This window comes from Megascapheus bottae, chromosome 24 (assembly GCF_031878675.1).
Source record: "Megascapheus bottae isolate mThoBot1 chromosome 24, mThoBot2.hap1, whole genome shotgun sequence".
NCBI lineage: Eukaryota > Metazoa > Chordata > Mammalia > Rodentia > Geomyidae > Megascapheus > Megascapheus bottae.
Genome location: NC_143532.1, coordinates 27,761,285 through 27,833,373, shown reverse-complemented (window position 1 = coordinate 27,833,373; position 72,089 = coordinate 27,761,285). Strand labels below are relative to the sequence as shown.

Here is a 72,089-nt window from a genome sequence, read left to right as displayed (position 1 = left end):
GAACGTAAGGGCATACGAAGATGGCATTCTAAGATGGAGGAAAGTGAAAGTGATTTTAAGTCAGCAGACCAACTCCAAAAGAAATGCTAAAGAAGCCAGGCACAGTGGCTCAAGCCTATAATCCTACCTACTCAGGAGGCTGAGATCTGAGGATCAAGGTTCAAAGCCATCCAGGGCACAAAAGGACCCCAGACTCTAATCTCCAATTAGCCTCTAGAAAATGGGAAGTATGGGAAGTGGGGCTTGGCTGAAGGGTAGGGTGGTAGCCTTGAGCTGAAGAGCTCAGCACAGAGCCCAGAATGAGTTCAAGCTCCATGACCCACACAAAAAAAGAAAAAAAATACTAAAGGAGTTTTCAGCTGGCAAGAGTAGGATACCAGTGTAAACATGGAACATCAGGAATGAAGGAAGCATACCAGAAATGAAAAACACCTATGCATAGATGATGTACTATACTTCAAGATTTTTTGTTTTTAGAGAAAAACTTAGCTGGACACATTGACACATACCTATAATCTCTGAACTCAGGAATCAGAGGCAGGAGCTTACAAATTTGAAGTCTACCTTAGCTAAAGTAACAAAACAAAAGTAACTCTGTAATAATTACAAGGAACAATTACAACATCCATAGATTTCATAATTCTAATAAACAACTGTATCAAAGAGAAGAATTATATAAGTAAAGATTTCTACATTCCAATTAAACTTAAAATACTGGTTATAGGTTCATAAAACTGTTTTTGGTAATAAATGAACTATACAAAAAGGCAGTTAGATACAATAAACAAGTTAAAATATCAAAAAAAATGTTCAAAAGAAGCCTGAAGAATTCACGAGGACAGAAAATAGAAGAATGTAAGAAAAATACTGTAATACAGAGCCCCAAATCCTCGCTACTCAGGATGCTGAGATCTGAGGATCACAGTTGGGAGCTAGCCCAGGAAGATTTAGTCTATGAGAATCTTCTCTCAAATAAACCGCCAAAAAGGCAGAAGGGAATCTGTGGCTCAAGTGCTTTGAGCATTAGAACTTAAGGGATAGAACTGGGAGCATGTCCTAGTGGTAGAGTGGGTTCAATTCCCCAGCACCACATAAATCGAAAAAGCCAGAAGTGGCACTGTGGCTCAAGTAGACAAGCATTAGCCTTGAGAGAGCCCAAGGACAGTGCCCAGGCCCGGAGTTCAAGCCCCAGGACTGGCCAAAAAACAAAACAACTTCAGGGACAGAGCCCAAGTCCTGAGTTCTAGGCCTCAGGACCAGCATATGCCCACATGCATGTATGTACACACACACACACACACACACACACACACACACACACACACACACACACACACACAATAAAAATATAGAGAGATATATTCGAGGGTACCCAGGCAAAATTTGAGATCCTATCTGAAAAATGGCCAAAATAAAAAGGGCTTAGAGGTATGGATCAAGAAATTTGCCTAACAAATACAAGATATTGAGTGCCAACAAAGACAAAACAAAACAAACAAAAAACATCCATATAAATGCTAATCAAAAAAAATGGATTTTCTTGTCTATTCAGAAGGTGAAGATCATCAGACAGCCTGTAGTACAGGCTAGCCTAACAAAAGGTAGGAAACACCCATCTCAAAATTATCCAGCTATGGTAGTATATGCCTATTATTCCAAGCATAAATAAGATAAGTTATCTAAAACCAACCTGAGCAAAAATATGAGACATTATACAAAAGATAACTAAAGCAAAAAAGGGCCAGAGATGTGAGTCAAGTGGTAGAGTACTTGCCAAACAAGCATGAGGCTCTTAGTTCACTCTAGTACTATTAAAACATTAAAAAAAATTTAAAAAGAAAAAGTTTCTAAGATATTGCTAGAAAATTAGCGGGAATATAGTCAGATATAATGACAAAAGGATCAACTTACCCTGAATACATACCAAAGATACTTGTGTACTCAATGTTGTGAACATTTAATAGGGTGAAAATATTAGCACAATGGATAATCATAATATGAAAATGGAATATACTGTGGAAAGCTAAATGAATATGATATAAAATAGTAATATAATAATATGAGAAGAGTAGAGTACGTGAAATACAGTAATGAAATGAAACTAAAAAATATATCATCAATACAAACTTGTACCTAAAGGCTTATGGACATGGGAGATAAAAATGATTTAAGGACCCATATGAGTATAACCATAGGAACAGTCAGAAGCCTGGCTTACAAGGTGTAGTATCATAGGAGCCCACACATCTTGGCAGTATAGATAGAGAAATAGCTAGAGTAAACAACCAGCACATCTCTTGACGCCACTGACCAAAGGTGTAACCAATCGGGACCAAGCAAGAACCAAGGTGTAACCAATCCGAATCAAGCACAAAGGAGTTTGGGCCAGAAAGGAGCAAGCCAAGGACCAATTAAAACAAAGGACCCAGAATGGCCTTAACTGAGTCTGTGGTTCGAGGATCTTTGGCCTGCAGAAGCTGCTCCTTGTCCCAGAAGACCAACAAGGACCGAGACTTGTTGTGCGGACCCAGAGCTCACACCATGGCAGGACTGGGAGCAGCATCTAATATCTGACGGGCAGGCCCTGTTCGACTTTGGGACTAAGAGATGTCGGAGATGTGAGTCCAGCAGGTATGCTGGATAGGCAGATTAGGACAGGCAAGTAAGGACTAGAAGATAGTAACTAGAATATAGTGTCAACTCTGCTAAACTACGCTAAATCAATAAACTATGTTGCATCATACTATCTGCCTATTGGTGAATTACTTCACCTGCTCACAACACTCAGTAACAAAACTGTCATTTTATATGTTCATATATCCAAAGCTAACAGAACTAAAGGGAAAAAATAGAACCATAATTACAGCACCAAACCTGCTTAAAATAATGAAATCATAGGAAATGTTTTCTGACCATAATGAAGCAACAACAAAAATCACTATCAGAAGTTAACTAACCTTTAAATAACTGGGAATTTAAATGTCTAGGACATTAGAAAATACTCTGAATTGCACAAAAACAAAATGCTGTGGATAAAACAAACATATATGCGTAAAGGTAAGTTCACAGAATGCACATTTTCAAAATTATGAAACTATTTTTTAAAATTGTAAGTCTATCTGGGCAAGGTGGCTCATGCCTGTAATTTTAGCTACTCTGGAGGCTGAGAATCAAGGTTAAAAGTTAGCCAGGGCACAAAAAGATTTGAGACTCTTATCTCTAACCTCTAGAAAACCAGAAATGGGGCTGAAGCTCAAGGGTAGGGCAGTGGCCTTGAGCTGAAGAACTCAGGGATAACATCCCGGCCCAGGAGTAAGGGGGGTAGCCTTGAGCTGAAAATATATTAAATAAAATTGTAAATCTTCGGGCCAGAATTTGGTCTAGTGGTAGACTGTTTGCCTAGCATGCACAAAGACTAGGGTTAGATTCTTCAATAAGGCATATATAGAGAAAGCCAGAAGTGGTATGGCTTAAGTGGTAGAGCTCTAGCCTTGAGAAAGCTGAATGACAGTGCTCAGGCCCTGAGCTCAAACCCATAGACTAGGGAAAAAAAATTGTCCAGTCTTACCAGCCCCCCAAAGTATAATTTTATTTCTTCTCCACTAAATTGGTTTTAATTTTGCTCAACACCATCAATGATAGAAAACAGCAAATTTAAATGATTGTTTGGATAGCATAATATTAACAATTTAAGCTTCTTTCATAAATTTGAAGAGCAAATAAACCCAAGACAAATAAAAAAGGAGGACATAATACAATTTGAAAAAGAAAAACCAACAAAAAATAATAACTTATAGGCTGTTTTTTTAAATGAAATTAGTAAGCCTAAGTTATTAAGAGTTGTTAGTTTCCAATAAGACAAAGAAAAGGGGAGAAGACACAAAGAACCATTACAGAAATAATGAAGAGAGGGACTGGGAGTGTGGCCTAGTGGCAGAATGCTTGCCTAGCATGCACAAAGCCTTGGGTTTAATTCCTTAGTACCACATGCACAGAAAAAGCTGGAAGTGATGCTAAGGCTCAAGTGCTAGATGCTAGCCTTGAGAAAGCCCAAGGACAATGCCCAGATCCTGAGTTTAAGCCCCACGTCCTCAGCTGAGCCTCACCCCTGGAAACAGGGCAGAATCCAGTTGGGCTGCTTTAGCTGAGAGCTCCCGGAAACTCCCAAACCCCAAGCCCTCGACTGGGTCCCACCACTGGGATAGGATAGGAAAACTAGCCATCCGCTGGGCTTCTGAGACCAAAGTGTGCAAATCAATCCTACGGCCCATGTGGGGCCACTGGTTGGGCTGAGTGCTAGCTGTGGAGCAGCACAAAGCCTCTGGGAATGGGCTGAACACCTGCAAAAGCTGCAAACTCTGACCGAGGCAGCAGCGGAACTAATTTGGCTGAGAACCACATGTATACACAGATTCCCAGAACCACCAGTTCCAAACCAAGTAAAGACCGCCACCTACCAACCACAGAGTGAACCTACAACTGTCTTCGATGCCTCGGAAAGCACAATGACAAATTATGACATATATAAATAATCAAAGTCCCATACAGAGCCCAAAAGGAAACAGGAGTGAAGGGACAAGAGAGATGTCACCATCCCAAGAAATGACACTTGAAGAGACACGAAACATGACTCTATTCAAGGAGATGATTGTGGATATGACTAAAGAGATTAAAGCAGAATTCCAAAAACAATTCCAGGAACATAAGCAGGAAATTACCAAGGAGCTCCTCGAATTCAAAAGAGAAATGGAAGAAAAGATTAATACCCTCTTAGCAGACATGATCAGCTCAGTGTCCACAATTCAAGCAAAAATGGATGCATTAAGCAACAGATTGACTAAGATGGAGAACAGGACATCAGAAACAGAAGATAAAACGCAAGAGCTGGAACAGAGAATCATCAGTCTGGAGAAATCAGTCAGAATTCACCAGAGAACTCCAAGACCTGGCAGACGCAGCCAAGAAATCTAATCTTTATATAATAGGGACTGATGAAGGGGCGGAGTTTATCAATAAAGGAATGCAACCCTTATTCACTAAAATCATAGCAGAGAATTTCCCCAACCTTAAAAGGGAAAATACATTATTGAAGGCTTCTAGACACATCATAGTAAAAGCATTACACCCAAATATGAAGGAGATGATGTTAAATGCTGCAAAAACAAAGAAAAACCTATACGACAATGGGAAAAAAAATTAGAATAGCTGCAGACCTCTCCACGCAAACTCTAAATGCAAGAAAAATATCACTCATGCCCTGAAGACCAACAACTGCCAACCCAGACTGATATATCCAGCAAAATTAGCATTTTCATTTGAGGGAATAACAAGAATATTTTGTTCCAAAGAGGAGCTATATGAATACATGCACACTAAAGGAGCACTACAAAAAATATTAAATAATCAAGAACAAATTGCAGAAAAGCAAGAAACCCAATCAAGAAGCAATCACCTATAAATCACTAAACACAAAAGGGGAAAGAAGAGAGAGAAAGAAACTCAGAAGTAAAAATAAATAATGACAAAGAACTCTGATCACTTATCCATAAATTCCCTAACTGTGAAAAGGCTGAACAATCCAATCAAAAGACACAGAACAGCAGACTGGATTAAGAAACAAAACCCATCCATATGTTGCCTCCAAGAGACCCACCTCACTGCCAAAGACAGAAACAAACTCCAAGTGAAAGGATCGAAAAGAATTTTCTACTCCAACGCATCGGGCAAAAAAAGCAGGAATAGCAATCTTAATCTCCGACAAAATTAACTTCTCAGTAAAATCAGTACAAAAAGATATAGACGGCCACTACATATTAGTGATGGGTACAATCCATACCCACAATATTACAGTTATAAACATTTACTCCCCCAACCCGAGAGCACCCAAATTCATCAAGCAAACTCTCTTAGAATTACTTACTCAACAAGACAGACTCAAACTCAATCATAGTGGGAGACTTCAATATGCCACTCTCAACAAATGACAGGTCAACTCAACAAAAGATAAGCAAAGACAGGATTGACTTAAATGACACCATAGCCCAGCTGGGCTTAACAGATATACACAGAGTCTTCCATCCAACGGCGAAACTTTATATATTTTTCTCAGCAGCACATGGAACACACTCCAAAATAGATCATATAATAGTTCATACAGAAAAATTAAGCAGACACAAGAGGACTGATATAATCCCATGCATTCTATCTGATCACAGTGGAGTCAAACTAGTTCAGTAAAAGTCAAAAAAACATTCAATCACTTGGAAGCTGAACAACACACTTCTGAATAACTCCTGGGTTACAGATCAGATCAAAGAAGAAATTCAAAATTTTCTTGAATATAATGACAATCATGAGACATCACAAAGGAACTTATGGGACACAGCAAAGGCAGTTCGAAGGGGCAAATTTATTGCACTGGAGCACATATTAAAAAAAGAAAAGAAGAGCATGTAAATAACCTAAAGAAGAAATTGAAGCACCTAGAGGAGCAAGAAAAAGTTAATTCTAAAAGAACTAGAAGGACAGAAATAACAAAAATAAAGTCAGAGATATGAGATTGAAATAAGAGCCACTATACACAAAATTAATGAATCAAAAAGTTGGTTCTTTGAAAGAGTCAACAAAATTGACAGACCCCTGGCAAAATTAATCAAAAAAAGGGAGAGGGGAGACTCAAATAAAGATTAGAGACCCCACGGGAACAATCACAACCGATATCCAAGAAATTCAGTCCATAATGAATAAGTACTACCAGGGCCTATATTCAAAGAAACAAGAAAATCTAGTAGAAATGGATGACTTCTTAAACTAAATTTAGGCTACTCACATTGAAAAATGATGAGGTAAACAAATTGAACAAACCAATTTCATAGAATGAAATTATGGAAGCATCAGGGAAATACCCATCAAAAAGAGCCCAGGTCCAGATGGTTTCACTGCGGAATTCTACAAGACGTTTAAAGATGAAGTAACATCTATACTCTTGAAAGTCTTCCAAGAAATAGAAGCAGAAGGAGCAATACCAAACTCATTTTATGAAGCTAGTATTACACTCATCCCCAAACCAGGGTAAGACCCAACAAAAAAAACTACAGACTTATCTCTCTAATGAACACAGATGCAAAACTCAATAAAATACTAGCCAACAGAATCCAAAAACAAATTAAAAAAATTATACACTGAGATCAAGTAGGCTTCATACTACAGATGCAAGGCTGGTTTAACATTCACAAATCAATCAATGTAATACATCTTATCAATAGAATCATATGATAATTTCTCTGGATGCGGGGAAGGCATTTGACAAAATACAACATCCATTCATGTTGAAAGCACTAGAAAAAATAGGAATAAGAGGTACATTCCTTAAAATATTAAAGCCATATATGAAAAACCTACAGCCAGTATTATACTAAATGGTGAAAGACTGGAACTATTTACCTTAAAATCAGGAACTAGACAGGGATGCCCACTCTCTCTCTCCACTTCTCTTCAATATAGTGCTAGAATCCTTAGCCAGAGCAATAAGGCAAGAGAAGGACATCAAAGGGATCCACATAGGAAAAGAAGAAATTGAACTATCCCTATTCGCAGATGACATGATCTTCTACTTGAGTGACCCAATAAGCTCCATTCCCAAACTCCTAGAATTAATAAACCAGTTTAGCAAAGAGGCAGGATACAAAAGTCAGTAGCCTTCTTGTACTCCAATAATACACAGAAGGCCAAATCAAGAAAATGATCCCATTTGCAATAGCCCCCAAAAGAATAAAATAGTTAGGAATTGACTTAACCAAGGATGTAAAGGAAGTATTTAATGAAAACTATAAAAACCTAACGAAAGAAATTAAAGAGGACACCAGAAAGACATCCCATGCTCATGGGTAGGAAGAACCAACATAGTAAAAATGGCCATACTGCCAAAACTGATATACAAATTCAATGCAATCCCCATCAAAATCCCAAAGATATTCTTTACTGAAACAGAAGATACAATCCAAAGGTTCACATGGAACATGAAAAGACCTAGAACAGCCAAAACAATTCTAGGCAAAAAGAGCAATGCTGGTGGTAGTACAATACCAGACTTCAAACTCTACTGTAGAGCCATAATAACAAAAACAGCATGGTATTGGAACAAAAATAGATCAGAAGATCAATGGAACAGAATAGAAGATCCAGAAATAGAACCACATACCTATAGTCAAAGGAACCAAAGATATACAGTGGAACTAACATAGCCTATTCAATTACTGGTGCTGGCAAAACTGGGCAGCCACAAGCAGAAAACTAAAAATTGACCCTAGCCTTTCGCCATGCACAAGCATTAACTCAAAATGGATCAAAGACTTCAATGTCAGACCAGAAACCGTGAAACTGCTACATGCTAAGAGTAGGAGAGACACTGGAACTCAAAGGCACAGATAAAGGATTCCTAAACAGAATCCCAGGGTCACAACAGATTGGAGAGAGACTCGATAAATGGGACTACCTAAAAATAAAAAGTTTCTGCACAGATAAAAGCATAGCCACAAAATTAGAGAGACAGCAAACCAACTAGGAAAAGATATTTACCAATAATACATCTGACAAATGCTTAATAACCACTGTCTACAGGTAACACAAGGAACTAATCCTCCCCCAAACCCAACAAACCATTCACTAAATGGACAAGGGAACTAAAGAGAGATTTATCCAAAGAAGAGGTTAAAATGGCAGAAAAGCATATGAGAAAATGTTCATCATCTATGGTCATAAAGGAAATGCAAATAAAAACAACCCTAAGATACCACCTTACCCCAACAAGAATGGCCAAGATTTTGAACTCAGACAATGACAGTTGCTGGCGGGGTTGTGGAGAAAAAGGAACCCTATTGCACTGCTGGTGGGATTGTAAACTAGTTCAGCCACTCTGGAAAGCAGTGTGGAGGTTTCTTAAAGAACTGAAAACTGACCTTCCCTACAATCCCGCCATACCACTTCTGGGCATCTATCCTGAATACCATAACCCAAGATATGATAAGGACACCTGCTCAGCTATGTTTATCTCTGCACTATTCACAATAGCCAGGCGATGGAAACAATCCAGATGCCCTACTGCAGATGAATGGATACAGAAAATCAGAAAATGTGGTATAATATATATATATATGCATTATACAATGGAATTCTACATAGCCAACAGACAAGATAAAATAATGGCATTTGCAGGGAAGTGGATGAATCTAGAGGGAATCATGTTGAGTGAGACAAGTCAACAAAAGGTGCATGGTATCCTTAATAGTGGCTATTAGATCCAAACAGTACAAGAGCAAGGACTCAATAGTTGATACCCAATGCTATGGACATAGTATTGGAAATATAAACACAACTACATAGACATAAAAACTTATGACTCTATAGACATAATGTTTTATTACATAGATTAATATGTGTCTATGACATACAAACCCTAATTTTGATTATGTTCTAAAATCTAAGTACCAGTGATTGTATACAATTTCCCTTCTTGAATACTTGTTTGTTAAATACATCATTTGAAATATGATGTAAAAATCAATGTTAATAAATTCTTTAATGAAAAAATAAGACATGAAGCAAGAAACAAAACGCAACATGGAGGTTTTTTTTTTTAAAACTAACTCTTAAAATTTACGATATGCAGCTGTGGGCATGGTTCAAGTGGTACGAGTACCTGTCTAGTATGCACAAGACCCTGAATTCAATTAAAAAAAAAAAAAGACAAAAGTGAGTAGGGTGCAGGTGGCTCACACCTGTAATCCTAGCTACTCAGGAGGCTGAGATCTGAGGCTCACAGTTCAAATGCACAGCAAGAAAGTCTGAGACTCTTACCTCCAAAGTAGCCACCAGAAAATCAGAAGTGGCGCTGTGACTTAATATGGTGGAGCACTAACTTTGTTTGAGTGGAAGATCTCAGAGACAGTGCTCAGGCCCAGCGTTCAAGACCCATGACCAAGAAAAAAAAAAAAAGGGAATTAACTTGGACAATAATTTTAAGTTATTTTCAGTGCCGTGCTTGTGCCTGCAAGATCAGATACTCAGGAGGCTGTGATATGAGGATCCAAGGTTCAAAGCCAGCCTTGGCAGAAGTCTTTGAAACTTTTTTTTTTTTTTGCTAGTCTTAGGGCTTGAACTCAGGGCCTGCATACTGTCCTTGGATTTTTTCCTCAAGGCTAGCACTCTACCACTTAAGCGACAGCACCACTACTGGCTTTTCTATGTATGTAGTACACAGGAATCCAACCCAGGGCTTTGTGAATGCTGGGCAAGCACTCTACCACTAGGCCAAACTCTTCACCCCCTGTGAAACTTTTAATGCCAATAAACTAATCAGAAAAAGTCAGAAGTGGCACTGTGGCTCAAGTGGTAGAGTGCTAGCCTTGAGCACAAAGAACATCAAGGGACAGTGCCCAGGCCCAAAGATCAAACCCCAGAACTGACAAAAAAGAAAAAGGAAAGGGATCGGGAGTTTGGCCTAGTGGTTAAAGTGCTTGCCTAGCATGCATGAAGACCCAGGTTCGATTCCTCGGTACCACATACATAGAAAAAGTTAGAAATGGTGCTGTGGCTCAAGTGGCAGAGTGCTAGCCTTGAGGAAAAAGCCCAGGGACAGTACACAGTGCTCAGGCCCTGAGTTCAAGCCTCAGGACTGGCAAAAAAAAAAAAGAAAAGAAAAAGGAAAAAAAATTATGTCATTTGTAATTTGCTGAGGATCTGAACTTGAGACCTCACATATACTAGGTAATTCCAATAAACTGCATCTTCAGCCTTGCAATTCTATTTTTACCTCATTAAAATATAAAGTGCTGCTAGGCACCTGTGGCTCACTCCTGTAATCCTAGACTCAAAAGGCTGAGATCTGAGGATCAAGGTTTAAAGCCAGCCTGGGCATGAAAAGTCCTGAGATTCTTACCTCTAATTAATCACTAGAAAAGCAGAAGTGGTGCTGTGGCTCAAAGTGGTAGAGCACTAGCCTTGAGCTGAAGAACTTAGGAAATGCCCAGACCCAGAGGTCAAGACATACACACACTGTAAACTGTTCCATAATAAACTACTGATTGATAAGCAAAATATAATTTGCAGTGTTTTCCTTACTTTCAGGTAATTTTTTTGTCTTGTTCTTCTAAGATCGAATTTTGGTATCTGTACCTAGGCTGGCCTCAAACTCACTACATATCCTTGAACTCACTATAATACTCCTGATTCTCCCTCCCAAATGCTGAGATTATAGGTATGTACCACCATGCCCAGCTCCTTTCTTTTTAGATAATCTATATTTAAGTATTACCTAAAGCTTCCATGCCCCCCCAAAATGGGAAAAGAATGTTCATGTTTAAAACTAAACATGATGGACCAGGAGTTTGGCCTAGTGATAGAGTGCTTACCTAGCATGCACGAAGACCCAAGTTCGATTCCTCAGTACCACATACACAGAAAAGGCTGGAAGTGGTGCCCTGGTTCAAGTGGTAGAGCACTAGCCTTGATAAAGCTCAAGGTCAGTCTCAGGCCCTGAGTTCAAGCCCCAGGACTGGAAAAACAAAACAAAACAATAACAAAAAACTAAACATAAACAAAATCAAACAAAAACACCAAGCATAAAATATTAAATTATTTCCCAAAATATTCTGGAATACCATGAAATTAGGAAGGCCAAGTTCATGCATACAAAAATCTGTACAGTTGGTTTGGGAGCTTGGCCTAATGGTAGAGTGCTCGCCTAACACCTACATATATAAAGAAAAAGCCAGAAGTGGTGCTATGGAAGACCGCTAGCCTTGAGCAAAAAGTTCCAAGGCCTAGGCCCTGAGTTCAAGCCCCAGAACTGGCAAAAAAAAAAAAAAAAAATCTACTGTTCTGACTACCTCTCAAATTCTTCAAAATTAATTTTATTAATCTGACTTACATTTTAAGATAAATACATCTTCAATAAACCTAATTTGATCATAGAACCATTTCAGTACAATTTGAATGATTTTTACTTATACTACAGCAGAGTAAACTTTGGATCTAGTAACTAAAGACCTATAATTACACTTGTCAGACATTTACTGGTAAGTGAGGTTCTTCATCACCATCGATAAAGTATTACTTTCTAGGACCATTTTACAACAGACCTAGACAAATTTAACTTTATAATGAGATAGCTTATAAACATATCCATTACAAATATATTGTAGTGAAACTGGCTAAGAGCCTGTCCCAAACAGAAAAATCTAATTTTCTGCTTTAACACAGGTATTTCAAATATGCCAACAATCTGACATTATGAGCACATGAATAAATTAAGTTTCTAAATGGCAAGTTATGTTGGTATCTTCCTTTAACCATAGCCAATCAATATTTTAATCAATATTTTAATATTTAATCAATATTTTAATATTATATTCCTCTAAGGTCTTCAGCTGTAAGTGTAAGTGTAAGGACACTGTAAGAATAAGAATTCTTTAAAGAGATGTCAACTCCACAAACTGCTTTTCCTTATTAGTCACTTTCAAACTTTCTTGGTCAAAATAAAAGTTCTTGTATGTTTCAAAGATAAAAATCACATTACATTCTTAAGAAAACTTTATTATGCAAACAAAATTATCTTAATAGAACCTTCTGGTAGTTATTACGAGGAAAAAGTTCTTAGGAAAATTCTAAATTCTTAATTGTGTACTTCTTAAGCTCCCTCTGCTGGCTACCTATTTAAATAAAGGAGAAGGCCTGGATTCTTTGGGGAGGTGAAAGAATCTGCAAGCTGACGGACAAGGAAAAAACTGGCAATGCTACTGTTGAAACTTAAAGGGAACTATAACTGACAATAATTAATGATAGCAGAGAGGATTTTAAGTACTTACAACACAAAAATAATTATAGCTGTTTGAAGTGGATAGCTAACCCAGTCACTGTGCCCCTAAGTATGTAAAACTATTGTTGCCAATTAAAAATAATCAAATGCACATAAAAAGAGGGGGATTCTATTAAATAGGGACAAAGTCTTAGGAATAACTTCCCTAATAAGAATTATGTGGGGCTTTCATAAGCTGGAAGGCGGAGGGACTGTACAGAAATGGCGTAATGCCAAATTTGAATGTGTTAATCATTAAATTTGTATGTCAAAATACGAAAGTATTTAGTACAAAATAAATTAACTGTAAGTGCTTGTGAATTAACGTAAGAAAAATTAAGAATATTATTTCACAAACCAGTAGGACAAAAAGCTATATATCACACTACTTTATCTACTTAGTTTCAATATTAAGATTTATTTTTCTTCCAGAGTGAGGTTAAGTAACAGTTTAAATTATCAGGATGTATAAATGAACATCCACTCAGATAAAATATTACTGCTTAGAAGTGGCTAAGAAATATTTGCATGTAATAAATATATTTTATGTTTAGCTTAACAGGCACCATCTTAAAAGCAGAAAAGCTTTTTTTAACCAATAAATAAATTACATTCAAGAAAACAAGGTGTTCTGATGTATGATATACCTTTAAATGTTTTTCTTCATATAGCACCCAAAGAATCTCCTAAAATATAACTCCACCTTAAGTCATAAAAATTCCCCTCAAAAAATCAGCAAATTTTAGTTTATATTATGAATTCTCCCTTCAAAGATCAATTGCCAATTTATTAAAATTAATGAATTGTATGTAATGTTAGTACTGAAAATCTGAAATATACATATTTAAAAGTCACTTTCTGACAGTATTTAAAATATTGTATTTCTGGTGACAAATCTGAAAACTAATAAGCACTTTCTTCTCTAGTTCTCAAATTTCCACCTCTACCTCTTTTGTATCTTCTTAACATATATCTAGCATTGTTACTTTTTGTAAATACCCTTTCTTACCCCAACACAAAACACTGACAATACTCCTTGGTAAAAAAAAAAAAAAAAAAAAAATCCCATAATAGTAGTTCAAACCTACAGCTTTGTATCCAAAGTGTGGCGCAGGCTAAATGATAGAAGATAAAAAAAAAATCTTAAATAAATCAATGGCCCTTAATGATGCTGCCAGAATGCTCCGTAGAGTCCATAATGGTTTGGAAATTTGCTGATGTAATCCTGAAGAATGTTTTCAACAAATTTTGCAGATAAATATCAGAGAATAAGTCTTTGATTGATAATTTTTCTATTTATTTCTGCCAAGGCGACCGAAAACACGAAAGCCTTTTCATCAGAGAGGTTAGCATAGATGTCAATTTCCTTTTCCTGTTTTTCTGTTAAAAGAAAAAGGGAAAGCTTAACACAAAAGGCAACAGATGAAGTACTTTGTCAAAATAAATTTCAAAACTTTTAGCTATTTTTAAATGACAATATAATGCATAAAATAATATACACTCAATGTTACACTACTAAATTGAGAAGGATTTTTCTTTTTTCCCTGTGGGTCATGGGGCTTGTACTGTCCCTGAGCTCTTCAGCTCAAGGCTACAACCCTACCCCTGGGCCTGTGCATTGTCCCTGAGCTCCTCAGCTCAAGGCTTACCCTTGAGCCAACCCCCATTTCCTGATTTCTAGAAGTTAACTGGAGATAAGAGCCTCAGGTCCCTTTGTGCCTGGGCTGGCATTGAACATTAATCCTCAGATCTCAGCCTCCTGAGTAGCTAGGATTACAGGTGTGAGCCACAGCGCCCACGCCTGGCTGAGAAGGATTTTTGTTATCCAAAGGAACTACTAGAATGAAGACCAGATGAAGAATACATATATTTCTCTGTCCAGTCTATATCACTCTGAAATAATCTTGTATCTGTCTCTCTCTTTAGTAGTATGAATTACTAAAAAGTTTCTCTGTAAGATGGCCCATATTAAACATTAACGGTAACTTTATGAATACATTAACATCTTCACCTTAGCCCTCTTAGAGGAAACAGTAAGTGACTTTATAATTTCTATTTTTCTTCTCCTGGTGGGTCCAAATTCAAAGCTCATAATAGAACATTTGAAAAGAAAAAAGAAACATTATTAAAATATGTACCAATGAATGTAAAAATTTAACATCTTGCTATATATTCTTTTTATTATTATAATTTTTACAGTCCTGTGGCTTGTACTCGGAGCCTAGGCACTGTCCTTGAGCACTTTTTGCTCAAGGCTAGCACTCTGCCATATGAACCACAGCACCACTTCCAGCTTTTTCTGTGTTTATGGTACCGAAGAATCAAACCCTGGGCTTCATGCATGCTAGGCAAGCACTCTATTACTAGGACACACTCCAGGCCCTCTTTTTAGTAATTTTTAAACAATTGTTATTATTAAGGTGATATACAGAGGACTACTGTTTTTTAAGTCAGGTAATGAGTACATTTCTTTTTGGATGATGTCACCTCTTACTGGATTCTCACCCAGGGTTTTCCTTCTGTCCCCACCCACAAGCTGTATAGTTATTTTTCAACAGAGTCTACTAAATGCCACTACTGCATTTTTTATATGTATTATTCCCATCTCCCCCCCCCTTTTTTTTTGCCAGTTCTAGGGCTTGAACTCAGGACCTGGGCACTGTCCTTGGACTTTCTTAAGGCTAGCACTCTTGCACTTGAGCCCAGCACCACTTCCAGCTATTTCTGTGTATGTGGTACTGAGGAATCAAACTCAGGGCTTTGTGCATGTTAGGCAAGCACTCTACCACTACGCCATGTTCCTGGCCTCTATTTCTGACTTTTTCTTAAGGTTTTACTAATAGTCTATTTTTGTCGTTCTTTTTCTAAGTGTATATCTGTGTGTGTACTTGCAAGTATACACTGGCACTGAACTCAGGACCTTAGGCTCTTTCAGCTTTTTCACTCATGGCTAGTGTTCTACCACTTGAGTTATACTTCCGACCAGCCTTTTTTCCTGGTTAACTGAGAACATGAGGGTTTTTCAGCTCAGGTTGGTTGTGAACTCTAATCTTCAGATCTCGGCCTCCTGAGTATAACAGGCAAAAGGCACCACTACCCAATTGTTTGTAATTTCTACCTAAAGAGTTCAACATGCATATAATTTAGTCAAATTATTTTTACAAAAGCCAGAAATCCATCCCTCATCCTTATTTTCTACTCTTTAAATTCAACTACTTTTTCAAGCTACTTCTTTTTGGTTTGGGTTTTTTGTTTTGTTTTTATTTCTGAGTTCTTTTGCTCAATGCTAGCATTCTACAGCTTTTTTTTTTTTTTTTTTTTTTGGTAGTTAAATGGAGATAAGAATCTCAGAAACTTTCCTGCCCAAGTTAGCTTCAAACCTCAACAGCCTGATCTCAGAGTGTGTGTGTGTGTGTGCGTGTGTGTGTGTGTGTCTGTGTGTCTGGGCTTGAACTTAGGGACTGGGTGGTATCCCAGAGCTCTTTTGTTGGCTAGTATGCTACCACTCCTGTACTTTTGGTGGTTAATTAGATAAGAATCTCACATACTTTCCTGCCCCAGCTGGCTTCCAACTGCAGTCCTCAGATCTCAGCCTCTTGAATAGCTAGGATTATAGGCATGAGCCACTGCTACCTGACTTCCATTTTGGTTTTTGTTGGGGGAAAAAAAGCCCATATTTAAGTAACATTTTCAGACACTCTTCTTGGTTTTATACATTGACTTTCTAGCATGAACACTCATTCTAATGCTTTGCATCTCTTGTTCCCACTTCAAACAGTGAACATTCCCTTGCCTCATAACTGAATTTTATTTTGGGAAACATTTCACATTACAATTACGTGAATAATGCCATTTTGCTTGTATATGTTTCCCTGAAGAAATTTTTAGTTGTTTAGTTTTAATTTGTAATTCAATTCAAATTACCTCTTCACCATATTATCTTAAAAGATGTTTACACACACTAGGTATTTCATTTGTTTTGTCTTCTTAAAGGAATCTCTCCAATTCTTCAACCTGCTCTATCTGAAATGATCATTTTTTAGGCCTAATGCACAATCATCATCTTGTAATCTCTTTCAAAATTAAGCTGAGGATTATAACTTCTCTTCAGTTAGCTATTCATTCATTCCAATTAGCTCTTCAGTTAGCTTTTCATTGTGTTGTCATGTAATTTCAGTGGTTTCCTAAGAAAGGGGGGATGAGCAGCAAAATTTTGGAGTCCTTGAATAGCAGAAAGCATCATTACTATTTTTTTTTTGCCAGTCATGGGCTTGAGCTCAGGGCCTGAGCACTGTCCTTGGACTTTCTCAAGGTTAGAACTCTACCACTTGAGCCTCAGCACCATTTCTGGCTTTTTTCTATGTATGTGGTACTGAGGAATCAAACCCAGGTCCTCGTGCATGCTAGGCAAGCACTCTACCACTAGGCCAAACTCCCGACCCCTCATTACTATATTTTAAGTTATAGCTTGGTTGAGCAAAAACTTATGAGGGTATCCTTAGAATGATTAAGACAATTCTGACTACTGGTGTTATTGTGGAGAAAGAAAACTTTTCCTAAAGTTACTTTTTAAATTATTGCCAAAATTACATATAGTAAAACATAAATCTGACATATGTGTGCCCCTATTGCAACCAAGATTCAGAAGACTGGGGGTCAGGAGGGTGGCCCAATGGTAAGAGTGCTTGCCTAGCATGCCTGAAGCTGTGGGTTCGATTCCTCTATACCACCTACAAAGAAAAAGCTGGGCCAGCAGTTTGGCCTAGTGGTAGAATGCTTGCCTAGCATGCACAAAGGCTCAGGTTCAATTCCTTGGTACCACGTACATAGAAAAAGCAGGAAATGATGCTGTGGCTCACATGGTAGAGCTTTAGCCTTGAGAAAGTCCAAGGATAGTGCTCAGGCCCTGAGTTCAAGCCCCAGGACAGGTAAAAAAAAAAAAAAAAAGAACAAACGAACGAACAAAAGAAAGAAAGAAAAAAAAAGAAAAGAAAAGGCTGGAAGTGGTGCTATGGTTCAAGTGATACAGCTTTAGCCTTTAGAAAGCTGAAGGACAGTGTCCAGACCCTGAGTTCAAGCCTTAGGACTGGCAATAAATAAATAAATAAATAAATAAATAAATAAAATTCAGAGAACTCTGCACTTTAACATATTTATATTCTTATCTGGATCCTTTATTAAATCCACCAGCCCCTATAAATTCATTTTGTCTTTCCTTAAGCTTCATAAAAATTGTACAGTTGTTTAGCTTCTTTTCTAGTAAATTTTATTGTTCATGTACAGTTTACCATTGTATTAGTTCAAATACCATTTTAATTATTTTTTTGTCCTGAAAACCTAAAGGCATATTTTTCTTTAACCAACGAGCTATAAGACGAATTATATATCTCAGTGTTTATGTTTAGTCATCCATTTCATCAGGATTTTATGGGCCCTTCTTTTTTGGTAGTACTGGTCTATGAATTTAGGGCCTCAAGGAGTTAGTAGGCAAGCACTAACTAGACTGAGCCATGCCTGCAGCCTTTTTAGCTCTGCTAATTTTGGAGATAGGGGGTCATTTCTTGCTCAGGACTTACCTGGATCACTATCCTATTTCTTTCTTTCTTTCTTTTTTTTTTTTGCCAGTCCTGGGCTTCAGCTCAGGGCCTGAGCACTGTCCTTGGATTTTTCTCAAGGCTAGAACTCTACCACTTGAGCCTCAGCACTACTTCTGCCTTTTTATAAGTATGTGGTATGGAGGAATCGAACCCCGGTCTTCGTGCATGCTAGGCAAGCACTCTACCACTAGGCCGAACTCCCGGCCTTTCTTCTTCATTTCTATGTTTTGTTTTTTTTCCTGAAACTTTCTTACTGCTATATTTTCTGGAATTTTCAATTTTATCTTTAAAATTTCTGTTATTTTTGTTTCTGTAAGTTTGTTGTTGGTATTGTTGTTGTTGGAGGGCTTGAACTCAGGGCCTGGGCACTGTCTCTGAGCCTCTTTATGCTTAAGGCTAGCAATCTACCACTTAAGCCATAGTGCCACTTCTGTTTTTTGAGTGGCTAATTGGAGATAACAGTCTCACAGGGACATTTCTGCCAAGGCTGATTTCAAACCATGATCCTCAGATCTCAACCTCCTGAGTAGCTAGTACTATAGGCATGAGCCACCAGTGCACTGTATATATGGTTTGTGAATTTTTGAAGTTTGTGTGTGTGTGTGTGTGTGTGTATGTGCATGTATGCTGGTCCTGGGGCTTGAACTTGGGTGCCTCAAAGCTGTCGCTGAGCTTTTGTGCTCAAGGCTAAAGCTCTACCACCTGAGCAACAGCTTCAATTACAGCAGCTTTTTTGGGGGGGGCAGGGGGGAGTAGCTAATTGGAGATAAGAGTCTCTTGGACTTTCTAGCCTGGACTGTCTTTGAACTGAGATCCTGAGATCTCAGCCTCTACTGTAGGTAAGGTTATAGGTGTGAGCCACCAGTGCCCCAAACTCTATATATTATGAAGTCATTTTCCACATGCATAAGTCTGTAATTACTTTTCAAATATCATCTTGTTATTGTTTCATGACTAATCATATCATTTTTTTACTAAAGATCTAAATGCTTTTAATCTCTCTATTCTCTATAAAAAATTTCTAATTTATCTTTTATTGCCTTTTGATTTAGGCTCAGTTTTTCACACTGGATGCTCTCTTCCAGATAACTGAGACATTTCTGATAATGCGTGCTCATTTTTAAAAGTGTGAGCAAAAAAGATAATTAAATCAATGTACATATAGAAAAAGCCATTTGCTTGTGAAATCTCTAATGAGAGTATTTAAGCATTAATGCCTCTTCTCTTGGGCTCTTTGTATCATACATGCAAGATACAAAGCCAACCAAAAAATTCAGTATGCCAGTCGTTGGTGGCTCACGCCTATAATCGTAGCTACTGGGGAAGCTGAGATCTGAGGCTCAAAGCTAGCATGGGCACCAAAGTCCATGAGACTTATCTCCAAATAACCACCAGAAAATTGGAAGGGGGACTGTGGCTTAAGGGGTAGGCACTGGCCTTGAGCTGAAGAGCTCAAAGACAGTGCCCAGGTCCAGAGTTTAAGCCCCATGACTGACAAAAAAAAAATCAATATTTACCATATCCAATTTCCAGAGTCTTCCTGAGTTTTATATAGTATCACTGTCCTCAACAATGCCTGGTATTCCCTATACCAAAGAATTATTTTATCCTTTATGGGATAGGGGACTTTCCTTTTCTATTTTTCTTCTTAGTCTATATTTTTGTAATAAAGTCAAATATTGAAAGCTTTGGTTTTAGATATTGTCAGGTTTTCTTTAATTCTGATGTCAAAATAAAACTTCCTTCAAATTTTTTGAAAGATTTTATTAACACTGATTTTTACATCCTATTTCATACTTCAAATGTCATGCTTAACAAATAAGTATTCAAGAAGGGAATCTATATGCAATCGCTGGCACACAGATTTTAGAACATAATTAAAATTAAGCTCTATATGCCAATGGTTATATATAGACAATCCCTTCTTGAATACTTGCTTGTTAAACATGTCATTTGAAATGATGTAAAAATCAATGTTAATAAATTCTTTAATAAAAAATAAAAATATTAAGCTGAGGGTTTGTATGTCACAGACACATATCAATCTATATAACATCATGTCTACAGAGTATATATCCCATCACAGATTTTTATGTCTATGTAGTTATATTTATATCTCCAAGACCATGTCCATAACCTTGGGTACTTGAATATTGAGTCATCGCTCTTGTACTGTTTGGATTTAATATTCATATATCAAGGAGATCATGCACCGTTAGTTCCTTTGGTCTTTACTTATTTCTCAACATGATTCGCTCTAGTTTCATCCACTTCCCAATGAATGCTATTATTTTATTCTGTCTGCTGGCTATGTGGAATTTCATTGTATATATGTACCATGTTTCTTGTATCCATTCATCTGTAGTAGGGGTTGGCTATTCTGAATAGTGCAAAGATGAACATGACTGAGCAGCATTTGTTGTCTGAGTTCAGAATACTGGCCATTCTAATTGGGGTAAGGTGGTATCTTAGGATTGTTTTTATTTTCATTTCTTTATGACCAGGGATGATGAACATTTTCTCATATTTTTTGTCATTTTAACTTTTTTTATTTTAAAACTATATTTATTTTAAAATAATTTTACATTGTTTTGTTTTATTCTCTAGTGAATAGTTCTCCCTATTTTTATTGTCTTGTTCTTTTATGATCATTATTTCTTCTTTTTTAAAAAACATATTTTGGTGTTTTACTTTTTACTATTACCTTGTGTTGGAGATCTCTTCAGCTCAATTCAACAATCTGTTTCCATTTCCCATGCTATTTTAAGTTACTGTAACTTAGTGGCTTAAAAAAAACCCACACATTTATGTTCTTACGATTCTTAGATCTTAAAAACCTGTTGAGTATTTCCCTGGGCTACAATCAAGATATCAAGGCCTATTATAGTCTCTCTCTAGTTCCATTGCCCATTTAGTGATTGGTTTGTTGTGTTTGGGGAGGATTCGTTTCTTGAGTTCCCTGTAGATATTGGATGTTAAGCATTTGCTGGTGTATTATTGGTAAATATCTTTTCCCAGTTGGTTGGCTGTCTTTCTACTTCAGTAGCTATGCCTTTGTCTGTGCAGAACCTTTTTATTTTTAGGTAGTCCCATTTGTCGAGTCTCTCTCCAATTTGTTGTGACCCTGGAACTCTGTTCAGGAAGTTTTTGCCTTGCCTATGAGTTCCAGTGTCTCTCCTACTCTATCATGTAGCAGTTTCAGAGTTTCAGGTCTGATATTGAGATCTTTGATCCATTTTGAGTTAATGCTTGTGCATGGCAATAGGCTGGGATCTATTTTTAGATCCTTCAAATTTTTAAGTGCCTAAAATCAAGGAACTAAAATAAGCAGGAATAAATTAAATAGCTACTTGGTCCTCAGAAGCATTGCCAAAAACGTCTATTCTAAAATGTATAAACATTTTTTTAAATTACGGATTTTATCCAAATTAAATTTAGAGAACAAAATTCGACATCTCAATCATCTCTTGTTTTTATAAAGCCTTAATGGAACATACAAGTATGACCATTTGCCTACATATTATTCATAGCTATTTCCACTATCATGACAAAGTTGAGTAGTTATGACAAAGAAGTTTAAAACATCTACTACCTGGTGTGCACAGAAACACCTTGTTGACATGTGTGTCTATGTTAAAAGATTACCGTTTATTCAGGTATAGTGGCATATATCTATAATTGAGACTTGGGCAGGAGAATCATTGAATTAGGGGAAAGCCTAGATAGTGACAATCTGTCTCACAAACAACAAAAACAGTTTAATGCTACAAACCTTTCTTTGAGCAATTTTCTTTAATTTGTTCCAAAAGCCAATAAATTTCGAGAGCTTACTTGAACTGTGAATATAGCATTTTTTTTTTTTTTTTTTTGCCAGTCCTGGGCTTGAGCTCAGGGCCTGAGCACTGTCCTTGGACTTTCTCAAGGCTAGAGCTCTACCACTTGAGCCTCAGCACCACTTCCGGCTTTTTTCTATGTATGTGGTACCAAGGAATTGAACCTGGGTCTTCACGCATGCTAGGCAAGCACTTTAACCACTAGGCCAAACTCCTGGCCCCTGAATGTAGCTTTTTACAGGCCCTAGGTTCAATGCCTAGACCACAAAAAAGAGAAGAAAAAGTGTATCTTATAGCTTATACTAGAAGTAAGCTTGTTAAAAAAAAAATCTATATGCTGGGCACTAGTGGCTCACACTTGCAATACCAGTTATTCAGGAGACTATCTGATGATCAAGGTTTGAAGCCAGCCTGGGCAGGAAAGTCCCTGAGACTCTTATCTCTTAACTATCAAAAAAAATCTGGAAATGAAGCTATGGCTCAGGTGGTAGAGAAGTGGCCTTGTGCACAAAAAAGCTCAGGAACAGTACCCAGAATCTGAGTTCAAGCCCCAGGACCAGCACCAAAAATAAAATGAAATAAAAATTCTAAAAGTGGGCACCCAGTGGCTCACATCTATAATCAGCTACTAAGGAGGCTGAAATCTGAGATCACTATAGGAAGCCAGACTGGGCAGGAAAGTCCAGGAGACTCTATAAAAAGATGGAAGTGGAGCCCAACGTTGGTAGAACACCTTCAGCAAAAAAAAAAAAAAAAAAACAAACAAACAAAAAAACACTCAAGGAAAGATCCCAGGCCCAGAGTTCAAGCCCCAGTACCAGCATTAAAAACAAAACAAACTAAACAGAAGCCATGCCTGGTGGCTCTATCCGGTAATCCTAGTACTCAGGAGGCTGAGATCTGAGTGACATGGTTCAAAGAATGTAAAACTCTTATCTACAATTAATTACTAGGAAACTCATAGGGCTGTGGCTCAGGGATAGGGTGGTAAGCGTTGAGCTGAAGAGCTCAAGGACAGCACACAGGTCAAATTCAAGCCCCAAGACCAACAACAACAACAACAACAAAAAAATAACCACCAAAACACCAAAACAGCAACAAAAAACCCAGAAAATTTATAGCTGAAAATGTCTAAACAATATTTACTGACAAATATTTTTTTGAGAAATAGTGAAATAAAAGTACAATTTTGTATATATAAATTCCCAGCAAAATAATATAGACTTCATTTCCTCAAAAACAAAAAAAATTGTGGGGCTGGGAGTTTGGCCTAGTGTTAGAGTGCTTGCCTAGCATGCATGCATGAAGACCCAGGTTAGATTCCTTGGTACCACATACATAGAAAAAATGCCAGCACTGGCGCTGTGGCTCAAGTGGTAGAGCTCTAGCCTTGAGAAAACCCAAGGACAAAGGTCAGGCACTGAGCCCAAGCCCAGGACTGGCAAAAAAAAAAGTCTATTTTCTCACTTCCTCTCCCTACCAGAAGCATTCCTTCTCTGTTCTTTCACTTGCATGCCTTTTTACTTCATCTATGTTGTTTCTTTACCCAGTTTCCCTTCTATTTCACTGACATATTTTTCTAGTGATCTTCATTATTAAAGAAGCACATTGAAATTAAGCAAATAACTCTCAAGCAGAGTAAAACAGTATCTAATTACAGCCTTCATAAAATGCACTTAATTATGATATAACCTTATTCTTTTAATCAACACAATAATTAAGAAATTTCAATTTGGAAAAAAAAAAGTTAGCAACTAGTTAGCTAGAACTCTAAGAGTTCTAAATTTATTCAGATAAAAATAACAAATCAGATGAGAGTGATTAACAGACAGAAAATTCTCAGAATTCTCAAAAATTTATAGTTGTATAATAAATACATTGCACTTAAGATAAACGGACAGGTTTCAAAAGAATTACAAAGAAGCTGGGTGCTAGTAGTTCACACTTGTAATCCTACTTAGGTGGCTGACATCTGAGAATTTAGAGTTGAAACTAGTCCTGGAAGGAAAGTCCATGAGACTCTTTATCTACAATTAACCACATAAAACCAGGAAGTAGGGCTTGTGGCTCAAAGTGGTAGAGTGCTGGGCCTTCAGCACAGAAGCTCAGGGTCAGCTCCCAAGTCCCCAAGTTCAAGTCCCATGACCGACAAAAATATGTGTGTGTGTACTATCTTTGGCAGGGAGTTTGTGGTGGAAGAGTATTTGCCTAGCATGGGCAAAGACCCAGGTTTAATTCCTCAGTACCACATATATATATATATAAAAAGTCGGAAATGGTGCTGTGGCTCAAGTGGTAGAGCTCAGCATTGTGAAAACCCGAGTACAATGCTCAGGCCCTGAGTTCAAGCCCTGGGACTGGCAAAAAAAAAAAATCTTTAGTTCCAATAATTATGGGCATGATAGTCAAGTTTTAAGACATTCTCAATTTTTTTTAACTTTTACATCAATTTTATTCTTGAACCAACTTTCATATGTATCATTACCCCATCTCGTCAAACTACTGCAGGAATTGTATTTCTTCTTACATATACCAAAACTCATTCTCAACAATGAGTTCTGGGTTGCAAAAGACGATTATTTGCACCTGTAAGTTGCAACTTAAAGACACACAGAAGTGCTATACATTCTCAACTTTTAAAAGTAACAGGACTTAAATATATTCTCCCTACTCTTTCATGCACTGAAATTTTCCATGCTAAAAAAAAAATGGAGTCTTTAATTCTCATTTCCTGCAAGAAATATTTCTCTTATTTTCTATTTCTCTCTACTTAACTCTGTTGCATACTAAAACAAATCCTTGCTAAAACTTTCACCTTGTGAAATACATGTACCTTTCATAAGTAGAACTCAAGAACCTGAGATTCTTCATGGAAACTAGAAAAGTGAGAGAAGCCTACACCGATACTCTGATGACAAAAACTGATGAGGCTGAGCTAGGAATTGAGTCCCACCAAAAAAAAAAAAAAAAAAAAAACTGATTTTTTTTTTTTTCTTTCTTTCTTTCTTTTTTGTCAGTCATATGGCTTGAACTCGGGCCTGGGTGCTGAACCTGAGATCTTCAGCTTAAGGCTACCCGTGGAGCCACAGTGCCACTTCTGGTTTTCTAGTGGTTAATTGCAGATAGAGTCTTGAGGACTTTAGTGCTCAGACTGGCTTTGAATTGCAATCCTCAGCCTCCTGAGTAGCTAGGATTACAAGCATGAGCCACCAAGCGCAAGCGCGTGGCTTTTTTTTTTTTTTTCCTGTTTAGTCAGCATCTGGCTGCCTGAAATAGACTGATTCCTCAGCTACCCTTGAAATTTAATGTGTCCTACAGTGGACTAAGTTCTCTGCCCTAAGGTTTGACCCTTATATATGAATATCAGCAAGAAAAAAAAATCATGAAAAGGAGATAGCTTTGGTTCCAGGATATGCAAATGCACAGAAGAAAAATCAAATGATGGAAGAAAAAATATATCATTATTTTACAATATATTCATTTTACCCCCAATTTCTCATATAAACATAAAAAATTTTTAAATAAAATACCACTTGGGAAAAAATTAATGTGTATAAAGAAAAACAGGAGCTAAACTTTTCATTAATAGTTAAAAACAAGTTATTAGTAGACATATTCCTTCATAAAGAGAAGATCTGTAAGGAGAAAGAAAAAAAAGTACACTTAAGATCTAGAAAAATTCACCAGCCACACAACTGTGGCTCACACTTGTAATCCTAGCCATTAACGAAGCTGAGATCTGAGATCAAGGTTGGAAGCTAGCTATGACAGGAAACTAAATGAAACTCTTATATCCAATTAATCACCAAAGAGTCACAAGTGGCATAATGGTTCAAGTGATAAGAGTCTCCACTTCAAGCAAAAAAGCTAAGAGGCCAAGGCTTTAAGTTCAAGTCCTAGTACGAGTACACAAAAGAAAAGAATTCACCTAAACTACTCAAATTATAAAAAGCTGCTCAATTATAAAGTATGTATGGAAATATCCCCATGAGCAATATAAAATTGAATAACAAAAATAATTTAAATAGTAATGTTTTTTGGGTTGTTTTTTTACTAGATCTGGGGCTTGAAGTCACTGTCCTTGGTCTTTCTCAAGGCTAGAGCTCTACCACTTGAGCCACAACAGCACCACATCCGGCTTTTTCTATATATGTGGTACCAAGGAATCAAACCTAGGTTTTCGTGTATGCTGGGCAAGCACTCTTACCACTAGGCCAAATTCCTGGCCCCTATAAAGATTTTTTTTTAACTCACAGTATTTTTTTTCCCCCAGTCATGGAGCTTGAACTCAGGGCCTGAGCACTGTCCTTGGGCTTTCTCAAGGCTACAGCTCTGTCACTTGCAGCTTTTTCTATGTATGTGGTATTGAGAAATCAAACCCAGGTCTTTGCACATGATTGGCAAGCACTCTATCACTAGGCCTAACCCCTGGCGTCATAGAATTTTCTTTAACTCACAGCTTGAAGGAAGTCTTAATAGAACTTGAACCTTTCTTTTTAAAAAATGTACAATCATTTCAATAGATGTCACATATAATCATTTTAGTGGTTGTCATACAAAGAATTACCTTTAAATACTACAACTATCCATCTACCTAACAAAGTAGATTTTACCCTTTAGTTTTCCAGTAAGAATTTCTGGAGTGACTAGAGTATGAACCGAGGACTCTGAGTTTGCTAGATCTGCTTGCTGGGTTGCAAGCACTTACATCACATCTTTAGTTCTGCTTTTTGCTGGTTAGAGATGGGAGTCACAAGGATGTTTATTTTTATTTTATTTATTTTTCTGCCTGAAGTGGCTTTGAACTCCAATCCTAAGAACATCAGCCTCTTGAGGAACTAGGACTATAGGCACGAGCACCATGTCTGCTGGCTTGCTTTTAACTTAGCATCTACCACAGAGGAAATACTTTAAAACTAATGCAGGAAGTCTGATTTTTCAGTCCAAGATTTCCATGCCTCCACTATCTTCATTGCTATCTAATCAATAATCTCTGATTGATTTTTAAGACTTGGAAAAAGAAAAAGCTGCAAGGATTTATTCATACCTCTTTCTTCCTCATGTTTTTTGGCAGATGCACTTTTAGGTCTTCCTCTTCCTCGTCTGATATGATCTGAATGGCTGTTACTTCGAGACCTTTTTCTGTTTTCTAAATCTTTATTTACTGTAGAATTTATCTTCTCTCTCCTAACTCTCTCTGTTCGCCTCCTCTTGGCCTCATGCTTGTTTTCTGTATGGATGAATAAAAGTGATATATTTTAGGGCTTACCAAGAACTGTTTGCCCAAGTTCTCATTGCTTTCCTTTTAATTTCTAAATAGCACTAAAGTATGTTTCCAGGAATATTTTATAAAACTACAGCTATGTGTATGTTCCCATACTCACACAGAAAAACAACAGAATTCAGTCACATAATACATGAAGTAGGAAGCAAAGAAGTTTCTTAATTTGAAAGCTTTAATTTAATTCCATACAAGTTCAAACAATTTCATAGCAACCTTTCTTGCCTTTTAACTCCTATTTCCAAACTTAAAATGGGGAAATATTAGAAAAAGAAAACAAAAATCTCATTCCTTTTAGCTTCCTTGCTAAATTTCATATTGAAATGTCAAATATGCAGAAGAACTGACCTTTAGACACAGAATATTAAAGTTACAATGAAAGTGAAACAGAACATCTACATTTTTTTTTTGTTTTGCCAGTCCTAGGCTTGAGCTTAGTGCCTTAGCACTGTCCTTGGACTTTCTCAAGGCTAGAGCTCTAACACTTGAGCCTCAGCGCCATTTCTGGCTTTTTTTTTTTCTATGTATGTGGTACCAAGGAATTGAATCTGGGTCTTTATGCATGCTAAACAAGCACTCTATCACTAAGCCAAACTCCCGGCCCACATCTACATATTTTTATATCATTGAGTAGTTTTCACTTAAGCCATAAATAACTGACATAGAGATGTTGTTACATACTGGAATAACAATAGAGAGATTTTACAGGAAGCTACCCTCCCAGTCTAACAAACCAAAATGCTATGGAGAAACACAATTTTAAAAACAGCAACAAAATTGATGATACTTATCTGATTTCAAAAGCAAAAACCAGAATTCCCCAATGCCTAAAAATCACACAAACAAAAGGCCAAAAGAAATAGAAAAATTCATATCTCCAAAATGAAAGCAATGATTTGAAAAGATATACAATAAGTCTAATAAGCTACTATAAAAAAATACTACTCAAGAGTAGAACTACTCAAGAGGCTGAGCTCTGAAGATCCTAATTCAAAGCAGGGCCAAGCAAGGGAACCCTTAAGACTCATATACAATTAATTACCAAAAACAAACAACAACAAGAAAAACCAAAACACACACACACACACACACACACACACACACACACCCCACCCCACCCAAAAAAAAAAAAAAACAAAAAACAAAAAACAGAAGTGGAGCTATAGCTCAAGTGGTAGGGCACAAACCTTTATCAAAAAAAAACTGCTCAAGGGCAGTACCTAGGCCCTCAGTTCAAGACTCCATACTGACACATAAACTAGTGGCCAGGCATGTGGGTACATACCTAGATTCTCAGCAATCTAGAAGCACAGGAAAGAAACCGGGCAGGGTTAACCCAGTTATGTAGTGAGGTAAGGTTTGCAGGTGGGAGAGAGAAAAGTAAAACGGTAACAATTATCTCTAAATATTACTTTCTTCTTCTTTTTCTTTATGCCAGTCCTGTAGCTTGAACTCAAGGCCTGCGCTCTGTCCTTGACCTTTTTTTTCAAGGCTAGTGCTCTACCACTTCAGCTACAGATCCATTTCTGGCTTTTGTTGGTAGTTTTTTTGGGGGGCGGGGAGATACGTTTCTCACAGCTAATAATCCTGAGATCTGAGGATAGAAGTTGAAAGCCAGCCAAGGCACAAAAGTCTATGAAACTCTTTTCTCCAATAAACCGCTAGAAAACTAGAAGTTGTGCTGTGGCTCAAGTGGTAGAGCACTATTAGCCTTGAGCTCAAGAGCTCAGGGAAAATGCCCAGGCCCAGAGTTCAAGCCCCATGATTGACAAAAACAAACAACAATAAAAAAATAAAAAACAAACAAGATTTCAGACTTCCCTGCCACAGCCAGCTTCAAACCGCCATTCTCACAGCCAGGATTACAAGGGCAAGGCAAGGGAGCCAAGGGCACACAGCTTATTGTATTCTTAAAGAATTGGTTAATTGTAAGTCTGAAATTTAACATACACTAGTAGATTTTACTAATGTTCTATCTAATGCAAACAATCCAATCAGAGGCTTGTTAAAAAGACCTAGGGCAGAGGTTCCTACTGATCATTAACAGAAAAAGAGGACCATCCGTAAGAGCAATAACTATACAATCTGAAATATACCAGATGTACTTAAAAGTTCTAAATACATGACATTGAAAGTATAAACACTTGGCCATAACAGATATTAAAACAAAACCCATTATTTTGAACACGTGAAGAGTAAAGCACATTTCCTGTTTTTTTCTATTCAAACTCTCTTATTCATTTGGTAACTGAAGAGCAGATGAACAGGCTATCACTAGACTTAAGGTCGTCCTTCTGTAACTGACCAGACTTCACATTACACAATTATAAGTATGTGCAATACTTCCTATGTGTACTATTTTTAATCACTTTTTGAACACATATATGTTTAAAGAAACTACATATAACTAACTTATAAGCCTGGTGAGATTCTCTTTAAATTGAATACAAATGATTGTTCCAACAACTTTCTTGGTTCTGTTAAAAGATGTTACATGAAGTTAATAACCAAAGAAGGAATAATAGCTGGGAGCCAATGACTCACATTTGCAATCATAGCCACACATTCGAAGCCAGCCAAAGCAGTAAAGTCTGTGTGGCTCTTTATCTCCAATTAGCCACAAAAGCAGAAGTAGGGCTGTGGCTCAAGTGGTAGAGTGCTAGCCTTGAACAAAAGAGCTCAGCGATAGCACCCAGACACTGAGTTCAAACCCCATGATCAACCAAAGCCCAGGACCAACCAAAAATAAAAAAGAGGCCAAGTGGCTGGGAGTTTGGCCTAGTGGTAGTGTTTGCCTAGCATCCACGAAGACCCAGGTTTGATTCCTCGGTACCACATACATAGAAAAAAAAAGCTGGAAGTGGTGCAGAGGCTCAAGTAGTAGAGCCTTGAGAAAGAAAGTCCAAGGACAGTGCTCAGGCCCTGAACTCAAGCCCCGGACTGGCAAAAAAAAAAAAAAAAAAGAGGCCAAGAGCGTGGCCTAGTGGCAGAATGGATGCCTAGCACGTACAAGGCCCTTGGTTTGATTCCTACATACTGCATACACAGAAAAAGCCAGAAATGGTGCTGTGGCTCAAGTGGTAGAGTGCTAGCCTTGAAAAAGCTCAAGGACAGTGGCCAGGCGCTTAGTTCAAGCCCCAAGACTGGCCAAAAAAAAAAAAAAAGAGGGGGAGGGAAACGGGTACCAAGACATGTGAAAGGGTATCAATGTATGTGAATTAATGCACCTTCTATCTGGCAAATATCATGTAACCCTTTTACTAATTACAATAAAAAAAAAAAAACTGGGGATCTCCCAAGTGAAAAAAAAAAAAAGAGACAAATTTGATTTTCCCTAACCTGTTCTTCCTCCTCCAACTTCCATCATAATTAGCAAACAGCATCAAGCATTTGCACAAGCCAAATAACATGATTTGCTTTTTTTTTTTTTTTTTTGCCAGTCCTTAGGGCTTCAGCACTGTCCTTGGACTTTCTCAAGGCTAGAGCTCTACCACTTGAGCCTCAGCACCACTGCCAGCTTTTTACTATGTATGTGGTACCAAGCAATTGAACCCGGGTCTTCGTGCATGCCAGGCAAGCACTCTAACCACTAGGCCAACCTCCTGGTCTTTCATCTTGCTTTATGACCTAGCCACAGGTACTCCTTAAACAACATATCCATAATCTCTTCATTTTTCTTTATCAAACTCATTCTCCTTGGCAATCAGTTGGCTCAAAGCAGTCAATAATGCATTTATTAAAAAGAAAAAGACTGCTGGCAATGATGTTCATTGCAGAACTATTTACCATAGCAAAGATATGTAACCAACCCAGATGTCCCTCAGTTGATGAGTGTATCAACAAGATGTGGTATTTATACACAATGGAATTCTATGCTGCTGTTAGAAAGAACGACATTGCCCCATTTGTAAGGAAATGGAAAGACTTAGAAAAAATCATATTAAGTGAAGTAAGCCAGACTCAAAGGAATATAGGCCCAATAGTCGCCCTCATTTGTCATAATCAGTAGAAACCTTGGGCTCTCCTAGCAGAGATTTACAATAGAACAAAATCTAGAGACATTAGCCCAAATAGTATGACACTAAATGTAGGTACCTCCAGAAGAAGGAAAAAAAGCCATATAATAAGTGACTGTTGTCCTTAATATACTATGTTATCTCTTATCTCTTTTGCCATCCCTTGGTTATCTCATATTGTTACAATATTTCACCTTGTTATCTGATGTATTTTATATGCGCTTAATTGGTTATTTGAAATTGGATAGGGAAGGGGGAAATCAAGATAAGCGGGGGGGGGGGGGGGGGGGGGGGAGGGAGGGAAATGGGGACCATGTCATAAGAAAGGGTATCAATGTTTGTGAAGTTATGCACCTTCCATCTGGTGACTATAATGTAACCCTTATATTAATCACAATAAAAAAGTAAAAATAAAGAAAGAAAGGAAGAGTTGCTATTACTACAAAAAAAAAAAAAGGCTGCTGGGCGTAGTGGCTCTCATCTGTAATTCTAGTTACTCAGGAGGCCAAGATCTGAGGATCATGGTTCAAAGCCAGCTGGGGCACAAAAGGACTTCCTGTTTCCAATTAACCTCTAGAAAACAGGACTCTTATCTCCAATTAACCTCTAGAAAACGGGAAGTGGGGCTTGGCTCAAAAGTAGGGCGGTAGCCTTGAGTAGAAGAGCTCACGGACAGCGCCCAGGCCAAATTCAAGCTCCATGACCTACCAAAAAAAGAAAAGAAGAAGGAAAAAGGTTATATAGCTACTCTTCATTAATGGTTTTTGTTATCTTTAATAATGACTTTCATTAGACTGTCTCAGTGCTTATCATAAAGTCCAAACTCCTTATCAAATCAAGTTCCATAGGACTAGAGAGTCAGTTCCCATCTCACCACTCCATTTACTATACTTACTAGTGGAGACATGCTTTTCTCTTAATGAAACAAACTAACCTCTCTGCTTGAGTCTGTTTGCTAATTCTGTTCCTAGAGCTCTCTCCATGAGACAGGCTTTTCTCAGACAGTAATGTACAGAAAACTCCTTCTGAAACTCCTAGCCCAATTTAGTTCCTACCTTGTTTCCCAACATCTCCAGGGATGACAGGTACATTGTGCCTTTGTGCTGTCCTATGTTAGCTGGGATAACAGCCATATGCAACTAGACCCAACCATTGATCAAGATGGAGCTCATATACTGTGTTAGCACAAATCTCAATCTGATACCTGTCTTCCAAGTAGGTAGGATTATAGGCTTGAGGGCTAGCAGGTATGCTATTTTTAAGACTGAGACATTAGAGTTCCACTCTTGAGAATAAAAGAAATCTTTAGGAAAAGATTTTATGTAGATTAACCAAGAGACTATATACAAAGCACAGAAGACACTGCTAGAAATATTTACCCTCAGTCAGCCAGCGTCTCAAAATGAACCCTATTATTAGAAATCAAGATTGTTACACTAAATTGGACATTGCCAGAAAACCAGGACATCCAAGTACTAAGACCAGAGAAAAGGTATTTTGCCAGTAGAGGGATCGCAAGACCTCTTCTCACAAGAGAGAATAAAGAGTTAGTTACCAGTGGCTCACACTTGTAATCCTAGGTGCTCAGGAGGCTGAGGATCATAGTTCAAAGCGAGCCTTGGATGGAAAATTTGTTGAGGCTCTTATCTCCAATTAACCACCAGAGTAGTGCTGTGGCTCAAAGTGATAGAGAGAAGTGCTCAGAGACAGCACCCAGGTGGAGTTCAAGCCCCAGGATCAATAAAAAGAAAGAGATGGCTGGGCGAGGTGGCTCACTCCTGTAATCCTAGCTACTCAGGAGGCTGAGATCTAAGGAATGCAGTTCAAAGCTAGCCAGGGAAACTCAAGTCTGTGAGACTCTTATCTCCAACCACCAGAAAACCAGAAGTGGAGCTGTGGTTCACAGGGTAGGGGGGGTAGCCTTGAGCTGAAGAGCTCAGAGACAGCACCCAGGCCCAGAGCTCAAGCCCCAGGATGGACAAAAAGAGAGGGGGTAGGGTGGGGAAGAATGCTGTAGTAAGTTGTAACCAAGACAGGATTCTTTCAACACTGATTCCATGAAATGAAGGGTTCTTATCCAACGCAAAGGGACAGATTCAGCTTTCTAAAGACCTTTGTATTATTTAAACCAGCACATTTTTGACATTTACAGATGACAGTGGCTTGTTTGTCTTGAATTTTTAGTTTAATCTGTCTAATGAAATATTAACTTCAATTAAATTTCTAAGACTTAAAAAAGACTGAGATTCTGGTGCAGAAATAAAATAAAAATCCATCCTAAAATTCATAAGGAATTAAACTGGAAAAGTACAGTATTAAAAACCTCATAGGGCTGGGAGTTTGGCCTAGTGGTAGAGTGCTTGCCTACCATGCACCAAGAAACTGGGTTCAATTCCTCAGTACCACATACATAGAAAAAAAGCCGGAAGTGGTGCTGTGGCTCAGGTGGCAGACAAGCCCAAGGGCAGTGCTCAGGCCCTGAGTTCAAGCCCCAGGACTGGCAAAACCAAAACAAAACCTCATATTTCCTTTTTTGTAAAATTTACAATAAACAAACAGTAATCAAAACAGTCTGGACTAGTGAGTGCTTGCCTAGCATGTATGAAGACCGGGGTTCCATTCCTTGGTACCACATACATAGAAAAAGCCAGAATAAAAAGTAATGCAAATGTGGCTCCTCAACAGTAGAGCACCTGTCTTATAAGTTTGAGGGCCTGAGTTCAAATATCAGTATCATCAGGGGGGGAAAAAAATATATATATATGATATATATGTACATATATATGCGTGTGTATATATATAGCAAAGGAAAATAAATATTCATAAATACAGCCAAACCATATCAAGCAAAGTATCACTTTATAGTAATTAAGATATAAAAAAATAAGCCAGGCGTGGTAGCTCACGCCTATAATCATAGCTACTTAGGAGGCTGAGATCTGAGGATCGAGGTTCAAAGCCAGTCCTCAAAGCCAGTCCGGGCACTTAAAGAACAGAATGTGAAAATGGGGACCATGACATGTGAAAGGGTATCAATGTGTGGGAATTAATGCACCATTTATCTGGCAAATATCATGTAACCCTTCTATTAATTACAATAAAAAATATATTAAAAGAAAAAAAAAGAACAGAATGTGAGACTCTTATCTACAACTAAACACTAGAAAAGGGGAAGTGGGGCTGTGGCTCAAGGGATAGGGTGGTAGCCTTGAGCTAAAGAACTCAGGGACAGCACCCAGGCCCAAAGTTCAAGTCCCATAACCCACCAAAAAAAAAAAAGATATTAAAAATAAAACAAAAATAGAAAATAACAAGTATAAGTGAAAATATGGAGAAATTGTGGAGGAATTAGAACTCTAGGTACTGCTGATAGAAATGTAAAATGGTATAGCTGCTATGGAAAATAGTATGGTGATTCTAATAAAAATTATGAATAGAACTACCCTATGATTCAGCAATTCTATTTCTAGCTATATACTTGAAAGAAGTGAAAGCTGGGTCCTGAATAAAGTATACATCCATGGTCACAGCATTACTTATAGTGGCCAAAAGGGGAAAGCAACCTAACAATGACAGAATACATGTGTTATAATGCATATAACAAAGCATTTATTCAACCTTTAAGAAGGAATTCCTAATTTTTTTTTGGGGGGGGGAGGGCAGTCCTAGGATTGAACTCAGGGCCTGAGCACTGCCCTTGGGATTTCTTCAAGTGCTCTACCACTTGAGCCACAGTACCACTTCTGGTTTTTCTATATATGTGGTACCAAGGAATCAAACCCAGATCTTTGTGCATGCTAGGCAGACACTCTACCACTAGGCCAAACTCCTGGCCCCTAATGCATGCTTTAATACAGATGAACCTTAAGATGTCAGACTAAGCGAGATACCGAAGGACCAATATTGTATTCCATTTATATGAGGTACCTAAATAATTAAATACAACTATACAAAGAAAACAATGGCTATCTAACAAAAAGGGGAGCTACTACTTCACGAGTTTCAGTTTGAGAACCATTCTAGAGGTGGTTATAGTTATAGAATAATATGAACATATACCTTGTGTCATTGAACTACACACTGAAAATTGGTAACATTAAAATAGCCAATTTTATGTTACATACATACATACACACATACAGTGAAAATACAAACCAGGTAATCTTAGCTACTCTGAGGATAAAGGAAAGTCCACAAAACTATTTTCTCCAATTAACCATCAAAAAGCCAGAAGTGAAGTTGTAGCTCAAATAATAGCAAGAAAGCTCAGAGAGTGTTCAGGTCTCTGGGCCTGAACTCAGTTTCAAGACCCAGGCATGGAAAAATAGATCAATGAAAAAAACAAGATTGTTCATGTATGCGTGGGGGCCGAGGGTCAAAACCAAGATAGACTGATAAAATTACAGTGCTAAGGGCCGGGAGCATAGCCTAGTGCAGTGCTCACCTAGTATGCACAAAGCACTGGGTTTAATTCCTCGGTACCACATACTCAGAAAAAGCTGAAAGTGGTGCTGTGGCTTAAGTGGCAGAGCGCTAGCCTTGAGCAAATAAAATCCAATAATAGTGCTCAGGCTCTGAGCTCAAGTCCTAGGACTGGCAAAAAAAAAAAATACAGTGCTAAATTCAGCCAAATAATAACATGTCTAATGACATGATGGCAATCTAGGAAGGGAAATCAAAATTTCCTGAAATAAAGCAAAAAGACAAAAGTATATGGCAAAAAGTGAAGAGAAATGAAGGTGCAAGAAGCCTTTACTATACCATGACAGAACTGTTAATCTAGCATACATTCTCAAGACTCCTGCAGACCAATGATATGTATTCAAGCTGGTTACAATTTTCCCCTCCTTTCAGGGGATAAACATGACTAACTATTGCTTCATCCATCTACCCTCCCTATTCCTATTTGGAATGCTTAGGGATACCTGTAATCCAATAGTTTTAGCTGCAACAAACAGGAAAGCTACATCTCAGCATTTAAGAGCCTAAGTCCTTAAATTCACTAAACATCAGGAGTAAATTATCTGTTCAAATATGTGAATTCCTTTAGTGTAATCCTAATCCAATAAGCACACAAGAATAACAAAAGAAAAAGATCTTTTTTTTCCTTAGCTGATTTTTTTTCATTTTTAGACTTCTTTTGCTTATCAGCATTTGCCATTAGCTTATCTTAAACAATAATTTGAGGGCCAGGAGTGTGTAGAGTGTTGTAGAGTGCTTGCCTAGCATACACGAAGCTCTGGGTTTGATTCCTTGATAGTAAATACATAGAAAAAGCCAGAAGTGGTACTGTGGCTAAAGTGTTAGGTAGAGCACTAACCTTGAGAAAGCTCAAGGACAGTGCTCAGGCCCTGAATGCAAGCCCAGCCAAAAAAAAAAAAGAAAGAAAAGGAAAAGAAGAATAATAATTTGAAAAGTTTTTAAATGATGGGAGATTATTTAACCTGAAGTATACGCTTAGAGATATACAGCTAAGAAGCTGTCGTTGGCACACCTTTATTTTTTTCTTTTTTGTCAGTCATGGGACTTGAACTCAGGGCCTGGGCTCTTAAGCAAAGCTACTGCCCTATCCCTTAAGCCACAACACAATTTCCCATTTTCTAGTGGATAATCGGAGGTAAAAGTCTCACAGACTGACTTTGATTAGGATTACAGGTGTGAGCCACCAGTGCTGAGCTCAACAGGTTTTATTTAAAATTGTTAGAAAGGAACAAGTCATGTGACAAAGCTTTTAGATCAAGTACACTGGGTGTAATCTGGCAGCCAAGAAACTCAGATGTGCAAAACTGATCCTGTAAAAGTAAGGGATGACCTAAAGTGATTTTTTTCGGGGGGGGGGGGGGAGGAAGGGGGCGGGGCGGGCAGTCCTGGGGCTTGAACTCAGGGCCTGAGTGCTGTCCTTGGGTTTTCCAAAGCAACACTTCCAGTTTTTTTTCTGCATATGTGGTACCGAGAAATAGAACCCAGGTCTTGGTGCATGCTAGGCATACACTCTACCACCAGGCCAAACTCCCAGCCCCTAAAGCAATTCTTGTATAAAAATGTACCAAGTGTTGCTACTTTTCTATCAGATAGAAATGGAATAGCAACACAAGTCAATCTAGCAATCTTTAGACCACAATAATACTTTTCTCTATGTACTTAATAAAGGGCTCCTTTCTCCACCTTATACCAAAGAAACAGATTGCAGATGTAATTTATAGCCAAATCTGGTATTACATTTACTTTCTAAGGTCTTTTGTTATTTAGAGAGATCTGGCGATATCACAGAAATGATTTGATCAGTCACAGCTCTAGTAGAGTTAGTGCAGTCACTACATGTGAATGGGACTCTATTCAGTAGATCAGAATCAAATTTTTAAAAAGATAACTTTAAAAAATATCTCTATTTTAGAAAAGATAAAAGATTTAATATACCCCATCTGACTTAGAAAGTATCAAAGAATAATTAATTGCAGGAATTCTAGGTTCTTAAAACATCAAACATCCATACATATATATAATGCATTCCAACTAAATTTACCATTTTCTATCATACTTACTCTAAAGCTCCTTCTCAAAACAATTTCAACAGGTGTCATTGCTCTGTTTTCATACATATAAACACATTTCTTCGACTATATTTATCCTCACTTACCCTTCCTCATTATATTATCCTTTCTCATTGGTACATCCTCAACCATAGAGCCTGTTTTTTTTTTCTGTCACTATTTTAGTGTGTACTAATTGTACCAAAGTGCTTCACTATGGTATACTACACACACACACACACACATATATATACACACATATATGTGTATACACACACACACACACACACATACACACACACACACTATATATAGTCCCAAATAACTATCTCTATTGCTCTCTCTTTTCTTTCCCCTTGGTTTCCTACTATAATAGCTTCTTTCAGTTTATATATTCTAAAATTATTCATTGTCAATATTGAGCATTTAATACAGCCTTATTAATAATAACCATCATTTTTTTCTTTCACTCAAATAACTTTAAACTGTTTAAAAATTCCTTAGTTTTCTATAAAACACTGTTTATTTTCAGCTAGATTAAGTTGAACACAAGTAAAAAAAAAATTTTTTTTTTGGTACCACTGTTTGAACTCGAGACCTGAATTCTTTTTTTTTTTTTTTTCTTTGCCAGTCCTGGGTTTGAGCTCAGGGTCTGAGCACTGTCCTTGGACTTTCTCAAGGCTAGAGCTCTACCACTTGAGCCTCAGCACCACTTCTGGCTTTCTTCTATATATGTGGTACCGAGGAATAGAACCCGGGTCTTCATGCATGCTAGGCAAGCACTTTAACCACTAGGCCAAACTCCTGGCCCCTGAATTCTTTTTTTTATATATACATTTTTATTGTAATCAATAGAAGAGTTACATTATATTCGCCAGATAGAAAGTGCATTACTTCACGTACATTGATACCCTTTCTCTGCCATGGTCCCGTTTCCCTCCCCCACTCCCTAAGAGACCTGAATTCTTATTTGGCTTTTTTGCTGACAGCTAGCACTTAAAATTATTTACATTTTTTTATCAGAATGATTACAGAAAAAAAAAGATATTCCATTGAATTGCACTTTTCATAAAAGTGAATGGCTTTCAGCTATGTGTTAACCATTTTCTTTTTTCCCATAAATTCTCTAGCTTATTTTCCCTTTTCCTGAAATGATCTAGAACACAGATACAACAATTATAAGCACTTAAAGTATATGTAATAGCCTACAAAGTACACTACTCCCATTTAACATTACTTTACAATTAAAAACTCTCAATAAACCAAGTAAGGAAGGCTAGATCTCAATGCAATAAAGGATGTATATGACAAAACTATCCACCAGTCCACTACCACACTGAGAAAAAAACAAAAACGTTTCCTCTAAATCTGGAATAAGGCAAAGATGATATCTAGAAACACCTGTTATTTAACATAGTATTAGAAGTCCGAATTCCATTAAGATATAGAAGACACTGGGCACTGGTGGGCCTGTAATCCCAGCTACTCAGGAGGCTGAGATGTGAGAATTGTGGTTTCAATACAGCCCAGGCAGAAAAATCCATGAGAGGTTTATCTCCAATTAAGCACCAAAAATCTAGAAGTGGAAGTGTGGCTCAAGTGGTAGAGTGCTAGTGTTAGGCAAGAAAGCTCAGGGACAAGACTGAGGCCTCAGGTTCAAGCAAGCCCCAAGAGCAGCAACAGAAAAAGAAAAAGAAAAAGGAAAGGGAAAGGGAAGGGAGAGAGGGAGAAAGAAAGAGAGAAAGAGAGAGGCAACTTAGAAAGGAGGAAGCCAAATCATTCCTGTGAAGTATATTTTCAATATAAAAAAACTCCAACCCAGCTCCTATGGTTCATGCCTGTAATCCTAGCTGCTCAGGAGGCTGATATCTGAAGATCACAATTCAAAGCCAGACCAGGCCTGAAAGCCGTGAGACTCTTATCTCCAATTAATCATCAGAAAACCAGAAGTGGTATTGTGGTTCACCATGGTAGAGCTGAAGAGCTCTGAGCCCAGAGTTCAAGCCCCAAGACCAACCAAAAAAAGAAAAAAAGAAAAAGAAAAAAAGGTAGTAAATTACTAAACCAACATACAAAAACAGTAGCATTTTGAGGTCCTGGCCCTCCATACATCATCTTTATAATAACAATTTTTAAATTTTAATGACTTTAGTTTTTCTATTTGCTTTGTTTTACTGACATTACTAGAGGACTAAGAATATACTCTACCACTTGCTCCATCTCTAGCAATATTTTTCCAGATAAGAGTCCTGTTTTTTGCCTGTGCCACAGCTGGGACCAAGCTGGGACTGAGCTCCTTCTACCTATGTGCCTCCTTTGTAGCTGAGATAGTAGGCATGTAACACCATGCCCAGCTTATTTTGTTGAGATGTGTCTGGATAACTTTTTGCCCAGAATGGTCCCAAAGCACAATTCTATCAATCTCTGCCTCCTAAGTTACTGGGAAGACCCCAAAACATGGGCTACAAAAACAAAAATAGATAAATGGAATTGTATCAAACTAAGATACATATGCACAAAAAAAGGAAACCATCAATAGACTAGATAACCAAAAAATATAATACAATATTGCCAAACAACCGAACAAGAGATTAATATCAAAAATGCATTAAAAAATCCAACAGCAAAATAAAATCTATTTTTAAAAACAAGTGAATGATCTGAACATTTTTCTTTTTCTTTTTTTTTTCCAGTCCTAGGCCTTGAACGCAGGGCCTGGGCACTGTCCTTGGGATTTCTCAAGGCTAGAGCTCTACCACTTGAGCCACAGCACCATTTCTGGCTTTTTCTATGTATGTGGTACTGAGGAATCGAACCTGGGTCTTTATGAACGCTAGGAAAGCACTCTACCACTAGGCCAAACTCACAGCCCAGAACAGACATTTTTCAAAGGAAAATACATAAATGTCTAGTAAGTATATTAAATTATTCAATAAACTAATAATCAGAAAAATATGTATATAAATATATGTATATAAACATATATGTAAATCTATGTATATTTAAACCCATATGAAAATATATATGTATACATACACACAAACACATATATAAGGAGACCTCCGCTTTCCCCAGATTAGAATGGCTATTACCAAAAGACAAACAATGTGAAATACTAGGATTGTGACTATAGGTCACAAACAGCTTAACATACAAGAAACTTAGGTACAGTGGCTCAATTGATAATCCTAGTACTTGGGAGGTAGAGATCAAAGGATCACTGTTTGGGTTTAGCCTGGGTATAAAAGTGCTTGAGTGGCTGGGAGTTTGGCCTAGTGGTAGAGTGCTTGCCAAGCATGCACGAAGACCTGGATTTGATTCCTCAGTAACACATACATAGAAAAAAGCTGCAAGTGGTACCTCTACTCCAGCATTTGCTATTTTCATTTGTTAGCACTATTTTTTCCTTGATTTTATTATGTCTGTTTATCCTTCATATTTGGACTCAGCTTAAATGTCAACTCTTCAGAGAGGCCTTCTAATCAAAAGTAGCCTTCCATGCTAGGACAATAGCCAGTTACAATTTCTTACCAAGTACTTGTCACAATGTAATTATTTTTCCTTTTTTTCTATTTATAAGCGACATGAAAGCAATGAACCTGATTTCATAAGTCTCACTGCCTTATGCTCAAGGTTTAGAACACTGCCTAGTATAAGCAAGTAATCGTATGTATTTACAATCAATTTTTATTTGAGCTCACTATACAGCTGACTTTATTAAATAATAAGTAATAATATTTTATCTTTTAGTAAGTATACCTGTTAAATAAATCCAATTTGTCTACAATTATATAATATGGTCAAAATAGATTGTAACTAGGAGGAAAAAAAGAAACTTTTTGAATGATTTTTGCAAGGTGGGGGGGAGAATGATAGAGGGGGTAAGATCGTCTGGAATACACCGTAAACTTGTGAGGAACTTTAACAATGAAATATCTGTATAACTAGTATAAGTAAGAAGAAAAGCAACAAATCCAAAGTATTTTTAGATATCCCCAAGCAGAGTCATAAATATTGTATTCATATCAAACTAAGTTACATTTTGCCACAATCACCAGTTATTTTTAAAAAAAAACTTTCAAGTTGCAAAATTTTGTGGGAGGAAAAATAAAATAAAATGTATTAGGTGGATCCCAGTGGCTCATGTCTATAATGCTAGCTAGTCAGGAGACTGAGATCTGAGGATCATAGTATGCAGCCAAACCCTAATAGAAAAGTCAGTGAGGCTCTTATCAGCAATTAATCAGAAGTGGCACCATGGCTCAAAGTGGTAGAGCACTACCCTTGAACAAAAAAGGTCAGACAACTAGGCCCTGAGTTCAAGCTCTAAGATCAACAAAAAAAATAGATAAAAATAAAAATAAATCTGGGCTGGAGGTATAGCTCTAGCTGTAGAGCACCAGCTGAACAAACAAGCTGAGCAAACAATCCCAAGACCCTAAGTCAAACCCCAGTACCACCAAAATTAAAAAAAGCTAAAAGTAGGATTGAGGGGCATAGCTTAAGAGGTATTCTTATCTGTCCTGCTGTGTGCCCTGGGTTGGATTCAACATGCCCTACCTGAAAAAGAATAAAAAGGGTGAATAAAAAGCCAGATGCTGGTAGCCCTGGCATGTAATTCTAACTACTCTGAAGACTAAGATCTGAGGATTGCAGTTTAAACAGCTCTGGCAGGAAGGTAGTCGTGAGACTCATTTCCAATTAACCACTAAAAAGTCAGAACTAGAGCTGTGACAAGTGGAAGAGCACTAGCCTTGCACATAAAAAGTTTAGCAACAGGAACCAAGCCCCAAGACCACTAGGAAGAGGGAGGGTAGAACAGGAAAAAAATTTTACAAAAGCTAAAAGCATGTTAAACTTTCATAATTACCTGTAGAAGGTGGTAATTTCTCTGAATGCCTGGCATTTAAAAGTTTTCTGCTAATGAATATGTAACCACAGGGACATGATTTACATGCAACAGGAACCTGGAGGGAAAAAAAGAAAATATATTAGTATTTTTCTATTGTTAAATTTCTGTGTTTATGTAATCTCCTCTAGTAAATAAATGATTTGAAGTAGTAACCACAGATTTGCCTAAACCCTGACTCTTAAAAACGAATTATTTGAGACAAATATGATACATACAAAAATATGATATACATAAACTCATATTAGCCTAGTGTTTACAGTATATCTTAATAATTACAATATTGATATCCTAGGCAGTTTAATGCAAGATAAATATGTACAGATTTGAGTGAAAAATAAAAAACCTTAATAGGATCAGGGGCAAGGAAAGTACATAAGAAAAAGAAAAGTCTTTCCGAAAATGTTAAATTTTGTATTAGTTTATGTTATAGAATAAACTGGAAAAGGGAGAGTATTTAAGGTGCTAAGTAATCCTAGCACATCATTAGGACACAAGTGGAAGAGAATGGAAATGGAGAAAAGGTAAAAAAAAAAAAAAAAAGATGTTTTATAGACAGGAAAAGTAAGACCAACTATTGGTAATAAAAAAAGTGGAGATAAAAACAGGTCAGGGTTCTGAGAGAAGATCCTGACATTATTTCAGACAGACAGACAGATAGAAGGAAAGAGAGACGGAGACAGAGAGAGGGAGGGAGCAAAAGGAAAGTAGGAGGTAAGGAAGGAAGTAGGGAGGGAGGGAGAGAGAAAGGAAGGGAGGAAGAGAGGGCTGACAGTCACCAGTTTACAGTACAAGAGAATGTAGGAGTGGAAGTGCAGGAATGGTCTCAGACAATATCCTTATGGTCATTTCTTCTACTTTATGCCTATAATTTCATTGTCAATACTGAGATTTAAACTCAGGATCTCAAGCTCACTCAGCTTGCTTGCTTGGAAGGTGCTCTATCACTTGAGCTATTCCTCCAGTCCTACTTTTTGTTGTTTTATAACAGTTTATCACAGACTTTTCTACACAGGATGGCCTTGAGCCAAAGTATCAAAAATATTGATAGCACCCACCATCAATATTTTTAAGACAAATGTTAAAAATAATTGAAAAATATTTTTAGATTTAACCCATAATTGTCTCATTAAAGTCAACAATCCTTTAAATCAATACATTCTACCAAAGTCAGATATTAATCTTTAAAATACAAGCACTCTCAGAATAATTAGTAATGTAACTGCATTCAGCTCTACTCAAGTCTAATTCTGCTTTTTGTTTGTTTGTCTGTCTGTCCATCCTGGGACTTGAACTCTGAGCCTGAGCACTGTCCCTAAGCTCTTCAGTTCAAGGATACCACCCTACCCCTGGAGCCACAGTGCCACTTCCAGTTTTCTGGTAGTTACTTGGAGTCTTACAAACGTTTTAGCGCCCAGGCTGGCTTTGAACGGCAATCCTCAGATCTCAGCCTCCTGAGTTTCTAGGGGTACAGGCGTGAGACACTGCTCCTGGCTTTAATTGTATTTTTATTATTTTTCTTTTTTTTTTTTTTTGCCAGTTGTGGGGCTAGAAATCAGGGCCTGAACACTATCCTGGGACTTCTCTCAAGGTTAGAGCTCTACCCTTGAGCCACAGCACCAGGTCCAGCTTTTTTCTAAATATGTGGTGCCAAAGAATTGAACCCAGGTCTTCATGCATGCTAGGCAAACACTCTACCACTAGGCCAAACTCCTGGCCCTAATTGTATTTTTAATCCATCTATAAGACTAGAATATATTTCATCTAATTAAGCTAAATTGAAATTGTGGCAAGAGAGACTTTTCTTTGCATAAAAATACTGAACACATCAGGTGCTCTTGGTTCTTTACCTGTAATTCTAGCTACTCAGGAAGCTGAGATCTGAGGATCGAGGTTCACAGCCAGCACAGGCACCAAAGTCCATGAGGCGCTTGTCTCCAATTAACAACCAGAGAACCAGAAGTGCTGCTGTGACTCAAGTGGTACAGTGCTGGCTTTGAGCTGAAGAGCTCAGGGGCAGCGCCTTGGCCCAAAGTTCAAGACCGATGACTAACAACAACAACAACAAAAAAAAATGGATGAAATCCCTTCAATCCATGGTGGTATAAACAGCATATGTCTTAATAGTATAAAATCTGCCCAAGGTAAAAAGCCAGAAGTAGTGCTGTGGCTCAAGGGTAGAGTGCTAGCCTTGAGGGAAGCCCAAGGACAGTCCTCAGGCCCTGAGTTCAAGCCCCAGGATTGGCAGAAAAAAGAAAAGGAGGAGGAGGAGAAGGACGACAATGACGACAACTACAAAGAGGAAGAGGAAGAGGAAGAAGATCGGCCCAAGGTAAATGTCTGTCATTTTTTAAATTTCACATCCTCATAGAAACCAAGCTTGAGGTACTGACTTATTTCCTTTAAATTGAAACATATCATAAGGAGATCCACAGTAATGTAAAACTATTTTAAACTAACGCTATCCAAAAATGGAGAAGCATAATGTTCTTATTCAACAGCTCCTTTGCTAAACCATTAAGCATATTCTTCCAGCTTCTAGAACCTAATAAATTGAATTTAGGTGTTGGTCGTATACATGAAAATCATTATCAGCTTATATACAGAATTAACAGTGAGTGTTAGATATGAAACATGCATGAGGCTTTGAAATCCTGTTGCACAAACACTAATTCAATTAACTGGTTGACTTGCATCTCTTACTGAGTTCTGGTGGAGAAATCTTCATCTGTCTTAATGTTCTATTTACAAAATAGAAATTTCTTCATCCCCTACTGGGGATGGAGAAGGGAGGACCACCATCCACCAGCACAACCCTACAAGCAATTTGAGGATTACTAATCTCAGTATAGTATAACTGGGCTTTTATGCAAACATCCTAAATTTTTCTTTAATTTCAGCCAATGATGCTGAAGACTAATGAGTTCTAATGCTAGACTTTGGGGATTTTAAAATGGGGGAAAAAGTTAGAAGTATCACTGAAAAGTATACTTAAGATTTTTGCACTTTCAAAAGAAGTTATTGAAGTGTTGTATAAAAACAATCCTTGATCTCATATTATTTCACAGATTTTAAAAGACTCTAAAATAACCAGATTATAGAAGACTCATTTACGTCATTCCACCTTACCTACTTTTGTTTTCTGGAGTTTTATTTACTCAAGGTCCAAATACACACTATTTTGAAAAAGATGAAGAGAACATACTCATAACCTCTTGCTACATATTCTTTTAATTGTTCTATTTTATTACTACTAAGTTAAATTTTATACAGGCATATCGGTACAGGAAAACAACAGTAATAGAGTGGATATATCTAGGGTTTCAGACAACTACTGGGGCTCTTGGAATGTGTTCCCATAAATAAGGGAAGACAACTGATTACTTTTTTTTTTTTTTTTGCCAGTCAGGAGGCTTGAACTTAAGGCCTAGGCATTGTCCTTGGGCTTTCTATTCTACTACTTATGCCACAAGCACCCCTTCCAGATTGATCTGTGTATGTGGTATGAAGGAATTGACCCCAGTGCTTTCTTCATGCAAGCTAGGCAGGCACTCTGCCACTAGACCATACTTCTGGCCCCTTGAATATTCTTACTAAGAAAAGCAAAGTTACCTAAAGCAGACATATTCATTATGTCACATAAAATGCCTATTAATGAAAGAAATGTTGCTCCCTTTTTGTTGTTGCTCTTGGGGCATGAACTCAGGGCCTGTTGTCACTGAGCTCTTTTGCTCAAGGCTAGTGTTCTACCACTTTGAGCCACAGCACCACTTCTGGTTTTCTAGTAGTTAACTGGAGATACAAGTCTCTTGGACTTTCCAGCCCCAGCTGGCTTTGAACCAAGGTCCTGAGATCTCAACCTCCTGAGTAGCTAAGATTACAGGTATGAGCTACCAGTGCCTGGCTCTGTTGCTCTATTTTTAAAACATGAAGGCAAAAACAAAATATTTGCAAAAGAAAGCAGAAGACAGGCAAGAATCATGAATAACAAAACAAAAATAGCTTAGTAATTTTGAGTGTGAGCATCCACTGAGAGGGGGGAAAAAAAGCACCGATGTTTAGATTTACAGAATTCTATTTTAGTAGAGGTTTGCAAAAGAGATGCCATAAAGTAGCTGAAAATTGAGCTTTAGTAATATTTTTATTATTACATACTACCGATTAAAAAAAAAAAAGGATTTTGTTGCTAGGTGCTAGTGGCTCACAGCTATAATCCTAGCTGATTAGGAGTTGAGATCTGAGGATGGAGGTTTGAAGCCAACCTGGGTAGAAAAGTGCATGCAACTCTTATCTCCAATAAACGATTAAGGAAAGGCCCAAAGTGGCACTGTGGCTCAAATGGTAAGAATGCAAAATTAATGAAGCTCAGGTGTCCAAGCCCTGAGTTCAAGCCCTGGGACCAGCACAAAAGAGAAGAGGGGATTCATTTCAAGGCATGTATACACTATGCCCTAATCAAATTCACCCCCTTCTAATCCAGTTCTTTTTGCCAGTACTGGAGTTTGGACTCAGGGCCTAGGAGTTGGCTGGCCCCTAGTGTTTTCACAAAAGGTGAACTTGCTACATTTGAGCCACAGTTCCACTTCTAGCTTTTTGGTAGTTAGAGGTAAGTGTCTCAAGAACTGCCCAGGCTGGATTTGAACCATAATCTTCAAGTCTCAGCCTAAGTATCTAGGATTACAGGAGTGAGCCATCAGTGCCCAGCTTCCACTTTTGTCTCTCTATACCCCATTTAAAAAACTTACACACACACACACACACACACACACATGATATCTAAATCTAATCAACTCTGGAAATTTCCTGAGTTTATCATTCTAATTCAATGTTCAGATAATATAAAATCAGTAATATTTTAATTAGGATAGCACATTTTTTATAACTTTTCCAGTTTGCTAACTAAAGGAAGGTGATACTTCCTTTTTATTGTTATTATAAAGGTAATGTATCTGGGTTACAGTAATGAAGTCATTGTCTTTTTAGACAATGTCATTCCTTCCCTTACCCTCTTCTCTGCTTTTCCCTAAGGTTTTCACACACAAGATGTATATTTCATTTTCAACATAATGTCTAGTGAGTACCACTGCTGCATTTGATCACTTTCTGTTCTACCCTCTCCAGCCCTGTCCTTCTGCAAAGACAAATAAATGAACAAACGAGACAAAAAGAAAGCAAAACAAAGGAAAAATCTTGTTTCCATTTCCTGGAGTTCAATTCAATAATTTTTATTTTATTTTATTTTTTTGCCAGTCCTGGGCTTGAGCTCAGGGCCTGAGAACTGTCCTTGTATTTTTCTCAAGGCTAGAACTCTACCACTTGAGCCTCAGCACCACTTCTGGCTTTTTCTAAGTATGTGTTACCGAGGAATTGAACCCGGGCCTTCGTGCATGCTAGGCAAGCACTCTACCACTAGGCCAAACTCCCGTCCCTCAATAAATATTATTTTTTTTAATTTTATTTTATTTTTTATTATTGGGGTAATGTATACAGGGGTTACAGTACATTTGCCAGATAGATACATTACTTCTCACACAATGATACCCCTTTCTCATGTTTCAATAAATATTATTTTATATGATCTGAAGCACATAGGCATTGTGCCTTTATGTTCCTCCTACTTTTTAAATATAATTTTATTGCTATTAAGGTGTTATACAGAGGTATTACCACTTCATAATTCAGGTAATGCGTACATTCCCCTACCTTTCTTTGCTTTCTCCCAGTTTCCTTCTCCAGTCCCTGCCCACAGGGGCACAGTTTATTTATATACTTTTGAATAATTAGGAAACGAAAATTAACCTATTATTTTCTTTAATTCTATTACTTTTTTTTCTTTGTCAATTGTGGGACTTGAACTTTGGGCCTGAGCACTGTCCCTGAGCTCTTCAGCTCCAGTCTATTGCTTTAATACTTGAGCCTCAGCACAGTTTCCCGTTTTCTGGTGGTTAACTGAAGATAAGAATCTCACAGACATTCATGCCTGGGCTGGCTTTGAACCATGATTCTCATATCTCAGCTTCCTGAGTAGCTAAGATTACAGGGGTAAGCTACCAGTGCCAGGTGTTTGGTGGCGGTGGTGGTGGTGGTGTTTTTGTTGTTTTGGTTTGGTTTGGGGGTTTTTGCCAGTCCTGAGGCTTGTACTCAGGACCTGGACACTGTCCCTGAGCTGCTTTTTGCTCAAGGCTAGCACTTCACTACTTGAGCACAGTGTCACTTCTGGTTTTTTCTATTAATGTGATATTGAAAAACAGAACCCAGGGCTTCATGCATACTAGGCAAGTACTCTACTACTAACCCACATTCTCAGACCAATTCTATTTCTTTTATTAGAAGGAAAATCATTTTAATGTCACCAAAAGTCTGGGGATATAGGTCAGTAGAGCAACTAGCCTAACATGCACAAGGCCCTGGTCTCAATCACAACCTTAATACCCTCCCAACTCAAACAAGAATCATATTTAAACAATAGTTTCAATATTAAGGTGGTGTACCAAGCGGTGACCATTTCACGACACTTTTTTTTTTTAGTGGTACTGGGAACTGAACACATCTTTTTTTTTGTTTTGTTTTTGTTTTTGCTTACATTCAGGGACTGCCACTGTCCTTGAGCTTTCTCAAGGCTAGTGCTCTACCACTTGAGCTACAGCACCACTTCTAGCTTTTTCTGTGAATGTGGTACTGAGGAATTGAACCCAGGGCTTCCTGCATTCTAGGCAAGCACTCTACTTCTAGGCCATGCTCCCAGCCTGCATAGTACTTTTTTTTTTTTTTTGCCAGTCCTAAGGCTTGAACTCAGGGGCTGGGCACTGTCCTTGGGCTTTCTCAAGGCTAGCACTCTATTACTTATGCCACAGCATCACTTCTGGCCTTTTTTGTGTGTCGTACCAAGAAATTGAACCCAGGTCTTTGTGCATGCTAGGTAAGCACTCTCCCACTAGGCCACTCTCCCAGCCCCACAGATCTTTCTTATCTTGTACTCCAACTCTTGAAACTATGGTCCTACCTTTGCATTTAAACTCAGAACAGATAGACAATTTGTCTTGCTCTGAGTCCTTCATTTTGCTTTTATGTTTTCTGTACCTTTTTGCCTAGGCTGGGCTCAATTTTTTTTTTTTTTGGCTTGTATTCATCTTAGGAGTAGCTGGACAGCTTGCTAAGTCATCAAAAGTATATCCAATTAAGTATTTAAACAAATTAGCATGTTGATTTACTCGCTTCCTAAGATTCAATTGTGTACCCTCTTCCCCAAAATTCATATACTGAATCCCTAATTCCCCAATGTGGTAACATTTGGAGAAAAAAACCTTAAGGATAGGGGTGTGTGGATAGTGGTAGAACACTTACTGAGCAAGCAAGAGACCTTGAATTCACTCTCCAAAACTTCTTCCCTAATAAGCATCACAAATCACTAAGTTTACATAGGGTAAGACCCTCACAATGGGGCTAGTTACTTATGAGGAAGCTTGCTCTGCATCTACCATATAAGGACACTCAGGAAAAGGCCAGAGAACACAAAACATTGATCTTGGAGTTCCAAAATCCAGAATTCTGAGAATTTCTATGCTTTAAGGCAACCCAGTTTATGATATTTTGTTATGGCAGCTAGAGCAAACCATGGCTGGCTTTTACAAAAGATTACCTATATGTGCGTGTTTAACAAAATGTGACCTTTCCAAATAAAATGTATTTTGTTAAACAACTTCAAGGGCTCCTACATGTTTACTATAGGCTGCTCTTTCTTTGAGATATTAAATGCTTATTTCTGAAGTAAAACAAGGATAGGACTTGCAAAAACTTGTACCCTACAGAAAATGAAATGCAAAATGAATACAATGTAAAACTTCTATTTCTGAACTATTAACTGGAAAAAGTGAGAATGATGTAATACTGAAATAATCTACCACAGACATCACAAAACCCAATTTTGTTTGAATTTAGCAAATTAGATTTAATGGTAAGAATGAAAGCAAAGCAATTCTTTACTTTGGAAAACAACTACATTGTTTTACATTGTTTTCATGCAGCATACTATAGAACTCAATAAACTGGGATTCTTCTCTAGTTTTTTTCTTTTCCTTTTTTTTTTTTTTTTGCCAGTCCTGGGACTTGAATTCAAGGCCCGGGCACTGTCCTTGTACATTTTTTTTTGCTCAAGGGTAACACTCTGCCATTGGGGCCACAATGTCAGTTCTGGATTTTTCTGTGCATGTGGAACCAAGGAATGGAACCCATGACTTCATGCATGCTGGGGGAGCACCAGGCCCTCCAATTAGTATTTGTACCACTGCCCATAAATACTAAATAAAACATGTAACTGTGTTTTCTGTTACAGGACTTGATCAACCAAGTGGAAATCGCCCCTTAAAAATGCATTAAAATCTGGGGGGTTTTTTTTCTTTCAATGATAAATAAAATACAGAATTGTTTAAAAAAATGCATTAGAAATCAGTTTATTTTAAAAGCCACCAGTCATTTCATATCACTCGTTTTAAAAATTAAAAAAGGAAACGGGGAGGAGAAAGAGGTAGTCATTTTGGAAAACAAAAAACTACTCAGTGGAAAAAGAAAGAAATAACCAGAGATCTGTTATAAAATGGCATGACTCTGGCATGCTGGCATAAAATGACAGCCGTAAGAATGCTTTTGATTGAGTTAACTCATTAGACTTGTAAGGCTTAAGAATGGGGTAAGCTTTGAAGTAGGAAACATAAAATAACTTGCAAGTTAAACCATGAAGTCAGAATACAATAATTCCAAATTCATAAAAAAAATCATTTTTGAGGATTTGTAAACGAGAATGTTAGAGATTCTAACCGTAAATAAAGCGACCGTTCGGATCACGAGTGCCCAGGAGGGACGTTAATCAAAGCATGTTCCAATAAAAGCAAAGGAAAGGATTCCAGATCAAGCCATTATCAGAAATACAATGTCAGGGGGAAAATCCCCAAACTGGCAAAAAAAAAAAAAAAAGAACTTAACCTCCGTGCCAGGCGGCCCCAACTGTGGCGTTTGGCCGCCCGCCGGGTCCGAGGTGGGACGCGTCCATCGGAAATGGGAACAAAGCAACCTTGGAGGCGGGGGGGGGGGGGGGGGGGCTTTCGGAGCCAGCGCCTGGACTGCGCGCCCGGCACCGCGGCCGGCCCGGGCCCGGGAGGCACTAGAAGGGGCCGAGCTCGTCCACGAGGGCCGCGGCCCACGCCTCAAGACCCCTCCGCCGTCTCCAGAGCCCGTGGGCTCCGGGTCCGCGCAGCACGCCCAGAACCCAAGGCGGCCACCCCGCAGGGTCCCCCGGAGCCCCACAGCTCCGTCCGCCCGGACCCAGCGACGCGGCCTCGCCACCGCACCGCCAACCGCCGCCCAGCAACGGCCGCCCGCCAGCGCGCATCCGCCCCGCCGGCTCGCGCGCCCGGCTGCGACGCCCACCTGTTGGTCGCACTCGGGGCATGATTTGGTGGCCATCTTCACTTTCTTGGCTCGAGTTGCAGACATGCTCTTCTCCGGCGGCGGCGGCGGCGGCGGCGGCGGGACTCGGGCTCCTCCCCTCCTACCTCAGCCACACAGCCTCCACCCTCCCGGTCCGCGCTCTCGCCCGCCAGACCCAGGCTCTGCCGGGGACGCGCGCGTGCGCAAGCCCGTGGCGGAGGGGTGGGGGCCTGCGTGCCGGGGAGGGGGGGCGCGCGGCGACCGTCCGCCGGGGCCCGCGGGGACCTCGCCTGCTGGTCAGCACGCACTCCGCACCCCGCCGGCCCCCCAGCCCGCCCGAGGGCTCTCTGAAGGAGCCCACACAGGCCGCCCGGCGAGACAATAGTCCAGCCTCCTCCGGGCCTGGCGCTTCGTGGGTGTAACTTGAGTGGGACTCGGCCCGTCACAGGCGTCGTGCGCGCCCAATGAATGCACACGTTGGGCTGCCCGAAAAGCCCGAGTAACGCCCCTTCCTCGGCTGCAGTATGGAAGCCAGATAGGCCCTAAAGGGGTTAATACCCGCCTTAGCTTTCCATGGTATATGCACTTGAGTCAATGATGTTAGCAAAGCTCATCGGTGAACAGGCACTGCGAGTGAGTCTGTTGTCTGCCGGTCCTGAACTTGGCTCTGCAGGTTATAAAATTCGGTTTTTTGAAAGTCACTTAGGCCAGATAAACACGGAGACACCTGATTTCAAAGGATATGTAGTCCTAACGTTCAAATGCATCAGAACGGGAATTGTGGCTGAAAGGAATAAACCCCAAATTAAGGCGTGATGGCAAGCAAGTTTAATCCCAGCTCCTGTGAAGGCAGGATGACCTATACTTCAAGGCCAGTCGTGGCAGCTACTGAAATGCCACCTCAAAAACAAACTACAAAGGAAAGCCACGTGGTCTTGGCTCAAAGCAGCAAAACAATAGCCCAGAAAACACTGGGCCCCATATGAATTCCCTGGTGCAGAAGGTGAGAATACATAGTAGTGGACTCTTGAAATTCACACAGACCTCAACCTAGCATTCCCACCTAGAGGAATCTGAACAAATCCTCACCTGTGCTCAAATCCATTTGTGCAAGGACGGTGTACTTCACAGAATTGCTTGTTTGAGCAAATTTGGAAAATAGCCTAGACATTCTCTTCACGTCACTTCCATACAACTATCATTTCAGGTCTTTAAAAGACTAAAATACTCCAGGTGCGCTGGCTCAAGCCTGTAATCCTAGCTAATCAGGAGGCTATGATCTGAAGATCACCAATCAAAGTCAGCCTAGACACTGAAGTCCGTGACACCCTTATCTCCAATTAACCACCAAAAAACCAGAAGTAGTGCTGTGGCTCAAGAGGTAGAGCCATAGCCTTGAGCTGCAGAGCTCAGGGACAATGCCCAGACCCAGAGTTCAAGTCCCATGACTGCCAGACCCAAAGGAACATAGGCTCCATGGTTTCCCTCTTTTGTAATAATTAGGACACATCTAGGACTCTTCTAGCTGAGGATTACAAAACATAGGTACATAAGGTCATATAGGATGAGACTAAATGAAAGGAACTCTAGGATATGGAAACAAGAGCTTAATCTTGTGTGATTGTTGTTCTTAATGTACTGTTATTTCTCTTTTCTTTCTTTTTGCCCTTATGATTAATCTCATGTTGTTACGGTATCTGACGTTGTTACCTGGTGTATTGTGTATACATTTATTTGTTTATTTGAAATACAGAAGAGGAGGGGGGGAAACAAAATGATTGGGAGGGGTAGGGAAACGGGGACAAAAACTTGAGTAGAAGTATCAATGTTCTCGAAGTAATGCACCTACTACCTGACAAATGTAACTGTAACCCCTCTATACATTATCCGGACAATTATTTAAAAAAAAAAAAAAAGACTATGTGGAGTGATCTCCAAAAGTGTTAACTGGGGGTGCAGGGAGGGGGAAAGTAGGTAGTATGTTGCACTATTCTTTGAACAAAAATTAATATGAACATGTCTATGCTTGCAGATAGATTTAAAAAGTGAAGGGTAAGCCAGGAGTTTGGCCTAGTGGTAGAGTGCTTGCCTAATATGCACCAAGGCCCTGGCTGGATTCCTCAGTACCACTTACATAAGAAAAAGCCAAAAGTGGTGCTGGGGCCCAGGGATGGAGTTCTAACCTTGAGAAGACCTAAGAACAGTGCTTAAGCCGCAGGACTGGCCAAAAAAAAAAAAAAAAAAAAGTGAAGAGTAGACTAGAGGTGCATTTTTCATTCAGATGGGACAATATAAGTGAAAGCAAGAAAGCCAGCCAACAATTATCAGATGTAGGTAAATAAAGTATGGGACAAAGCTAAGGACTTCAGAACCAAGGAAGGATACTGGGGCTATCCTGTGGGCAATGGAACAAAAAATGGAGAGCACTTCAAAGTATTAGCATTTGTGATATTTTTATTTATTTTTATTTTTTGCCAGTCCTGGGACTTGAACTCAGGGCCTGGGCACTGCCCTTGAACTTTCTCAAGGCTAGCACTCTACCACTTGAGCCACAGCACCACTTCTAGCTTTTTTTGGGTATGTAGTTCTGAGGAATCGAACCCATTGTTTAGTACATTCTAGGTAAGCACTCTCTAGGCCATGCTCCTGGTTCTACAGTACATTTTTTTTTTTTTTTTTTGCGAGTCCTGGGCCATGAACTCAGGGCCTGAGCATTGTCCTTGGGCCTTCTCAAGACTAGCACTCTACCGCTTGAGCCACAGCACCCCTTCTGGCTTTTTTTTGTGTGTGTGTGTGGTACCAAGGAATCGAACCCAGGACTTTGTGCGTGCTAGGCAAGCATTCTTACCACTAGGCTAAACTCCAGGCCCTCCACAGTACATTTTTAAAAATCCAAAATAGCTAGGCACCTGTAGCTTATGCCTGTAATCCTACCTACTCATGAAGCTGTGCTCTGAAGATTGAGGTTCAAATCCAGCCCAGGCAGGAAAATATATGAACATTAACCATGAAAAAAACATAATGGAACTGTAAGGTTGGCTGAAAGGAATCACTAGCAGTTCAAGAGATAGGGTTTATTGGGAGAGGGAGAAAGCAGACCTCCAGCCACAGAAGATGGAGTAGGCTGAGCAAGAGAGCTTATGGAGGGGAGTAAGAGATTACACAGAGGAAAGAAGTGGGCTAATTGAAGCAGACATGATCTCAGAGGATGGGAAATACCTCAGGCTGGCCCCAGGCATGTCAGTTGTCAGGGTTACAGGTACTGGGCTAGAATTTCCAGGGTGCACTGGGAGAGAACCACCCGAAGGAGTCATTTCTTCTTGGCAGACCTAACAGGAAGTATACCTCAAGTGGTTGAGCACTAGCTTTGAGCACAAAAGCCCAGAGATAGTGCCCAGGTTCTGAGTTCAAGGCCTGGGGGAACAGGGTAACTTGCTCCCCAAATCCACCAAAGATAAGTAAAGTGATTCAGCAGAATTCCCAAATCCAGTCAATATTTTAAGCGAAGAATATTAGAGCAGGAAAAAGGAAGGTTTATTTGTTCATACACTTTCATTCCAGCCCCTCATGAGTACATATTCCTCCAACTTTTCTTCCTCCAAGATAGTGAAATGGAAAGAGAAATGATCTTTGTTCCTTTGGGTTCTCATTTAAAATTCCGAAATTAACTTCCAATAGATGGACAATCTGTTACCAAAGCAGAAAAAAAGAAAAGAAAACTATCACCTCAAATATATTGGAGCCCTGTGCAGTGGCTCACACCTATAATCATAGCTGCTCAGGAGGCTGAGATCTGATGGTCAAGGTTCAAAGTCAGTCCGGGCACTAAAATCCGTGAGATTCATCTCCAATTAACCGTCAGAAAACCAGAACTGACACTGTGGCTCAAGGGGTAGGGCAGGTAGCCTTGAGCTGAACAGCTCAGGGACAATGTCCAGGCCCAGGGTTTAAGTCCCACAACCAACCAAAAACAAACAAACAATATATAATATATGTCATATATTATATATAATATTAGTTAGCAAAAACAAATATAATTGTAACTATAAGGTAATTGGGGAAGTGGGTAAATTTATTATTCCTAAATGAAAACAGAAATAGAAGAACAAGATTTCCCGGCAATTTAATAGATTTAATTGGTACATCAAGCTACCTCTTGTGGTACATGGTGGTACATGCCGTTAATCTCAGTGCTTGGGAGGTTGAAGCAGGAAGATCATGAATTTGAAGCCAATCTGGGATACACAGGGAAATCTTGTCTTAAAGAAAATGTAAAGAAAGGGCAGGGAGTTTAGCTTAGTGGGTAGAGTGCCTGCTTAGCATGCACAAAGCCCTGGGTTCGATTCCCCAGTACCACATACATATAAAAAGCTGGAAGTGCTGTGGCTTTAACTGGTAAATACTAGCCTTAAGAAAGCCCAAGGATCGGCCGGGAGTTTGGCTTAGTGGTTATAGTGCTTGCCTAGCATGCACGAAGACCCGGGTTCGATTCCTTGGTACCACATATATAGAAAAAGCCAGAAGTGGTGCTGAGACTCAAGTGGTAGAGCTCTAGCCTTGAGAAAGTCCAAGGACATTGCTCATGCCCTGAGCTCAAGCCCAGGACTGGCAAAAAAAAAAAAAAAGAAAGAAAGCCCAAGGACCGTACTCAGGCCCTGAGTTCAAGCTCCAGGACTGGCAAAAATAAATAAATAAATAAATAAATAATGCAAAAAAAGAGCTGGACACTGGTGACTCATGCCTGTCATTCTACTACTTAGGAGGCTGAGATCTGAGGATCATTATCAGCCTGGGCAGGAAAGGCCATGAAACTCTTCTCTCCAATTAACCATCTATAAACCAGAAGTGAAGTTCTCACTCAAAGTGGCAGAACATTAGCCTTGAGCAAAATAAGCTCAGGGATAGAATCTAGGCCTGAGTTCAATCCTCATGACTGACCAAAAAAAAAAAGCAAAGCAAAGAGAAAGAGGCTTTGATACTGATTCCTGAGTTAAATCCAAAGTGAGAAATGGAATTTCCCAAACTAAATAAATAAAACTCACATCTACATTGCTCAAGACACATGAGCAGAATTCATATCCCAGAACCATATAAAAATATTAGAACTAGGTGAAAGACATATTTTTAAATTAAGTGTGGTTAAAATGTTCAAAGGAAAAAAATGTAGAAATCAACTTCGCTAGGCAAAGAAAGAAAAAAAAGATTAGCAGGGTGCCAGTGGCTCACACCTATAATCCTAACTACTCAGAGGATAACATCTGGGGACTGTGGTTCGAAGCCAGCCAGGACAGAAAAGTCCCTGTGAGACTCCAATTAACCACTAAAAAGACAAAAATGGTGCTGTGGCCTTGAGCACAAATGGCTCAATGACAGTGCCCAAACCCTGAGTTCAAGCCTCACAACCAAAAAAAGAAAAAAATGTAAATCCCACATTGTATTTGGTTGTTATAGCCCTAGTTTTCTCCAGTCCATGCCAGTTCCTCAGTCTTTTATTGTGGTTTGACTCTTTCATTGGTTTTTGGGTTTCTTTTGGGTACTGTTATTGTTGTTTTGGGTGTGTGTGTGTGTGTGTGTGTGTGTGTGTGTGTGTGTGTGTATGCTGGTACTGGGCCTTGAGCTCTAACTTGGCTTTTTCACTTGAAGCTGGTACTCTAGCACTTAACTTGCAGCTCCATTTCTGGGTTTTTGCTGGCCAGCTGGAGATTAGTCTCTCAACTTTGTCTGCCTGAGCTCACTTCAAATAATAGTCCTCAGATCTCAGCCTCCTGAGTAGCTGGAATTATACGTATAGCCACTGGTGCCCAGCAGAGTGAATCTTTGTTAATGCTGATTTTCTATTTTATGCATTTCTTCCATATCAATTAAAAAAAATTTTTTTTGCCATCCTGGGCCTGAGCACTGTCCTTGGACTTTCTCAAGTCTACCACTTGAGCCTCAGCACCACTTTTGGCTTTTTTCTATGTATATGGTACCAAGGAATCAAATCCGGGTCTTTGTGCATGCTAGGCAAGCACTCTACCATTAGGCCAAACTTCCAGCCATCAATTAAAATTCTTCTACAAGGAAAAATTGTCCTTTCTCAGCCTCAACCATATAGTATGGACTCGTGCATATTTATTTTATGAAGTACGTTCTAATCTCATTTATTTATCCTTTAAATGTTGGCCATTAGGAGTTTCTTCAGATTAGCTCCCGTAATCTTTCAACAATATCCCCCACGCCCTTTTTTAAAAAGCATATCAATGGGGCTGGGAGTTTGGTCTAGTGGCAGAGTGCTTGCCTAGCATGCACAAAGACCTGGGTTCAATTTCTCAGTACCACATACATAGAAAAAGCCATAAGTAGTGCTATGGCTCAAGTGGTAGAACTCTAGCATTGAGAAACCCCAAGGACAGTGCCCAGGGCCTGAGTTCAAGCCCCAGGACTGGCAAAAAAAAAAATCACTATTGTTTGGCACCTTAGATGTTCCAGGCTCCTCTGTTTATTTCTCTGTCCCAGTCCTGGAAATCAATCACTTCTCCAAACAGCTTTAGAGAATTACATTTAAAAAATACAACCCTGGGGCCCAGGAGTTTGGCCTAGTGGTAGAGTGCTCACCTAGCATGTAAAAGACCTGGGTTCCATTCCTCAGTACCACATACATAGAAAAAGCTGGAAATGGTGCTGTGGCTCAAGCAGTAGAGCTCTAACCTTGAGAAAACCCAAGGATAGTGCTCAGGCCCTGAGTTTCAGCCTCAGGACTGACAAAATAAATAAATAAAACCCTGGATGATATGGTTATTCATTACTACTCTGTGTTATTCAAGTTACTGTCAATGGACAGAGTTGAGGAAGACATGGACACACACACACACACACAAGCACAATTTACCTATACATACACATCACCTGAGATTTCTATTCAATCCAATCCAACAGTTAGTGTTAATTTCCTTTTCCTTGTGAGAAACCCAGTTGTTATCATCTAAAACATATTTACTTATTCTGTAGTTTCACTACACATACAGATTCTGAATCCCTAATTCATAAAAATTCACTGATTAGATATATAGCATTTATTCTTTGTCTTCAATATTACAATATCTGTATACATAGTAGCTCATATCCGTAATCTCTGCCTGGGCAACATGAGTTTAAGGCAGCTTGAACTATACAGTAAAATCCTATATTAAGAAAGAAAGAGCTGGGCAGCTGGCATGGTGGCTTATGCCTCTCATCCTAGTTACTGAGGAGGCTGAAATCTGAGGATCAAGGTTCAAAGCCAGTCTGGGCACAACAGAACCTGAGACTCTTATCTCCAATTAACCTCTAGAAAACAGGCAGTAGGGTTTCGCTCAAGGGTAGGGCATTAGCCTTGAGCTGAGGAGCTCAGGGACAGCACCCAGGCCAAGTTCAAGCCCCATGACACCCCCGAAAAGAAAATGAGAGAGGGAGAGGGAGGGAGGGAGGGAGGGAGGGAGGGAGAGGGAGAGAGAGAGAGAGGGAGAGAGAGAGAGAGAGAGAGAGAGAGAGAGAGAGAGAGAGAGAGAGAGAGAGAGAGGGAGAGAGAAGGGAAGGAGAGGGAGAGGGAGAATGAGGAGAACAAGGGTTAGTCAAGTACTGGTGCCTCATGCTTATAATCCTAGTTACTCAGGACATAGAGATCTAAGGATTATTATTCAAAGCCAGTCCTGGCAGGAAAGCCCTGGGGACTCTTATTTCCATTTATCAAGAAAGAAGTGGAGTTATGGTTCAAAGGACAGAATGCTAGCCTTGAGCACAAAAGCTCAGGGGCAATGCCTAGACCCTGAGTTCAAGACCCAGGGGCTGGGGCATCCAGTTCATTAGAATAGTACTGGCCCACCATCTGTAAGGCCTTGTGTTCAATTATCAGCAACACACACACACACAAGCATTTGAACATAGAACAGGGCATGGTAACACATAACTACAACCTCAGTATTATAAGAGACTAAGGCAGAAGGAGGACTAGGAGTAGTAGGCCAGACTGGTCTATACAATAAAACTCCCATCTTTAAAAATAGATATAAATAAAAATAAAAGGGCCAGGAGTTTGGTCTAGTGGTTAAAGTGCTTGCCTAGCATGCACGAAGACCCAGGTTCGATTCCTTGGTACCACATACATAGACAAAAGCTGGAAATGGTGCTGAGGCTCAAGTGGTAGAGCTCTAGCCTTGAGAAAGTCCAAGGACAGTGCCCAGGCCCTGAGCTCAAATAAATAAATAAATAAATAAATAAAAGGGCCAGGAGTTTGGTCTAGTGGTAGAGTGCTTCCCTAGCATGCACAAAGACCCACATACATAGAAAAAAGCTGGAAGTGGTGCTGAGGGCTCAAGTAGTAGAGCTCTAGCCTTGAGAAAGCCCAAGGACAGTGCTCAGGCCCTGAGCTCAAGCCCAGGACTGGCAAATAAATAAATAAATAAATAAATAAAAACAAGATGTCAGGTGCTTATTGTGGCTCATATCTGCAATCCCTAATACTTAACAAGTTGATACCTAGAAAATTACAGCTTAAAGTCATCCCAAGAAGAAAATTTCCTGAGACTACTCCAATTAACCAGAAAAATGCTGACCTGGAGATGTGGCTCAGAAGACAGAATGACAGCTGTGAGAGAGCAGAAACACAAGCAAGAGCACAAGCACAAACACACACACACACACACACACACACACACACACACACACACACACACACACACACACACAACCATGGGCCAGGAGCATAGCCTAGTAGCAGAGTGCTCACCTAGCATGCACAAAACCCTGGCTTCAATTCCTTGGTACCACGTACACAGAAAAAGCCAGAAGTGGTGCTGTGGCTCAAGTGACAAAGTGCTTGCCTTGAGCAAAAAGTGTCCAAGGACAGCGCCCAGGCCCTGAGTTCAAGCCTCAGGACTGACCAAAAAGGAAGACAAAACAAAACAAAAAAAAAGAACAAGGGACAGATTCCATATTCCATTTGGTTAAATCTACTTCTGTGTATATCAGAAGCATGTTCAATTTTCTTCATACATATTTTATGTATTTCTTTTTTTGTGGTTGTGGTTCTTGTACTCAGGGCCTGGACACTGTCCCTGAGCTCTTTTGCTCAAGGCTAGTGCTCTACCACTTTGAACTACAGTTCTACTTCTGTTTTTTTTTTGTGTGTGTAGTTAATTGGAGATAAGTCTCATGGGGACTTTTCTGCCCAGGCTGGCTTTGAACTATAATCCTCAGATCTCAGCCTCCTGAGTAACTAGGATTATAGGCATGAGCCACCCCTGCCTGGCTTGGTCAAGATCTTTGTGTATGATTTTGTTTTCTGCTTTACAGGAGCTGCCTAGAGTTTTGTTGTTTTTTTTTTTTAATGGGCACATGATGCAAATAATTTGCACCCAACTTCTTCTATTATGTTGCTTCATAAATTATTCCTACATATTTAATATCTATGATGCTATTATAAATGGATCTCTCTTTTAACTTATTCTCTATCATGGTTCATAAATATGATTCCTATATGTTAATTTTAAAACTTGAACTTTGTCTCTGTCTCTGTCTCTGTCTCTCTCTTTCATCCTGGGGCTTGAACTCAGGGCCTGAGCACTGTCCTTGAGCTTTCTCAAGGCTAGCACTCTACCACTTGAGCCATACCACCACTTCTGGCTTTTTCTATGCATGTGGTAGCAGGGAATCAAACCCAGGTCTTCATGCATGCTAGGCGAACATTCTACCACTACGCCAAACTCCCAGCCCTCTATATTTTTTTATACCCAAATTCTTTTACTGTTTGAGTTATATTTATTACTAATTTTCTGGCATCCAGATATACCACAATCTGCAAATAAATATAGTTTATTTCTAATGCAATGTTGAAATAGAGACAGTGAAGATGCTTGCTGTTTGGCAGTGGTCGTGGTGGTGGTGAGTGTATGTGTACAGTGCTGGGGGGGGGTTGGAACTCAGAGCTTCAGGCTTGCTAGACAGGTGCTCTACAACTTGAGACATGCTCCCAAGTCCTTTTATTATTTTTTGGATAAGGCTGTGAATTTCCTCCCACCCAGGTATCCTCTATTGCACACAATTGAAATTCTTGGCTTCTTTCTTTCTTTCTTTCTTTCTTTTCTTCCTTCCTTCCTTCCTTCCTTCCTTCCTTCCTTCCTTCCTTCCTTTCTTTTTTTCCCCTAGCAGGCCTCAAACATCAGTCTTGTTGAATTGCCAGGATTACAGATGGGTACCACCTAATTTGTTTTTTATCTTAATGAAAACACCTGTAGTGCTATCCTATTAAAATTTTTAAAAACTAACATTAACAATTAGAGATGTACTTTATTATGTTTAAAAACAGTGCTCTTCAATTTCTATTTTCTTTTTTGTTTTTGCCAGTCCTGGGCTTGAGCTCAGGGCCTGAGCACTGTTCTTGGACTTTCTCAAGGCTAAAGCTCTACCACTTGAACCTGAGCACCATTTCCAGCTTTTTTCTATGTATGTGGTACCAAGGAATTGAACCCGGGTCTTTGTGCATGCTAGATAAGCACTCTACCACTAGGTCAAACTCCAGACCCCAATTTTTATTTTCTAGTGTTTCTAGCGTGAATGGGCTTGTATGTCATCAAAAGCTTTCTCAGAATCTCAAGGGAGATCATTTTATGATTTTCCCTTTAGGTTTCAAGTGCCTGCTTGAAATCCCAACACTTTGGAGACTGAAGCAGAAGGATGAATTCCAGGCCAGCTAAACTTGGACTATATAAGTGAGACTTGTCTCAGAAGACAAAATATGCCAGGCACCAGTGGCTCACACCTATAATCCTAGCTATTCAGAAGGCTGGTATCTGAGCATCATAGTTTGAAGTAAGCCTAAGTAGGAAAATCCATGAAACTTATCTCCAATTAACCACTGAAAAGCTCAAGAGAAGCTCTGGTTCAAGTGGTAAAGTGCTAGGATAGTGCCAAGACCCTGCATTCAAGCCCCAAGACCCATGTACACACACACACACACACACACACACACACACACACACACACACACTCATGACAAAATACAGTAACAAGAAAGATTTAACATAAGTAATTAATAGAGTTTCTAATGTATAACCTACAATTCCTAACATAATTCTAGCCTTAGTTTGTCCTTTTGCTTTGTCTCTACCTAGAGTTTGCTTTATGTGGTTTTCATATCTGGCCCCTTCATTTAGATATATAGTCTTAGATAATAAGTGAGCTGAGGGGCCGGGAGTTTGGCCTAGTGGTTAAAGTGCTTGCCTAGCATGCATGAAGACCCGGGTTCGATTCCTCGGTGCCACATACATAGAAAAAAGTCGGAAGTAGTGCTGAGGCTCAAGTGGTAGAGCTCTATCCTTGAGAAAGTCCAAGGACAGTGCTCAGGCCCTGAGCTCAAGCCCAGGACTGGCAAAAAAAAAAAAAATAGTGAGCTGAAATGCTACCTTCTCAAGAAGCGTTCTGTCAAACAAGTCTCTAGTCAAACCTCTAGGACAGTACTCTATTTTATTTACTTACACAGCACTTATTACTAACTGCTATTTTTCTTCTACATATAATATCTTCCCAGTAGAATGTAATAGGCTCTATAAATGCAGTGACCATGTCTTGGTAGTAGATTTTTCTGCTATATGCTATGTACAAGGCCTGGTATATCTTAGGTATTCAAGTATTGTTTGCAAGCCTCTTCCTCATTTGGGTCTACCAGGTGTCTGACTTATTTTTCATAGGAAACAAATTAAAAGTATTAAAAATTCACCTTCCCTGAAAACATTTATTGAATAAATCTAGTGTGGTCAATACTGAGAAAGTTCAAATAAAATTGTAATCAAGAAAGTGGAGTTGTTCAAATGATAGAGCACTCTTTAGGCAAAAAGTTCAGGAGACAGCACCCAGAGCCTGAGTTCAAGCCCCAGGACACCCCCCCCACATATATATATATATATATATATATATATATATATATATATATATATATAAATTTTAGATAGTGTAATTTAATGAATTGAATGAATTATCAATTTTTGTTTGTTGTGTTCACGGGGCTTGAACTCGGCCTGGGTGCTGTCCCTGAGCTCTTCAGCTCAAGGCTATGACCCTACCCTTAAGCCAAGCCCCACTTTCCATTTTCTAGAGGTTAACTGGAGATAAGAATCTCAGGTCCTTTTGTGCCCAGGCTGGCTTTGAACCTTGACCCTCAGATCTTAGCCTCCTGAGTAGCTAGGATTACAGGTGTGAGCCACCACGCCAATGATAATCAATATTTTTAAATTACATTAATTCTAAAAACAAAACAAAACAAAAAAAAAAAACAGGGCCTGGGAGTTTGGCCTAGTGGTAGAGAGCTTGCCTAGCATGCACGAAGACCTGGGTTCGATTCCTTGGTACCACATACATAGAAAAAAGTCAGAAGTGGTGCTGAGGCTCAAGTGGTAGAGCTCTAGCCTTGAGAAAGTCCAAGGACAGTGCTCAGGCCCTGAGCTCAAGCCCAGGACTGGCAAAAAAAAAAAAAAAAAAAAAAAAACAAACCCAAAAAACAAAAAAACAAAAACAGAAAAAACAAAAACATAAAAAAAACCCCCAAGGTACTGGTGAATCAGCATGTAATACTATCTACTCGATCTACTCAGCACACCGAAATCTATTGATTGTGGTTCAAAAAGAGCAGGGGTAGCAAAGTTCATGAAAGTCTTTTCTCCAATTATCCACCAAAAAAAGCCAGAAGTAGAGCTGTGGCTCAAATGATAGAGCAATAGCCTTGAGCAAAAGAGTTAAGAAACAGGCTGAGTTTAAGTCCTCTTGCTGGCATTCATGCACACCGTGTGCCCACGCATACACACATGTGCACACACACATATGAGCATGTATGTGTGTGTATATATACTAAATGTAAAGTGACCATATATATATACACTAAATCTTTTCTTCCACTACTTACATTTTCAAATTTAAATCCCTAATTAAAATTCTTTACAAGCTTTCTATTATTGAGTGAGCACTTAAACTGGATAAAAAAGGTAAGTGTCATAAACTAACTTTCTGTATCTGGGATCCTCAGAGGATCAAAGTTGAAAGCCAGCCTGGGCACAAAAGTACTTGAGTCTCTTATTTCCGATTAACCACTAGAAAATGGGAAGTGGGGCTGAGGCTCAAGGAGTAGGGTGGTAGCCTTGAGCTGAAAAGCTCAGGGACAATGCTCAGTCCCTAGGGTAGGGCAGTAGCCTTGAACTGAAGAGCTCAGGGACAACACCCAGACCCAGAGTTCAAGCCCACACAAAAAAAGTTATGTCATCTATTTTGCTAATTCTGAGGGGCTTTCAGACTTATAGTAAGCTATACTACCATCATGCCAAGGTATCCATTCTGCAGTGGATCTGGCATAGCACAATTCAGCCTCCATAATCACATGAGCCAATTGTAGGAAAGTGTCTATTTGTGTGATGTATATTTCTTATAGATTGTCTTTAAAATCTCTTGACCGAAAGCTGGTGCTGGTGGCTCCCATCTGTAATCATACAACTCAGGAAACTGAGATCTGAAGGACAGTTTGAAACCAGCCTAGGCAGGAAAATCCCTGCAACACTCATCTCCAGCTGGAAATGGAGCTGTGGCTTAAATGGTACTAGCCTTGAGCAAAACAGATCAAGAATAGTACCAGAGACCTGAGTTCAAGCCCCAGGACAAACACACACACACACACACACACACACACACACACACACACACACACACACACACAACCATGACTAATAACTGAAAAGAAAAAAATACCTTTTTGCTAAGCCGGGTGTGGTGGCTCACACCTGTAATACTAACTACTCAGGAGGCTGAGATCTGAAGATTGCAGTTCAAAGCCAGCCCCGGCACTAAAAGAACATGAGACTCTTATCTCCAGTTAATCACTAGGAAACTGGAAATGGGGCTGTGGCTCAGAGGTAGGGTGGTAGCCTTGAGCTGAAGAGCTCAGGGACAGTGCCAGGCCCAGAGTTCAAGCCCTATGACCCACAAAAAAAAACAAAAACAAAAACAAAACAAAAAAAACCTTGCTGGCAAATTTCTAAAGTGTTGCAGTGCATCATATGCTAAGAGATAAAGCACATGCAAACTTTGTATCTTCTGCTTCCTCCCTCTTTTTTTAAGCTATCAATATTCAGTCATGGACACTCCACTTTAATGATTTTACACAATTCTTAGCACCTCCCCAAAATCTTACTTTTAAACACCATAGATTGTTTCTAGTTTCTTGATACAATTGTTTTTACACTTCTATGTAAGTCTGAGGGATAAAACTATGTTCAAACCATATAGGAATTAATTGAATGCTAACACTCAAATAGAAAATTGAACACCATTGTTCATAGCAGTGCTAGTCGAAATAATCAAAAGGTACACGCAACCCAAATGTCCTTTGACGTAAAATTAGGTAAGCAAAATTTGACGTGTGTGTGTGTGTGTATGGCTGTATATATGTATGGGTATAAGTAGGTCTTGAGAAGTACACGAAAGATGTGATTAAGTTGCCTATAATTTACAATGCTCTCTAAAGGCTTTTTTTTTTCTTTTTTCTGTTGTTGGTCATGGGACTTCAACTCAGGGACTGGGTACTGTTCCTAAGCTCTTCAGCTCAAGACTACCACTCTACCACTTTGAGCCACAATACCGCTCCTGGTTTTCTGGTGATTAATTGGCAGTAAGAGTCTCATAAACTTCTGTACCTGGGCTGGCTTTGAACTGTGATCCTCAGATCTCAGCCTCCTGAGTCTGACTCTCGGTGGTCTCTTGGTGGTCGTCCTGAGACTTGGGCATAACACAGCTATCTGAAGTCTTTTCTAAAGTCAAAATTTAATAATACAGTGATGATGAACTAACCCCAATTCTCTGTATCTGTGACAATGAGGATATTGTTCTATTCTTAGTAACATTTGCAGTAAATAAACTTAAAGGAAATACATTAATCAAAGTAACTATTTGTGTGCTACTCATTGTATTAAGCTTTTGACTACTTAGGAAACTTAAATCTTAACCAAGTCAGAATTCATTTGACCGTCTGTGTCAAGGTCTGTTAATGACCATTGTGACTAAGTATATAGAGCTGTGGTACTAATCATGGGTGGTTCCCTTGTGTGTTTGATTTATTCTTGTATCTCAAGGTTGTTAGCCTTCCAGGATACAAAGCTGAGGAAGGCACTATACCTAGCATATGCCCTCTAAATTGATCGAATCCCATTACAAAACAATGAAAATGAATTTTTAATTCTAACAGGAAAGCTTCATAGGCTAACATTGCTGTCAATCTCAATTAGTATCTTAAATTTTTGTATATAAAGAAATAGCTAGCATTTGTTGTTGCTATATTTGGTACTGGTCCTGGGTCTTGAACTCAGGGCCTAGGACACCGTCCCTGAACTTTTGTCAAGGTTAACACTCCACCACTTCAATCAAAGTTCCACTTCTGTCTTTTTGGTAATTAAAGATCAAAGTCTCACTGACTTTTCTTCCTTGATCTGGCTTTGAACCGAGATCTACAGATCCCAGCCTCCTGAGTAGCTAGGATTTACAGGCATGAGCTACCAGCACCTGGCTAGATTTTTCAATCAATTTTGGTTCCTAATATTTACTATGTCAGTCCTTAGTCTTTTGCTATTGAAGAGTTGATCATCCTCTGGAAACATTTACAGTGAGACTCACAAGGGATGCCCGTTATAAATGCTAAGTTGTCAAACTTTTCAAATTTAATCAATTCTAGGTTGGCCTTCTCTGTTGCTTAAATTTGGCCAAAAAAGAGCTGGTGACTCTCATCTGTAATCTTAGCTAAGATCTGAGGATTGAAATTCAGGGACAGCTCTGGCAGGAAAGTCCATGAGATTCTTATCTTCAATGAGTCCAAAGTGCAGCTCTACACTTGAGAGAGAAAGCTCAGGCTTCCATCCCTAAGTTCAAATCCTAGGGCCAGCACAATGAAAAACTAAACTAAAAGAAATTGAGTTAGGGGGCCGGGAGTTTGGCCTAGTGGTTAAAGTGCTTGCCTAGCATGCACGAAGACCCGGGTTCGATTCCTCGGTACCACATACATAGAAAAAAAGCTGGAAGTGGTGCTGAGGCTCAAGTGGTAGAGCTCTAGCCTTGAGAAAGTCCAAGCACAGTGCTCAGGCCCGGAGCTCAAGCCCAAGACTGGCCAAAAGAAAAAACCAAAAACATATGGAACAAATACATAATTAAAAAGAGACTTTAAAAAAAATAAAATAAAATAAAAAAGAAATTGACTTAGGTGTTGGTAGTTCACACCTATAATCTTAGCTACTCCAGAAGCTGAGATCTGAGGGTCACGGTTTAAAGCTAGCCTGGGCAGAAAAAGTCCATGAGACTCATCTCCAATTAACTACTAAAACAAAAACGTAAGTAGAGCTCAAGAGATAGTTAGCTTTAAGCAGGAAAGCACAGGGACAAAATTCAGGCCTTAGTGCAAGTCCCAGGATCAGCACCAAAAAAAAAAAAAAAAAAAAAGGGATGTAACCTACGTGCCCTGGCAAGGGTCAAGAGTACTGTCCCAGATAAAGAGGACACTGTCAGGACTCCATTTCAGTGGACTTGACTAAAATGCCATGAACAAAGGATACAAGTTTCTATAGGTTTTTGTCTGTGTTTTCTCAGGATGAGGGAAGTATCCAGACCCTGAGTTCATGCCCCAGAAGTGGAACCAAAATAACAAAAAGGCTTCACATTGAACACAATGGATGGTGATGGTGCAGGCCTGACAACCCTCCCTCTCATATAGCTCAGCATGTTTGTTTCCTAGGCAACACTAGGCCCATTCAATAGAGGTAGTAAATAATTAGCCATGAACCCCCTTCACCTGGAACAGTCTCTTGATGCTGAGCTGTGTGTGTGTGTGTGTGTGTGTGTGGCTACAAGGTCCCCCTAAACATTACAGGTCCTATAGGTCACCAGAGGTGATATTCCTGCTATCAGGCAATGACCATATAACATAGAAAGTTCCTCCCAAACCCTACAGGACAATAGCAGTGCTTCTTCTTCCATGTGCCTATATGAGAGGAAGTCTCCCGGTCCCTTTCCTGGCAATAAACTCCTTTGTTCGCTGTACCTGAATATCTTGGTAGTTTTTGGAAAAGTCTGCATGTTATCTAACAACTGTAGCTGGTTATGTTGTAAAGTGAATCCAGTCAGTGAGATACAGAGAAGCCACCTTTTGAAAGATTGAAACAGGAAGGCTTCATTAGAAGGCTTGCAGATGCAAGTGTACTATTATCATAAGGACCTGAAGCCCTACAGATATACTCTACACTGTTAGAAAGCTAAGCCATGAGGGCACTGGAGGAAAGAGAGAGCAGAAAAACACTACCAACAACCCAGATCAACCCTAATGGAAAGCTGAAGTGGAATACCATGATGACCAGAGCAGAGCCAGAGGACAGGACCCAGCACTTGAGGCCTGGTGTGATGTGCCTTAGGAAAGCTCTGCATAGACAATGTTCTGACTCTGCCTTGATTACCTCCCTAAATGGTTTGAATTACCCACCTCTAAGGAGCCTCTAAATATACCCCTATATGCTCTGTATCTTCCCTAGATGGAAAAATTCTGCCGGTACCTGAGCTTGTCCCTGAGTATGTGTGTTTTGAGTAAGGTATGCTTTTGTTGGGCTTCAGTCCCTCCACCTGGACAGTACTATTGGCCCTTCCTAGGGCACATAGGTTACATCTTTCTTTTTTTTTGGTGCTGGTCCTGGGACTTGCACTCAGGCCTGGGTGCTGTCCCTGTGCTTTTCTGCTCAAGGCTATCTAGCACTCTACCTCTTGAGCTCTACTTCTGTTTTTTGAGTAGTTCATTGGAGATAACAGTCTCATGGAATTTTTCTGACCAGGCTAGCTTCAAACCACAACCCTCAGATCTCAGCTTTTGGAGTAGCTAAGATTATAAGTGTGAACTACCAACACCTAGCTCAATTTTTATATTTTTAGTTTTTCATTGTGCTAGTCCTAGGATTTGAACTCAGGGATAGAAGCCATCCTGATTGTTCTCTCAAGTCTAGAGCTTTTTTAAATTATTATTATTTTATTTTTTGCCAGTTAGGGGGCTTGAACTCAGGGCCTGAGCATTGTTCTTGGATTTTTCTCAAGTCTAGAGCTCTACCCTTGAGACACAGCACCACTTCCAGCTTTTTTCTATGTATATAGTGATGAGGAATAGAACCTGGGTCTTCATGCATGCTGGGAAAGCACTCTACAACTAGGCCAAACTCCCAGCCCTAGAGCTGGGTTTTGTCTTCGTGTAATCTCCGTTTGGGGCTGCAGGTCTTGAGATTGTTAGCATTTCCATCACCTCAGGTCCTCAGCTCCTCCCACTTCACTTGCTGGTGTAGTTTGCATCAGCAGAATGCCCTCCACACAAACCTGAACTCCACCTTCCCTCTCCCAGGGCTCCTGCCAGCTTCTCTGGGATTGGTTGGCATTCCCACTCTCTGCCCAGACCTAGCTGCACATGCAGAGTATCACCAATCTCTAGGCCCGGTGTTTCAAGGATGAACTTGGATAGAAGCAGGCGCCATTCTAATAAATCTTCTTCTGTACGTGTTTCCATGTGGTCTTCTGGGATAGCCACCTACAGTGACAAGATTGTTAGGTCCATCTGGAAGAAATTACTTCTTCCCTTGGCGCTTTCCCTCTGTGTAGGGGTCCTTCCTCCGCGGTCCCTCTCGACTAGTAGGAGGGGTGGGGAAAACACACCCAGACCAGCCCAAGCCACGAGAGGAGAGGGCCCACTGTCCTCCTGTACTCAGCCTTCTTACCCCGGGGCAGGAACAGAGATGGCACGAAGCTTCATCAAGGCAGGAAAATCTCTCTCTCTCTATTCCCCAAATCCCTCCTCCTTATGTTGGGTGCAGGAGCCTATCAGCACAAAAGGTGGGCAGGACAAAGAGGTCCACGTGTCTTACTCCTACAACAAGCCTCAGCAGAGAGTGATAAGGACATGGCTTTACACGACTCCCAACATAGCCCCACTCTTCTCCCTGAGACTGAGGGTATCAGCTATGACGTATGCCTCCCCAAAAGTTGTCCACTCTTTCTTCCTGGCTCCCCAAGCGGCCCTCTCTAGCTCCCTCCTGCTATGTCTTCCTCAGTAGACTCCCAGGCCCTCTTCATTGTTCCTAAGCCTGCTCTTCCTCCAGCCTCATCCTTCAGTGCAAGTTGGCTGTCCCTCCTGACTTCCCACTGATCCCCACAATAAGGTCCTTGTGACCTCAGTCATTGAATCTTTGAATCTTTTAGGGTTCAGGTCTGCACTGGGCAGGACAGAGCAGTGTAAAAATGAAGCCTCTGGTTGCCTGTAGTAACAGGATGGCCTTGAGTTGTTCCTGGGTGGTGTCTTGCATGAGGCCTGTTATCCTGTTAAAAAGAAACTTTAAAAGGATTAGCAAAAGACTAACAAAATGATAGGACCAGTTAACATAAATGACACAGGAGAACACACCCTGGCCACAACCTAGAAAAATTCCATTTGGATCCTAAGCCTAGTTGTGACCCATTGTAAGAAGGGAAAACTGGGGGCAGGAAGAGAATGTCTAGGGTTTTTAGCAACAGGGTAGTGGACTGGTTGGGAGTAATCAGTCAAAGACCACTATAAATTCAAATAACAAAGACAAGAATGTAAGTTCC

At 39.3% G+C, this 72,089-nt stretch overlaps 1 protein-coding gene and 1 pseudogene across 4 annotated transcripts; both read right to left on the bottom strand.

Moving 5' to 3' along the window:
- Window positions 1-11,414: 11,414 nt before the first annotated feature.
- On the bottom strand, window positions 11,415-52,635 carry Hdip1 (HDAC and MIER1 interacting protein 1). Of its 4 annotated transcripts, XR_016539567.1 has the most exons (5): window positions 52,443-52,614; window positions 42,981-43,077; window positions 27,331-27,513; window positions 13,942-14,233; window positions 11,415-11,551 (listed from the first exon to the last, which is right to left on the bottom strand). XR_016539567.1 is itself a non-coding variant. In XM_090357689.1 (4 exons), exons 1-4 carry the CDS (start codon window positions 52,506-52,508, stop codon window positions 14,115-14,117), a joined length of 465 nt encoding a protein of 154 aa, XP_090213815.1. In that variant the 5' UTR covers window positions 52,509-52,614; the 3' UTR covers window positions 13,922-14,114. The 4 variants fall into 4 exon arrangements, 3 of the variants coding, with proteins under 3 accessions (XP_090213815.1, XP_090213817.1, XP_090213816.1); XM_090357689.1 differs by lacking the exon at window positions 11,415-11,551 and having other exon boundaries at window positions 13,922-14,233; XM_090357690.1 differs by lacking the exons at window positions 11,415-11,551; window positions 13,942-14,233 and adding an exon at window positions 14,865-14,940 and having other exon boundaries at window positions 52,443-52,622.
- Window positions 24,796-24,904, bottom strand: LOC150047182 (small nucleolar RNA SNORA40; annotated as a pseudogene).
- Window positions 52,636-72,089: the final 19,454 nt, after the last annotated feature.

Bases quoted from the DNA above. Each gene is read 5' to 3' on its own strand.
- Hdip1 (XM_090357689.1), bottom strand. From the start codon at position 52,508: ATGTCTGCAACTCGAGCCAAGAAAGTGAAGATGGCCACCAAATCATGC. The intron at 27,514-42,980 runs GTAATTATGAAA...TCATCCATACAG, and splicing joins GAAATTACCACCTTCTACAG to AAAACAAGCATGAGGCCAAG. The intron at 14,234-27,330 runs GTATGAATAAAT...TTCTTTTAACAG, and splicing joins AAAACATGAGGAAGAAAGAG to AAAAACAGGAAAAGGAAATT.